The 72,089-nt window shown below is 37.8% G+C and overlaps 2 protein-coding genes and 2 pseudogenes across 2 annotated transcripts; 2 read left to right on the top strand and 2 right to left on the bottom strand.

Moving 5' to 3' along the window:
• Nucleotides 1-262: 262 nt before the first annotated feature.
• Nucleotides 263-5,163, top strand: LOC148079178 (O-acyltransferase like protein-like; annotated as a pseudogene).
• Nucleotides 5,164-6,913: 1,750 nt separating this feature from the next.
• LOC148079179 (O-acyltransferase like protein-like) lies at nucleotides 6,914-16,182 on the bottom strand (annotated as a pseudogene).
• An 8,190-nt stretch (nucleotides 16,183-24,372) lies between these two features.
• LOC148079180 (O-acyltransferase like protein-like) lies at nucleotides 24,373-33,590 on the bottom strand. The gene is made up of 15 exons (XM_087792268.1): nucleotides 33,464-33,590; nucleotides 29,777-29,910; nucleotides 29,542-29,620; nucleotides 27,184-27,319; nucleotides 26,922-27,106; nucleotides 26,625-26,831; nucleotides 26,457-26,553; nucleotides 26,071-26,172; nucleotides 25,849-26,011; nucleotides 25,694-25,773; nucleotides 25,503-25,613; nucleotides 25,260-25,383; nucleotides 24,976-25,162; nucleotides 24,544-24,686; nucleotides 24,373-24,480 (listed from the first exon to the last, which is right to left on the bottom strand). The coding sequence occupies exons 1-15, from the start codon at nucleotides 33,588-33,590 to the stop codon at nucleotides 24,373-24,375; spliced, it is 1,983 nt and encodes a 660-aa protein (XP_087648394.1).
• A 14,126-nt stretch (nucleotides 33,591-47,716) lies between these two features.
• On the top strand, nucleotides 47,717-57,978 carry LOC148079181 (O-acyltransferase like protein-like). Its single transcript, XM_087792417.1, has 15 exons — nucleotides 47,717-47,843; nucleotides 48,717-48,850; nucleotides 49,448-49,530; nucleotides 49,613-49,744; nucleotides 50,455-50,648; nucleotides 54,363-54,563; nucleotides 54,635-54,716; nucleotides 54,797-54,898; nucleotides 54,972-55,134; nucleotides 55,255-55,334; nucleotides 55,528-55,611; nucleotides 55,723-55,846; nucleotides 55,926-56,112; nucleotides 57,305-57,447; nucleotides 57,527-57,978. Exons 1-15 carry the CDS (start codon nucleotides 47,717-47,719, stop codon nucleotides 57,623-57,625), a joined length of 1,935 nt encoding a protein of 644 aa, XP_087648543.1. The 3' UTR covers nucleotides 57,626-57,978.
• Nucleotides 57,979-72,089: the final 14,111 nt, after the last annotated feature.

Genomic DNA, 72,089 nt, shown 5'->3' on the forward strand with positions numbered 1-72,089 from the left:
CCTCTCTGACCCACGATGCAAAACATGAAAACTTAACAGACATTAAACACTTAAAACAGTTAAAGACTTAAACAGACATTCAAGAAAATAAAAACCAACAAAATGAAATAAATAATCAACAAACTCTTGGCAGCCGTGGCATCCGCAAAACACATACTGACTAAAAACATACATGGTTTATAAATAAAATAAGTGAAAGTAACTTTTGCATCTTCTTGTGTAAAAATGTGACCTCTTTACAGTGTATGATTCATATGGAAAGATGGGAAGCAACGTAAAAGGAGGCAACATCAACCAACCTGGCTTGATGTCGGAATGTCGCTCTGCCCACGCTACTTCTTTCTCTGGACAATACTGCAAAGTATTTCTGAAACAGGTAATTATACAAAACAGAAGATAAAACAAGGCTGTCAAAATCTATATGTAACAGAACACAAGTGCGAGTAAGAGTCAAAACAGGTAAATAGTACAATTTAATATTACAAAGTTCAAACACAAACAAGAGTCCAAATCTTAAAACATAATTACCAGAGTCCAAAACCAAATTGTCTACCAATAAAGGGAATAAAAAGAAGAAGGAAAAACCAGGAAAGGGGTTCTGAACACTAAACAGAAAAGTCAAAAACCGTCCCAAAAAACAACTTAAATACTCAGGCAAGATGCGAAGTCCAATATCCAAAATCCAAATACAAGGGTACAAAGTGAAGCCCCAGGGAGAGGAGAAAAGAGGATTCGGGTGAAATATCTTTAACTTTCAAAATAAACAAAATAACACACATCATACTGTGGTTCCAAATTAAATCAAGGAGTAGAATCTGCTTCAACCATTTTGAATTAAACATGATTTGTCAAAGTCATTTAAAACCTTGTGCTTTAATTATTTTCCCTCTGTGTGGTGTTTTTTTTTTCTTCTAATAATGTGTGTTTTAATTATTATCATTTGGGGATTTTCTAAAATAAATTTTCACCACAGGGAGAGTTCCTGTTTTTTGTGGGGATTTGTGTTCCTGACTCATGCAAAGACACAGAGGTAAACACGCTGGTGATTGAAGGTAAGTTAACAATGTATTATGCAGTTGACAAACATGTTGTCAATAATCAAATAAGTTTTTTATTCCCTTTTTTGATTTCAAGGGAGGCTCAAGTTTGGAGAGGTATCCCTTATTCCTCTTTTACCATTAATTCTAGTTAACAATTCTACAAAGGATGTAGTGAAGACAAGTTGTTTGTCGTCTGTTATTGATCCAGATGCTTCCGGAATAACTTGTCTGTGAGTAAACAAACACCATACACAAATGGCCCCAAAAAAAAGAAATTATGTTTGTGAAATAATTCTCGTATTATTAATATTTTTTAAATATATATTTATTGTCATTTTCTCATATTAAAGAATACAAAACAAAAACACATTTATTAGACACTAAACTAAAAAACAGGCATACGTCCACTCACTCACACCTGCACGGTATATGTACATAAAAATTCATGTTCACAAAAAAAAAAAGTCCTATTCAAAAACAGAAAAGTATAATACAACAAAATTTGCGAGGTTGTTATACATTTTCTATTCGTGCATTCCTTTCTTCTTATGTTCATATATGGTTTCCAGAGATTTTGGAATTCCTTTCTCTTTCCTTTGGATATATATGTTAGTCTCTCCAGACCAATACCTTTCAGCAGTTCTGTTTTACACAAATGTCTCGTATTATTATATTAATCTTATATTCATTGTAATTCACAAACCTTCGTGACCTTCACCAACGAGGTGACTTTCGTCTTTCAGCCTGTCTGTCCCCATATAAAACAGACTTTCACAAAGAAGGTTCCTTCAAAAATAATGAAACTTCACTTATTGCATCAGCTTAATTTACCTGTCCATCAGTTAGTTTGAGTGCCTGTCTGTCTTGTCTTCCCCCTGACTAGTTAAATCTTGATCATTACCAGTTAAATGATTCATTTATATTTTCTCTCACAGGGTCCTTTGTTGTGTTTGGGTTGCCCTTCCTCTCGTTGCAACACTGATTACTGCTGTGCTGAAGGAACATATGAAAAGAAAACTGTCAGCAGAGGTACCTTCCTTCTTGGATCAAGAGCAAATTCATGGAGATTTAGACATGAATGATTCCTCAAATTCTGAAAAGATCCTTGGCAGTTTGCAAGAAGACAGTAAGTTGAATCTGGGTTTGAGTGTACGCCTGATATTTTCTTGTTCATTCAACTGCAGATTATTATGTTCTTTTTTGTCTTGTTAGTCACTTTTAGTTAGTTTACTTCTGTTACAGCATGTGCCTTGATAGTGAAATGATGCTTGGCATTCACATCAACGCCTGTCTTTGAAACAAATGCCAAAAGTGGGAAGTGGCATCTGGTGGTAAAGCAGTCTGAACTTTTTTTTTCTTATGTGGCCTCCAATTTTTAGTGAATCTTGTGTTTTAGCTGATTTTCATAGTAAAGTTTGTGTGACTTCTTTCCTTATTGTTCCAAAATGTTTTTTTTTCTTTATTTCATCCATAGATGTCCAAAGGTCTCTGAATTTTACATTTAAAATAATTGCACATGTTTTACAGACCACAAGCAAAAGCAGCAGAGCTTTGCACGACATTGTTTGCAGCAGTTTCTTCAGGCCTTCTCTCTACAGACAACAACTAAGGGAATCTTCAGCTCCCCCGTCAAGAATAACTACACATCATTGAACGGCATCCGAGCACTTAGTATGTTATTGATCATCTATGGACATAATCGGACCAACATACCCATTGACTTAATTGGTATGACTACAATCTCATAAATAATGAAAGTAATTGGAATTACATTTAAGTAAATTAAGATGTTTTAACCACAGATAACAGCAAGGCATTTCTTGCATTTATGAATATAACCCTGGGTGAGTTTACCTTGGCTGTGGACACTTTTTTGCTTTTGGGGTGAGGCACCATCTAACTATATGAATATATTTGTTTGAAAAAGCTGAGTGTCATTATAACATGGTTTTTTTTATTTCAGGGGTTTGTTAAGTGCCAGAAGTCTCCTGAGCTCAATCGAGAGAAACGATGACACCATGAGTGTAGGTCTTGTGGCAGATTACTTCTTCAAGAGGATCAGAAGGTTAGATTTAAAGATTAGGAACAAAAACTAAACATATAAATTAATGGTGAAGTGATGTGAAAGGTCTTTACTTACTTCTACTTTAATGTCTTTACAGGATACAGCCCCTCCATATGTTTGTTATTTTACTGCATGTTGGCGTCTTTTCTGTCTTCAATGAGGGACCTTATGGCCTGATATTGCGTGAAATTAACTTGAAATGTGATTCATGGTGGACAAACCTGTTGATGATTAACAATCTATTCCGACACCGTTTACCTGTAAGTCAGTTTATCAAAACCCATCCACCAATGATTTTTTATGACATCTTTTTACTTTGGTATCATTCTAAAGTGTATGTTCACCTTTGTCACCGCTTCTCCTTCCAAGTGTCTTCCTTGGACATGGTACATCTCCCTTGACATGCAATGCTTTGCCACAACCCCTCTACTGATCCTTGCCTACAGAAAGTATGTTTGTTTGTTTCTTTATATATATATATATTTTACTCAACAGTCTTTTATAATTATATTTTTCCCTGATAATGTCATTTTCTTTGTCAGGAAAAAAGTTGTGTTTTATTTTTTCTGTGTTGCCCTGCTGATGATGGGGATTGTGACTGGTACTGTAACGACTGTGGTTTATAAACAGTGAGTCTTTCATATTATGTTTTTCAATATCACATAACATAAAATCACATGTAATAGATGTACACATTTATGTGATTACAGTTCAAAGGAGGATTTTGCTGGATTGTACTATATCAAACCTTATTCCAGATATGGGCCATTTTTAATTGGAATCATGTTTGGAATGTACCTGAAAATAAGAAAGGAAAAGCTTTTAAATAAAAAGGTAAGCGATTGGAGATGTTCTTCTTGTGTAACCCAATCTTAATCTCTGTAAATTATTTTTTTTCTTACTGTAGTGGCAGGTGGCCCTTGGATGAATATGCTCGTTGTCAGTGCTGGTGTTGATGGGCGGACTGCACTCTATCTTCACACATGTCCCAGAGCATCCACCAGTAATCTATGACATTTTCATTGGTGTACATAGAACATTCTGGGCGATGGCTGTCACCTGGGTCATATTAGCCTGTGAGGAAGGCTGTGGAGGTATATAAAAGGGAGTTTGGCTGGAACCTGCCTTGCTTACTACTGTCAACTAGAGTCTTCAGTCAAAATCATTTTGGTTTCAATAAGGACAGATAATTTATAATTCATCAGGACCTACTGAGACCTAAAGAGTAGGACAGTGTTTCATGAAGCTTCATTAGCCGGACATTGCACACAGTCCCATGACCTAATATGTCTGAACACAGCATACATTCAACTGAGTGATCACACCAGATTTAAATCAATGTTAGTGAACTGTTGCATATCATTTATCTTCAATTCAGTAAACTCGAAGTTGTATCAACAAACCAGAGCGTGATTACAGCTGGCTGGAGGAGTGAAGCCATTATTACACTATAATGGACTCCGATCTCGTAACCTCTCATTCGCCGAAATTTCAAAGCGACTTTATAAAGTAATAAGTTGAAAACATGGTCTTGATGAGGGACTTACTGCATCTTGGGGAGAACGATTGCAACAATTGAAACATGATTCAGGAGAGTTAGGTTTTGACATTAGTTGCGCCTTAACAATGAGGCTTTGATAAAGAGAAATTGTCAAATGCAACCTTTATTTTGAAGTTAATTTGATTGTTGTTGAGTATAAATGTGTAAGTAATACTTTATTGTGTTTCTAAGTTTAATCAGGAGCTTCCTTTCACTGAAGTTCTGGGTACCCATTTCAAACCTGTGCTATGCCTGCTACCTTATTCATCCCTTCATCATGATAATATTTTTTTTTCTACAAGAAACTCCAATCCACTATTTAGAATTCAATGTTGTACGTACTTTTTTTTAGAAAGCATAACAAATGAAAATGTGTATTAACAATAGTGTTTTCTGTCCTCCTCTAGATGTATTTGTACTTTGGTCACGTCGTGCTCTCCGTTGTCCTGGCCTATGTTTTGACTGTGCTGGTGGAGAAACCTTTTGTTCTTCTCAAGTGGAGAAAAGCAGTTGATTAAAACTCCCTCTACTATGGTCACCCTAAAAAGTCTCTCCATGATTTCAATTGGTAGAGAACGCGGCCGCCCACAAGACCCAAGAACCCATCCAATCACCCCCATCCTCCACTGGCTCTCCATCAAACAATGAATAAACTAAAACCTTCTCCTGTATTATATTTGTGAGATAAAGGTAATTTACAAATAGTCATCATGTGATGGTGTATTAATATAAGTGTATTTTAAGGACCGCGATCACAAAAGGAAAACCAGCATTTGTTGCGCTTTCATTGGAACTTGCAGCTTCACTTTGTTGGAACTGACGTGATGTTTCTGTGACTCTCGTAGAGAAGAACCTGAAGCGATCAAACGCGCATTATTTTGTTCGATATATTATTTAAAAAAAACAAGCTTATAATTCTATATCATTTTTTCTGAATTATAAAATCGTAAAATGACTATCGCATATTTTGCTCTTTTTATTCTCGATTCATATGAACTTTGATGTGCGTTCATTGGATGAGGCAGGAGCTCTGATTGGCTGCTGCACATGTTAATCAAATTGTCAACCAATCGGCGCAATAACCATTTGATTGACATGCACAGCAGCCAATCTGAGCTCTCTTTACTATTTTCTTTCTATCATATTTTATTAAATCACGCGATCTACTCGCAACAGCGTCACGATCGACCGCTATCGACGTATTGCCCACCCCTGCTTTAGACGTACTGTCATACCATCATTAGCAACGGGAGAAAATATGATGTTCATGATTTGCAGTAGAAGCGGCAAAAGTCTCCAATGTGCATTTCCTTCTTGTACAACATCTCCAAATATCAAAGGCACATTCGGGATCAAGCAAAATGTTTAAATGGCATTGAGACCAATTTCATTTCCAGTCTGCTCCGAGTTAACTCTGGTTGGTCGATTTCTTCTCTTAACAAAGCCATCATTATATGAATATATCCTTTTACAAATATCTGTCTTGGATATGCTTTTGTTGTCTGATTGGTAACCAAAAAGCAACTTAAGCTCTAACTGCCCAACTCCTTCCAATATGTCATGCATAATGTCTACAGCATAGTTATCAGAAACATCAAAGTACTGTGAATCATTGAGTAAACATGTTTGCTTCAATCCGAATGTTGAGGGCAGTGTAGGATCTGCTTTCAAGTCATTGCAATGCTGACCATGCAGTACTTTATTGCAGAGTGTTATTCTTGGATCATCATCACTGAAAATTGTCTGTGAGGTTTGTTTGTCTACCAGAAAAAAGCGGCAAAACTATTTTGAATTGAATGATTCTACATACCCAAGTAGCGAGTGCAATCCCAAATTGTCTCCAGTCACCTGTGCTATTGTTCCATAAACTGCTTCATCAGAGTAAGGAACTTCAACTCCCATAAACTCAAGTACTAGTAGTCATATCTTGTACAAGGGGTTCTAAGATGGCATTAAATCCATACTTCTTTATGTCCTCTGTATGAAAAAGAGCCAAAAGATTACTATTCATAAGTGCTGAGTTTATCTTTGGAGACAGATTTTGTAAAATAAAGTATATACTTCCAATCTTATGGATACCATGTCTATATCCAAGTGGATTTGCCACTTCAAAGTCATCATAGAATATGGCATCTCCTCCTGGTCGTAGGAGATGCCACACGCATATTGTGTCTTGAAAAGTTCATCAAAGGCTAACAAGGAAGAGTTAGCCATGCAGGGATGGCATGGATCATGGTCATGCCAACTGCCAGGACCGTAGGGCTGCCTCTGCTGGGCTGGTCCAGAGTGCTCCTGAAGGCTGCGACCCGCCTGCAAGATATCAATCAAAAGTATAACTATGCTGGACAACATTTTTTTTATATAAGTCAGGCAGAAATCTGTTAGCACAGTTTGAGAATCACTTCACATCACCAGAAAAAAAAGAATGAATACATTTTTTAAACTAAGATGTAAATTAATTTATGTTAATTGCTATTTATATTATAAAAAGGTGTTTACATCTATTGCTATTCATAAAAGACAACAATTATGAAAATGTGTTTATACATATTGACAATGGATTAAGTAAACCCTCTTAAATATATTCTTAGTTCCAGATATTTGCTGACTGAAATTTACTTTATTCAGTATGTTGTCATGCTACCACATCTGGTGACTCTCGCTCCACTTAAGAACAATGTTAAAGAATTTATGTTGCTTTTATTATCACAATAAAAATGTAGTCATGCTTGCTGCGGATCACAAAGAGCTAGAAGGAGTGTGCCCTGTTAGAGTTTCGTTTCTCGAGAAATGACAGTTTGTGCATTAAGATACAGTGACCTCAACAAGATATGCAAGGTGGTCTGCCCGTGCAGGCTGTTATGCCACGCTCACTGACTCATACAGAAAACTGTTTTTTGCTGGCTGCGTCCAGCAACAAATGAACAAACTATTTGTATTCAAGTGTTTCATCCTTGGAGCTTTCGAATAAAAAGCCAACAAGGAGAGAGGAACATCAGTGGTTTGGGATGAGCCATGAGAAGCGCCCCCCACTCCTTGCTGTTGGTAAAATCTGGATTTTGACTCTGTTTGTTATTCTAACAATTGTCTCTTTACTCATTCCGATCGTCCGGGAGAAAATCTCTGACATAAACTTGGTCCTTCGAGGTGGATGTCAACGTTATCTTCTGGAGGGTGATCGGGAGAAACTGAAGACTGTTCACGGCGGGGACCAGCCAGGGTTCCGATAAATCCACTTTTCCCTGTGGCCAGTTTCTCTGGGCCATTCTCCAGGAGGACGCAAATGACATCCGGACCCAGGAGACAGAACAAGAGCGAACAGGTCAGACAGAAACTTTTTACTTCTAGTAAGTAATTACTGTTGAGTGGAAATTTTGTAACTTATAACTTCTTATTTCATAGGCAAACTAGACGTGCTTAATTTGTAAAAAAAAAAAAATTTAGGACGAAAATTAAAAGTAATTACTGTTCAGTGGAAATTCGAAACTTATAACTTCTTATTTCATAGGCAAACTAGACACGCTTAGTTTGTGAAAACTCTTTTTATGACGAAAACTAAAAAGTAATTCCTGTTTAGTGGAAATTCGAAACTTATACCTTCTTATTTTATAGGCAAACTAGACGTGCTTAGTTTGTAAAACAAATCTTTTTAGGACGAAAACCAAAAAGTTATTACTGTTCAGTGGAAATTTTAAACTTATAACTTCTTATTTCATAGGCAAACTAGACGTGCTTAGTTTGTAAAAAAAAAAAAAAAAATCTTTTCAGGAAGAAAACTCAAAAGTAATTACTATTAAGTTGAAATTTAAAACTTATAACTTCTTATTTCATAGGCAAACTAAAAAGTGCTTAGTCTGTACAAAATCTTTTTAGAACAAAAACTACAAAGTCATTACTGTTCAGTGGAAATTAGAAACTTACAACTTCTTATTTCATAGGCAAACTAGACGTGCATAGTTTGTGATTGAATGTATTGGAAATGCGTGCGAAATAATTGTTGTGAAATATTTGAGCTGTATTTAACATAGAGAATACGCTAAAATAAATCATCAAAACCTAAAACAGTTAAAAGAATTGAGATAATAAATAAAAACAATCAACAGAGAAAGGAGGAAACTCCAGTTAAACGGATGGGGCAAATGTACTGTCTCGTCTGCAGTTGATTCAGAACTCTGCAGCGAGAATTCTGACCTGCTCAAGTAGAAGAACTCACATTTCTCCGATCCTTAAAACTCTTCACTGGCTTCCAGTTTATTTCAGGATCAACTTTAAAATTCTGGTTCTTACTTTCAGAGCTATTCATGGTCAGGCTCCTCCTTACATCACTGATCTGATCCAGCCTTACACCCCAGCTCGGGCTCTGAGGTCTGTGGATCAGAATCTACTTATGGTTCCACGCACACGGCTCAGGACCAGAGGAGAGAAATCTTTTCAGGCTGTTGCTCCTAAGCTTTGGAACAATATTCCTCTCTCTTTGCGCTTGATGGAGTCTACTGACTCCTTTAAGAAACATCTTAAGACGTTTCTATTTGTTCAGGCTTTTCCTTGATTTTCTAGAACTCCTGTTGTGTTATCAGTTTTATCTTGACCTTTAAAGTATATACTTTATTGAATATTGTTTTGATTGTTTAAGCGCTTTGTGATCCTGGTCTAGAAAAGCGCTATACAAATAAGAATTACTTACTTACTTACTTACTTACTCACTCCCTCCCTCCCTCGCTCGCCCGCCTGCTCGCTCTCTCTCTCTCTCTCTCACTCTCTCTGTCACTGTGTCTCTCCCCTGCTCCCTCCCCAGGCGCCGCTGTAAACGGTCCGGGCCGGGGAGACGAGCGGTCCGGTAACAATACAAAAATGGTGCACTGGACCCCAGCGCTGATGCTCCGACAGAGAGTCGCTGGGCGAAACGGACGTGTAACACGATAGTCGTGATGTTCGCCCGTTCGGGGCTAATTGTGCTACCGTAACTGTAAACTCCACGGCGAGCGCCGTGTTGCTGTAGGGAGGAAAAGCGGAACGACACACATTGCAGAAATAAGAGTATTCTCCGTGCGTCGGCTAAATACAAATATATTCCACAACCCCAAACATGTCTTTTTCAAAGCCTGCAGTGAAGAGCAAGGTTAGTGATGAGCAAAGACGATTCCAGGAAAAGTGGGAGATGCAATATTTATTTTTTGAGCACGGGGGCACCCCGACGTGTCTTATTTGCACAGAGAAAGTTGCGGTGCACAAGGTATACAATTTGAAACTTGATTATACAACTAGACATGCTGAGGATTATGCAGAATACCAGGGATATGAGAGAGTGAACCGGGTTGCAAATTTTAAAACCAGTCTACTGAGGCAACAAGATTTCTTCAAGAAAGCATTTATTTATTTACTTAATTCTCATTTTGTTCATTTATATTTTGATTTTATTTTGTGTTGAAAATAAAAATAAAGACATTTAAAAAGATTGTTTTTAAGAAATATTTTCTTGCGGCCCAGCCTCACCCAGACTCTGCATCCAGTGGCCCCCAGGCAAATTGAGTTTGAGACCCCTGGTTTAAAGTCTTGTAGAACCTAAAGGAAAATAAGCAAATTCAGCTGTACTTGATGATGGTTGCAATGGAAGGAAGTAACCATTTTCATCTTTACAAAATAACATTCAACAATTTTACAATTCAGGTCACCTTACAATGCCTTTTGTGTCAATGTACCTTGGGACAACTGAAAGCACTGTGCTGCTGCATCACAAAAGATCATGGATCAACTTTTGTCTGTGTTTTAATGTTGCTCTCATTTTTATGAAGATCTGTTCTTTGTCTGTGCTGTGTTTTATTAGAGATATGGCCTAGCAGCATTGGCCTCTTTCCAGCTGTGGCTCTTCAGTTACTTCCCTCTCCAACTCTAGTCCACTGCTGTCTGAAGTTTGAGAGCTCCTTCTCCGAACTCCACCGCTACTGCCGCTGCTGAGTTGTCGCTGTGTGTTTTTAGCTTCCAGGCAATGTAGCCCTCGTTGCTATCTGCATCATAGAAATGCTCAAAAACAATGTTGAAAAATAAAATAAGAGACACCTAGTGCAAAGAACTGTACTTTATCAAGAGATTATATTCATAGGAAAATGCTTATTACGGTTATCAATTGCGCTTTTGCAATCTGAGCTTGATGGAGCCTCGGATGTAGGTAAGTAGGTAGAACTTTATTGATTGAAATTGTTCTTTTCCAATTAGCCACAGCAAATACAGCAATTTTTCATGAAAATAAATCAAAATATAATGAAATATAGACATGAATATTTAATTACTTACTAAGTTGATGCCTGAGAAGTGGATTGGAGTTTCCTGCAGGGATAGGTATATGAACACAATAATGGGATGTACAAGGTAACAGGCAAAGCTAAGGTTTGAAATAGGAACCCACAAGTTCAGTGACAGGAAGTTCATGATGTACCCTGGAAAAAAGACAGCATTTCAACACTAAATCTAGATCTTATAGCTATTTAATTTTTAAAGTCATTTGTTTCATATATATATATATATAGAGAGAGAGAGAGAGAGAAAGAGAGAGAGAGAGAGAGGGAGAGAGAGAGAGAGAAAAGAACCATGTTCTATACAAACTATTGTTAGATTAAAGAATCACAACAATTTGTGATTTGTTATTCAATAGGTTTGAGATAAATGAGAAGCACCTCCATAGCCTTCCTCACAGGCTAATATGATCCAGCTTACAGCAGTCACCCAGACCAGTCTGTGTAGTCCCTGGTAAATGGCATGGGGTGCTGATGGATGGTCTGGGGCATCTTCAAGAGCATAGTAAAATCCAATCACTAGAGCCATGGCCAGCAAGGAACACGTCCATCCAAGAGCAACTTGCCACTTTAAAAGGACAAAGAACGTAATTAATGTGTGATTTAAGGGTGAAATGTAACAAATGTATTCACAATGAAAAATAGGTTTTTCAATGATGCCCTACCTTTTTCTTCAAAAGTTCTTCCTTCCTCTCTTTCAGGTACATTCCAAACAAGAAACCAATTAAAAATGTTCCATATCTGGAGTAAGGTTTCGCATAGTATAGATTTGCGTAGTCTGGTGAAAGCCTGAATTAGAGAAGTCATCAGATCAAATCATACATGCTGTGCTAAAGTACGACTGGTCTAATTTGTAGTATTAGTTGCTGTACATTCAAAGATAGCCTAATAAAGAAAACTCATCTTACCAAGTTGCTGTCAAAGACACCGGTAGGTGCAGAAGTGCCGTTAATATGGAACTAGTCAAAATGGTCATCAGCAGCAGTGCTACGACTAAAGCCACAAAAATACCTTTGCTTCTGTAAAATACATTTTTAAAATTAGAGTTGAGAGGTTAAAATGTTTGATAAAAGGTAGAAAAAAAAAAAAAAGAATATTATTTTTAATTATTATTCATATATATATATATATAAGAAGTAAACACAAGAATCAGAAGAGGGGTTGTGGCGAAGCACTGCATGTCAAGAGAGAGGTATCACGTCCAAGGAAGACACTTTGTGGAGCAGATCAGTGATTAGATAAGTAGACAAATATAGCATCTTTAAATGGTTTGACTGGGTTCACTTACAGGTAAAGGCACTGTGAAGAGATTATTAATCAGCAGCAGGTTAGTCCACCAGTATTCCTCACAATTTATAAAATGTTCATTTAGCCACGAGTAAGGCCCCTTGTTGATCACAGATGTGACACTGACACCAAATAAAATCACATGTGGAGGGGTTGTATCCTGAAAAAAACATGTAAAATTGTGGCTGAAATGTCAAAGCAAGTAAAGACTTTCTGACTCAACTTTATAATCCTCTTGAAATAGTAATCTGCCTCAAGACCTACACTCATGGTGTCATCGTTCCTCTGGATTGAGTTCAGGAGAGTTTTGGCACTTAACATACCCCTGAAACACAATAATTTCAACATAGGAGATACATGAACAAACAAGATATTTTGAACTTCTCTGAATTCTCTCCTCCAAACCTCTGATTGTATCAGAGATAATTTAACATTTGGTGTAAAAATACAAAATCAATCTTGTGTTACTACATACAATTTACCAGATTATATTTTCGTCACAATGAAAACGTGGAGGCTATGTGTTTTATGTGTCAATGACAGGCATATAGTTGAGTGGTGACTCACCCAAATAGTAGGAAAATATCCACACTTAGAGTAATAGTCCCTGATAATTCAATGAATGTGTAAAAATGACCGCTAGCATGCTGAGTGCTCTGATGCCTGTCAATGAATTGTAGACCCCTTTCACCGAGGGAGGCCTGCTGAAGAGTACCTTGGTGGTTGTCTGTAGAGAGAAGGCCTTAAGAAACTGCTGCAAACAACGTCCTAAACAACTTTGCTTCGTCTTGATGTGATCTGCAAAGAAGCCAAACACACTAAATTAAAACATACATCTCAATAAGAACACTTTCATATAAATGTGAACGTTAGCTCTCGCCAAATTACCGCAATCTTGGAGACTATCTGCATTTTTTTCACAATTTGACAAATTGTTGTCTCCATTGGTTGGACTCATGATCACTGAGGTAGGTTCTACAGTTGGTGCATACTTTCTGCTCTCTTGGAAGTCTTTTACTGCAGTGGTCAGTGTAGCCGCAAGAGGGATTACTACTGTAATTAAGCAAAGGACCCTGTGGGAGAACATGAGTATAAGGCCATTACTGAAACAAGAAGTTTGAGGTGATATCAGATAAATGGCTTTACTTACAGACATGTGATTCCAGATGTCCCTGGATTTACTACTTTGGACAAACATTGCGTCCTCACCACACTCTGTTTGGAATCATTGACCAGAATTGATGGTAAAGTAGGAATAAGAGAGACCTCTCCAAATGTCATCATTCCTTCAAATGAAAAAATAGTGTGATCACCTTCATGTAAAATGCTCTTGTGTAACATGCACCTACTTGTAGTGATGTCGTAACACCTCACCCATTTCATCTCATATATAGGCAGGAGTTAGCAATGTTAGCAAAAGACTTTTCTCAACCCCGTCTACATCTTCCATCTATTCCCAGGTTGTTCCCAGACCAGCTGAGAGACATAATCTCTCCAGCATTTCCTGGGTATACCTTGGTCTCCTAACGTTGGGAAATTTCCTGAACACCTCACCAGGGAGACGTCCTAGAGTTATCCTAATCAGATGCTCAAACCACCTGAACTGACTCCCCACTTAGCAGAAGTGGTTCTACTCTGCACCTCTCCTGGATGACCTTGCTTCTCTAAAAGAGATCCCAGCCACCCTACACGGGCCCCTGTGATCTTGTTCTTTTGCTCAATACCCATGGTCCGTGACCATAAGTGAGGGTAGGGACGTAGATTGACCGGTATACAGAGACCTTTGCCTTTTGGCTTAGCTCTTTCTTTACCACCATGGATTGGTGTAGAATCCAAATAAGTGCAGATGATCTCACGGTCCGTTCTTCCCTTACTCATGTAAATACACCAGGGTACTTAAACTCATCCACTTGGGGATGCATCTCACCCCAACCCCAGAGAAGGCCAACAGGCCAATCGAGGTAGGGAATATAGTGCTTTCGGTCACAATGTCCACCACCTTACAGGAACATGGTTGAAGTTCAACCAGATGCGGAACATTGGGAGTGGAAAATATCTGTATTGGTGTCTGATTGTCTAGAAATCATGTAACTTCGGGAACCATAACCGAAACTTCGCCTACACGGAACTGCCCATTGTAAACGATCAATAAAATGTTCTGAGTCTGAAATATTGTTGATAATGCTTGGCCGTTGGTCAATAAAACAAATTATCCTGTGACTATCAAACTAATACAGTCGATCCTGTGGTCGTCACACATTACCCGGAACATGGTTGAAGTTCTTCCAGATGCAGAACATTGTAACACTCATTTTCACTGACTTTCAGTGTTATTTTTTGAGTAAACTTTAATGAAAAAAAAGTCTCAAAGCATAAGAGTTACCCACTAATGTAACTTCAGTGAAAACATGTAAGAATTTTTTTTTTAATTTATTTTTACGCAATTGACAGTCAGCTACTAGTGGGAGGTAAAGTTACTCCCTTGGCTGCTGTTTATGTTTGGTCGCAACCCTACTTCATCCAAGAGGTTCAAAGGTGACTCAACTGGACTGTGTAAAGTTTGTTTGGAAAGACCTTTCGCCTCTCTTTTTCGATTTCAACTAAGCTGGGGTTTAGGAGCCAGTATCTACCTAGAGGGGGGAGCAGAGAGCAACAGCGAGGGGTTTAGAACAGTGTATTTACTGAAACCCATTAGTTTAATGAGAGGGTTGTTGACCATCATTGTCTAGCAAAGTGTGACCATCACATGATACTCGTTGTTCCTTGGGAACTTTTCTAGGGAGAGAGCTAAGAACTGCATTGTAAGTAGCTGAAAGGTTATGCCTTAAGCCCAATCTATGTTGACGGAAGGGTTTTCTAGCCTAGTATAGATGGCTTCTTTCAATCTTCTCTGTCCAGCAGCTGTGCGTTGCTGTCATTAGGTGTCGTTTAGGTGCAGATGGACTTCAGAGTTGGCATTTTTTAATGGACTGCTTCGATCTTATGTGAGGTTAATTTTTATACCTGCGTATGTTGTTATCATGTCAGAAAAGGTGAATTCAATAAGATCTTACCCCCATGCACCATTTGATGCACCTCCTTCTCTTTGCAAGAGTCTGGAACACAAATCCCCACAAAATAGAAAACAGTTCCCTGCAAAAGAACAACTTTGATTAAAATGTCTTTTGTATGTATCAATACAAAATAAATGTATTTTAAAATATGAAATAATGTAGTCACTGTATTCTGAAACAAACTGATAAACAGCAACGGAAAACACAACAGCAATCAAGTTAATTGTACAATTACCTGGTTCAAAAAGACTTTGCAGAATTGTCCTGAGAAAGAAGTTGTTTGGACAGAGCGGCATTCCTGCATCATGCTCCCGATCTTGCCGTATGAATCATACACTAATTAAGAAGGAAAAGACTTTGTATAAAAATAGAATTAAAAAAACATTCGACAGGCCATGTTGGGCAACAGAAATTTCTTATCAGAAGGTTTTTAATTAGCTTGGAACATGGCAGAAGCTGAAGCTCACTCAATGTCAAACTATTAATATTATTTGAAGTACTTTATTCTCTGTTAGGAAAATATATATGTATGGACGTAAAAAGCACAGATTGATAAAGTTGTTTATCATGAGAAGTTTTAACTTTGAAATACCTTAAACAAACTTGTTGTGTTTGCATATGGAAACAGAGAACACTATTTGGTGAAACAAGCTATCTGACTTTTTATGGCAGCACGTTTGTTAAATAATGAGTAAAAATAATGACTAAAACACCTAACAATCATCTATACCTGTCGTAGTTCCATCTTTGTTTGAACATAAAATTACATTTGAAATATTCTTATTAAAACAAGCAACCTGTCAAATAGTTTCTGAGGACTTTTTGCAGTGAACTTACTGACAACACTGTATTCTTTTGGGTTTTCCTGGTTCAGTTCCCAGAGGAATGAGGTTGTGTCTCTCATGCATTTGTCAGAAATGTTATGCTCTTGGAAATCCTTCAGTGCAGAGCATAAAGTCACAAATGTGAGCAGCAGCAATGGACCAGTCACAGCCATCGTAAGAACTCTTTATAGAAGATATTTCAGTGTGAAGCTTTTTATATAACCACATGAAACCAAATTATTAATCCATTTTGTATCTCATCATGTTATTGATTTACACCAGTTAGCGTGAACTGTACCAGTAAAAGAACACTAGATCCTGAATACTCATCCATCCTAATCCATGAAAAAAGTCCTCTCACTGTCATGCTTCTTCACATTTATTAGGACCATATTTACCCTTTACTTATAACAATCATACCTGTTGTCTGTTTCTTACTATCAACTTAATACAGTATAACTAATAAGTATAATTTATTTATATTTTTGTATCCGTCAGCTCTGATTATAAATTACACTTCATGCCAGAAGAGAACAGTGAACAAGAAATATTCATTTCTCTCCACAAGATATTTCATTAAACACGTATAATAAATGGACAAACATAAACAACATTTTCCAAGAGTTCAATCCCAATAGCAATCAATTGAATCATTTATCAGTTCCTTGTTTTAGACTTTTTTTTTTTTATATATATTTTATTTATACAGTTTTTATAACAAAGTGCAAACGAGTACAAAAGAAAACCAGGTTATTAAAGCAAAGGAAACAAAGAAAATTAAAATAACAAGAAACAAGAATACACAGTACCGAATAAAGTAGACAAGAGTAGAAATATAAGAGAAAAATAAATAAATTAAAAAGAAAAAAGAAAATAAATAAAATAAAATAAATGTTTTAGACTTTTTAAATTGCCAATGTGTACATGTCAGAGACTTCTGTAAATTAACTTTATTTATTAATATATTGTAACTGAGTGTTTTGGAGTGTTTTTCAGAGTTATAGGTTTAAGTTTGGATATTACTGAAGCCCGTCAAGGCATCGCAAGTTTTGGTTCGTGAGGAAGAAGATGGACAAATGTGATGTGTGTTCATTGTTTTTTAGCGTTGGCTGTGGCCCATAGCAGCCTGTTCAGCATCATAAATAAAGTTGGTAAAGTTCTCACACACTGTCTCTCTCTTTGCAAACGCTACAATACATTGAATATTCTTTTTTTTATCCAACTAATGTTGCCACAAAAATAAGTCCATGGAGGAAAGTTCAAATATACTTTAATGATCAAGTCAAAAAACATAAAATCCAACTTAAACAAAAAATCATAAATTAAAGCTCTAAAATGTCAGGAACAGTCCACAGGCCAAGTAACATTAGCATCCAAGAAGTCACAGAATACAGGGGAGGAAGCCAACCTTGTCGGAGACACGATACTCTGGTGAGTTCTTCTGAGAAGAGATCCTCCTTTTCAAAGGAAAGAAGTTGGGACTAAATCATCCTTGTCTGCAGGGACCTGCCAGCGTCAACAGGAATCATAGAATAAGCATATAAAACCATGTGAAAAACATGACAAATTTGTTGATTTGAGTCTCTTTCAAATATATATTGGACCTCTATTGTATCATCAGTGTGTGTCTGTTTGTAGAGAATGATCATAAGCCCCACCCACTGAAAACACTTTGTTTTTCTGGAGATTAACTCTTGTTTACGACAACTACACCCACTCTGCTGTGATTAGTTAAGCAATGATTTTTGTTACTGCATGTCATCAATCCTGGAAGTCTCGCCCTTTAAAGTGTTTAACAATGAAATTAAATTAATTAAAAAATCAAACCGTTTTATTGACAATTTTCCCATTGTGCAAGAAAGCCATCCTCCCGAACTTAGACTTAGACATCCTTTATTCTCATTTTCGATATTCGAAGAACGAAATTTCGTTTGCATTACTGGCTAAGACAAGTTATAAAGTGCAAAGATTTAGAAATAAATACTGTCTACTGTGTCTACTAAAATAGGTGCAAGAAGCAGTTTTTAAATAAATAAGAAACCGTTTGTTGTAACAACAAATTTAAAACCTCACCATGAAAACCTTACTAAAGATAAGTTAAACACAATTTTAAACTATGGCTGGAATAAAACAACAATATACAATCAACGCAGCATTTGTTTTGGAAGTGAACTTCAACATAACATCTCATCTCACAACTCGAGTACAGACGCTTCTGAGCCCGCTTCCCCAGTGATGTGGTGTTTGCAGACCAGGTGAGGTCGTCCGAGATTTTCATCCCCAGGAACTTGGTGCTTCTGACCACCTCCACGGCTGTGTCGTCGATGAGAAGAGGGGCATGGCTAGGCTGGATCTTCCTGAAGTCAACAATGATTTCCTTTGTTTTGTCAACATTCAGGATCAGGCTGTTTTCCCTGCACCACTCCACCAGCTGCTTCACTTTCTCTCTGTATTCTTGGTCGTTATCATCCCTGATGAATGAGACCCACCACTGTTGTATCATCTGATATGGTTGGAATCATACCTGGCAACGCAATCAAAGGTCATTAAAGTGAATGGTAGGGGGCTCAGGACACAGCCTTGAGGGGAACAAGTGCTGAGGGTGATTGTGCTGATGGTTTGACTTCCGACATGCACCGTTTGTAGTCTGTGGGTTAGAAAGTCAAGCAGCCAATTACACAGGGAAGAGCCGAAGCCCGGAGGTTCCAGCTTACGTACCAGGCGTTGTGGGATGATAGTGTTATAAGCAAAACTAAATCAAGGAGCAACATCCTCACATGGGAGTTCTTCTTCTCCAGTTGTTCAAGGTTCAGTTGTAGAGCTTAGGAGATGGCATTCTCGGTGGACTGATTTCATCGGTAGGCAAACGGGAAAGGGTCAAACATGGAAAGGGTCTGGAGGTGATATGGTCTTTCACCAACCTCTCAAGCACTTCATCATGATGGGAGTCAATGCCAAAGGTTGACAGTCATTCAGTGATGTGATATGAGTTTTCTTTGGCACTGGGATGATGAAGACAGTCTTGAAGCAGGAATGCACTATGGCCTAGTTCAGCGAGGTGTTAAAAATATCCGTTAGTACACATTCCAGCTGATCTGCACATTGCCTGAGCACCAGCCTCAGGTATGTTATCCGGGCCTGTTGCCTTCCGAGAGTTGACTCTTCTCAGAGTCTTCCGCACGTCAGCTATGTTAAGACAGAGTGCCTTTTCTGCCTGATGGGGAACAGCTTTTGTCGTGTTATTTAATGCCTCAAACCACCCAAAGAAGTTATTTAATTTATTTAGGAAGTCCAGATCAACGTTACCCACCCAGAAGAGGGGGGTGTCTTGAAGTTGGTAATAACCCGTATTCCTCGCCACATGATTTTGGTGTCAATGGCTTCCTGGAACAAGCCCTGGATTTTTTTTGGCATTGAGCCCATTTTCCTAATATGATGGCACTATTTAGGTTGGCTTTTGATGTCCTCAGAGCGTCTTTATCCCCAGACTTGAAGGCAGAGTTCCGCGCTTTTAGTATTTTGCATACTTCCACAGTCATCCAGACTTTCTGATTTGCACGGATGATGATGCTTCTTATGTTGCTTATCAGAGCATTTGTGAACGTATGCTGACACAGATGTGGCGTACTCCTCAATGTTAATGGTATGTAAACACCGCAGAGATTATTGGGCATCTGACCCCGTCGGGCAGTCCTTTGTGGTCGGTGCCCCAAGTCTATGTGGTTTGTCTCCCCCAGTCTGGAGTCGGCGTCCTAATCAGTCCTAGTCGGACGACAAAGGAGGCGGATGCACACGTTAAGACTTTTCATCTCAGTCGGATTCAATGGTCAATCTGATTGGTCGAGTGCTAGGTTTACCAAGCTAATCAGTGCAGGACAATAAACTGGAAGTGACGATAGTTAACACTAGATAACCAGCAATGGATGAAACCACACTTGCATCGAAAACTACTATTGGCCGCATAATGTTCCAGTGGACTGAAACCGTTGAGGAGGAGCTGATCAATTTGATCGAGGAGAGGCCGCCGTTCTAAAACATGGTAGAGAAAAGCTACTGCAACCGAGTAGTGAAGGCGGACTGCTGGAGGCAGATTGGCGAAAGCTAAATATCCCAGGTAAGATTTTCCATTCTATCAAATTTGTGTGTACATAAAACCTGCGTAATGTATATGAAGAAGGATAGACGAAAATGTTTTTACGATCGTACACAAGTGACTCAAGCTCGTGCTAAATATGCCGTTTGTTATAATGTGGGTTGCTACGCTGTAAATTAATAGAAATATTTTGTGTAATATTTCAGATAAGAACGTTCTAAAAAAGAAGTGGGAGAACCTAAGCAGACAGTACACCCGCTATGTGAGGCAGTGCCCGTCCCGTAGTTCTGGAATAGAGGGGACACCGAGGTAGAAATGGATGTTGAGGAAGCTGCAATTCCTTGAGCCACATACTAAAGAAGCCACATACTAAAGAAAAGAAAAGCTGGTTCCCTTGGAGATCCCCTCTTGTGTTGCCGGATTCATAGAGAGGATGCAATAGGAGATGGAGGACAATATTGAATTTTCACCACATGCAGAATCCACAACAATTGAGCCAGCGATGGACTGTGCGTCCACTTCATCTGGAAGTTTTTTGCCTCCTGCCAAAAGAGCATGATGACAAGAAATGCAGTGGTGGAGAAAATCTGTGGACCTGATGGACAAAATTAACAAAATGTTGGACATGATAAACACGACGGAAGAGACTGAAAAACGGGAGATTTTTCAGTCCATCCAGTGGATTCAGAGAAAATATATCGAGGTGCCTGACCATCTGAGGCCTCGCTTAGAGAGGGCATTACATGCTGTACTGTATGACCTTGACAACCCTGAAAAATTATGTAAGTCGTTCAATAAAAGTTTTATTTTTTAAAAAGGAAGTGTCCCTTTTTATTTATTATACTTTCCTTAAACGAGCTAAAAAACAAGTTGTTTTGAGATGCCAACATCGAATAACAATAAAATAAATAATGAAAATATAAGTAATTGAAGAAAGATAAGAAATTAAGTATAAATTAAATAAATAAAATCCTCGGAGCAACAGGCTATAGAGGGTTCATGAATTATGTGCCAAGGTACATCACACCAGTATTATAATGTAAATGAAGCCGCTCAATGCATAGTACATTATCATAACATTGGAACACGTCTCTGCTCCATGAACTTATTTGTTTACCTTGATGTCTTGAATTGTTATCCTACTCACACGCGACCTCATGTGAGTCACCTTGCCCTAATCTACACATGGTAATCTGGTCCTCTTTTCAGATGCATCCAGAGTACATATCATAACATTGGAACACGTGTCATCACCTCCTGCTCCATGAACTTATTTGTTTACCTTGATGTCTTGAATTGTTTATATTGAATATATTGAATAAATTGAATTGTTTATTGGTACAGAAGGCCAATATTGCTGACAAGACTTTTAATTATCATTCTACAAAATCACAATTATTTCCCTATATCTTGATCCATTGAAAAGGCACTGTGCCAGACTCGGACATGTAGTAACCGCATCGCTCATCCCTGATCTTTTTGGCCCTTGTTGTTTCATTGTTTGCCCGTGGCAGGGAGGCTTGTTGTAAGGGAAGGTCTTGCCTCCATCTTCCTTCAACAATACCACTGTCTGGTCCTTCCTTGTCGACAATGCCTGCCCTGTAAACATCACTGCCTTCAGTCTGTAGAAAGTTATGCAGAGCACAACAAGCCAGGACAATCTTCTCCACTGTGGTAGTATTATGTTTGTTGTTCATGGTAAACAAAACATAAAAGCGGTTGGCCATGATTCCAAATGCATTTTCCACAACTCTCAGAGCGTTTGACAGCCTGTAGTTGAAGATGCACTGTTCTACATGAGACCGCGGTTTGCATACTGCTTTCACAGATACTCAATGGAAAGGCATCATCTGCCTCAATTCAGTATGGAGACATTCGGTCAGTTCCTGGGAGTGGTGCAGGGGCAGGAATGTTGGTGGTTCTGTTTAACAGGGTAGTCCGAGTGTGCATTCACGAAACACCCCAACATCAGAAATACGTCCATTACAACCAAGATCTACATACAGAATTTGTACGAGCTGTCAACCAGTGCCATCAACACAATGGAAAAGGTGTGTTTGTAATTGTAATACATTGAATGTTTATGTGTTTTCCACCCAGAGCACCCAGGCAATTTGGGAAGTTCCACTGAGCCTTGAAACCACTTAATACCTCACATTCACTGTGTCTGGGCACTGAAAAAAGGAAAAGTAAAGAAAGTGAAAACCTAATCTTTTCAGATTTCAGTATTATTTGACTGATCAATATTCATGGAGTTTGTAATTTATTTACAAATTGTATTTTCTATTTTTAAATCTCTGAACACCCCTGCCTTTTGAATGTATCTTTATATCTTATAGTAAAATATTTAAAACATCTACTTAAAGTGGGAGTTTGTGAGCATAGCGTAATCGAATCAGAATGTTCACTTTTTATAGCGTACACAAATTATTTCAATTACATTAATGAGAGAACTTCCTATTTATTTGAATATTTTTCTGACTAATGTTACAGATATAATTGTTTAGTACTCAACACGGTTTGCATGTAAACTTCAACACAAACCTCAAATCGTATTTTACAGCTTAATAACAATAACAATTTAAATCAGACATACCTTGAGTTATTTCTCATGTTGCACCTGGTAGATGGCCTCACAGGTTTCAGGGACAAGTTGACGAATTGTCGAGACACCCATTCGAGAGAGATATGAGGGTTAGATTAAAAATTATTATACACTATACGTATACGCCATACTTAAATGAATGCTAAAAAGATAATCAAAATATAAAGTATAATTTACTAGCTTCATCTAAGAGCTTAAACGTTTGAATACACATTCACAATCAACATTTCACTCAGACTGATTTACACTGTTTTCAAGGCAAGCTTGGAACAGACGTAGAGTCATGACAACGGGTATTTAAAGATGTTTGTCTGCCCTTTTCACATCTTGGGTCGTGGATCAAAAGAACGAAACAGGGACATACCCGTGAGGGGGGGACTAGGAGACAGGAACTCCCACCCAAGGACATTTGAATAATTAGAAAAGGAAACAAAGTAGGAAGAACTCTCCACAGGACATCATGACAAAGGGAGTTTGAAGGAACCAATAGAGCGATAGGGAGAGGACCTCTCGGCCCGGAAATTTGCCTTAAATATAGCGATATTTCTATCGTTCAGGACTGCTTTCCCGGAGCTATCGACCAGTAGAGCTGCCGGCAAAGAGCGTGTCCAATCGATCGTAAAATCTTTTATCTTTGTTTGTCTCGAATAACCGACCCGTTACACTCTGCATTGACCTTTTCTCTCCATAGAGCAAAGTATAAGACCCGGACGTGACGTCGTGTTGGAGCGACGGAAATATTTGAAATCAACTTGCTCGTTCATCTCCAGTTCCCGACACAAATTCAGAGAAGCCCCCTGAGCTTGCTACTGTGAGATCCAGGACTTCATCCAGGTAGTGAGATTTTTTTACAGTACACTTTTGTCCCCCATCTCGTTGCTTTGTTTCGAGGCATTTTTTTTGTGGGACGGGGGCAGCCTACGTCAGACCACACGGGACTGCCCGACGGCGTCAGACACCTGTCGATCCCAGTGGTGTACCCAGGCCTTTATACTTTATAAGTCTGTGTTTTGGGGCAGGAGCGGAGTGAAAGTATGATGTATTATATTCTATGTTAATCATTTTATCCTTTTTACAACTTTGTGTTTTTTTCCTTTGATCTATACTCTTTGCAATTATTTATCTCTTTGACCTTTCTTCTTTTTAATCGCACTTCTTGATCTTGCTTTTATTGAACTTCTGTACCTTTTATTGTCTGCTGTGAACTGGAAATCTAAGTTTGAGAAGTAGATTTTTTTATCCTACCAGGCCTGTAGAACTTTTTGTTAAGCCCCTCTGGCCACGGATGAAATTTTATTCGTTAAATTGAAGTTTTTTGAAGCAATTAAAAGCCATTTTTCTCATTTCATATAAAAAACAATGTGGTAAGGAAATAATCACAAAAAGTAGCATACATCTTTAAGCACAAATAGAAAAAGGTTTTATAGAGATGACAACCATTACATTCAGGATTGCACTTCTGCTGACAGAATTTCACCTTTAAAAATCGCAAAAGTACATGTACTATGAAATACGAAATATTCAACTCTGACTTGGAATGACGGTTAGTCCATTTACAAAAGCAGTGTTGAATCCTTATAGTCTTATTTTCTGCCCCAGAAGAGAGAAAGGTTTCTCCACTAGAACAAGTGCAGAATAACTCACGATGAAGCTGAGCAGTGTGTTCCCCATGAAAAGATACAACTGGAAAGGAGAAGAAATTGTAAAAAAAAATTGAAATATAGAAATTAATATTTAATTCCTTACAAAGTTTATGCCTGAGAAGTGGATTGGAGTTTCCTGCAGGGTTAGGTATATGACCACAATAATGGGATGTACAAGGTAACTGGCAAAGCTTAGGTTTGAAATAGGAACCCACAAGTTCAGTGACAGGAAGTCCATGATGTACCCTGGAAAAAAGACAGCATTTCAACGCTACATCTAGATCTAATAGCCATTTAATTTTTTTAAGTCATTTGTTTCATATATATATATATATACACAGTATATATATATATATATATATATATATATATATATATATATATATATATATATATATATATATATATATATATATATATACAGCGAGAGAGAGAGAGAGACAAAAGTACCATGTTCTATACAAACTATTCATAGCTTCAAACTTGTTATATTTGTGATTTGTTATTCAATAGGTTTGAGATAAATAAGAAGCACCTCCATAGCCTTCCTCACAGGCTAATATGATCCAGCTTACAGCAGTCACCCAGACCAGTCTGTGTAGTCCCTGGTAAATGGCATGGGGTGCTGATGGATGGTCTGGGGCATCTACAAGAGCATAGTAAAATCCAATCACTAGAGCCATGGCCAGCAAGGAACATGTCCATCCAAGAGCCACTTGCCACTTTACAAGGACAAAGAACATAATTAATGTGTGATTTAAGGGTGCAATGTAACAAATGTATTCACAATGAAAAATAGGTTTTTCAATGAAACCCTACCTTTTTCTTCAAAAGTTCTTCCTTCCTCTCTTTCAGGTACATTCCAAATAGGAAACCAATTAAAAATGTTCCATATCTGGAGTAAGGTTTCGTATAGTATAGATTTGCGTAGTCTGGTGAAAGCCTGAATTAGAGAAGTCATCAGATCAAATCATACATGCTGTGTTAAAGTACTACTGGTCTAATTTGTAGTATTAGTAGCTGTACATTCAAAGATAGCCTAAAGAAGTTAACTCCTCTTACCAAATTGCTGACATAAACACAGGTAGGTGAAGAAGTGCCGTTACTATGGAACTAGTCAAAATGGACATCAGCAGCAGTGCTACGACTAAAGCCGCAAAAATACCTTTGCTTCTGTAAAATACATTTTAAAAACATATATATATATTATACATATACATATATATATATATGTATAAAAGAAGTAAACATACTTTCTATAGGCAAGAATCAGAAGAGGGGTTGTGGCGAAGCACTGCATGTCAAGAGAGAGGTACCACGTCCAAGGAAGACACTTTGTGGAGCAGATCAGTGATTAGATAAGTAGACAAATATAGCATCTTTAAATGGTTTGACTGGGTTCACTTACAGGTAAAGGCACTGTTAAGAGATTATTAATCAGCAGCAGGTTAGTCCACCAGTATTCCTCACAACTTATAAAATATTCATTTAGCCACGAGTAAGGCCCCTTGTTGATCACAGATGTGACACTGACACCAAATAAAATCACAAACATGTGGAGGGGTTGTATCCTGAAAAACATTTAAAATTGGTTAAAGTGTCCAAGCAAGTAAAGACTTTCTGACTCAACCTTATAATCCTCTTGAAATAGTAATCTGCCACAAGACCTACACTCATGGTGTCATCGTTCCTCTGGATTGAGCTCAGGAGAGTTTTGGCACTTAACATACCCCTGAAACACAATAATTTTAACATAGGAGATACATCAACGAACAAAATATTTTGAACTTCTCTGATTTCTCTCCTCCAAACCTCTGATTGTATCAGAGATAAGTTAACATTTGGTGTAAAAAATCGAAAATCAATCTTATGTTACTACAAACAATTTACCAAATTGTATTTTCGTCACAAAGAAAACGTTTTAGTGTGTTATCTATCCAGCAAAAGACGACAATACACATGGAGGCTATCTGTTTAACGTGTCAAGGACAGGCATATAGTTGAATGGTGACTCACCCAAATAGTAGGAAAGTATCCACACTTAGATTAATAGTCCCTGTCACAAACACCAGTGGGTTCTCTTTCAGGCCAATAAACCACACATTTTCGTTGTCTGTGGTGGAAGAGATACTGTTCTCAAAATAGTGAACAACTTTGAAATAAGTATTGATCATGTTTTCATACCAAGAACATCGTTCAAAGGATAACTCAATGAATGTGTAAAAATGATCCCTATCATGCTGAGTGCTCTGATGCCTGTCAATGAATTGTAGACCCCTTTCACCGAGGGAGGCCTGCTGAAGATTCCCTTGGTGGTTGTCTGTAGAGAGAAGGCCTTAAGAAACTGCTGCAAACAACGTCTTAAACAACTTTGCTTTGTCTTGATGTGATCTGAAAAGAAGCCAAACATACTAAATTAAAACATACATCTCACAAATTACACTTTCATATAAATGTGAACGTTAGCTCTCTCCAACTTACCGCAATCTTGGAGACTATCAGCATTTTTTTCACAATTTGACAAATTGCTGTCTCCATTGGTTGAACTTGTGATCAGTGAGGTAGGTTCTACAGTTGGTTCAATCTTTCTGCTCTCTTGAAAGTCTTTTACTGCAGTGGTAAGTGTAGCAGCAAGAGGGATTACTACTATAATTAGGCAAAGGATCCTGTGGGAGAACATGAGTACAAGTCCACTACTGAAACAAGAACTCTTTGTTGATATGACAACAATGTCTGTACTTACAGACATGTGATTCCAGATGTCCCTGGATTTACTACTTTGGACAAACATTGCGTCCTCAACACACTCTGTGTAGAATCATTGACCAGAATTGATGGTAAAGTAGGAATAAGAGAGACCTCTCCAAACGTCATCACTCCTTCAAATGAAAAAATAGTGTGATCACCTTGATGCAAAATGCTCGTGTTACATGCACCTACTTGTAGTGATGTCGTAACATTTCACCCATTTCATCTCATATATAGGCAGGAGTTAGCAATCTTAGCAAAGGTCTTGCATTCATGTCTTTTAATGTTTTAATGCCCTTATTCATGTTCGGAGCAGCAGGGAGGCCTAGACTTTCCTCACCCCAATGTGTTCCCAGACCAGCTGAGAGACATAATCTCTCCAGCATTTCCTGGGTATACCTTGGTCTCCTAACGTTGGGACATTTCCTGAACACCTCACCAGGGAGATGTCCTAGAGTTATCCTAATCATATAATCAAGCCACCTTAAGTGACTACCCACTAAGCGGAAAAGCAGTGGTTTTACTCCGCATCTCTCCTGGATAACCTTGCTTCTGACCCTATCTCTAAAAGAGATCCCAGCCACCCTACGCAGGCCCCTGTGATCTTGTTTTTTGCTCAATACCCACGGTCCAGGACCATTAGTGAGGGTAGGGATGTAGATTGACCGGTATACAGAGACCTTTGCCTTTTTGCTTAGCTCTTTCTTTACCACCATGGATCGGTGTAGTATCCGAATAAGTGCGGAGAGGCCAACAGACAAATCAAGGTAGGGAAAATAGTGCTTTCGGTTAAAATGACCCCCACCATAACTGGAACATGGTTGAAGTTCTCCCAGATGCGGAACATTGGGAGTGGAAAAGATCTGTACTGGTGACGTAGATAGAGCTAATGTTCGATTGTCTAGAAATCAGGTAAATTTGGGAACCATAACCATAACTTCGCCTACCAGGAAATGCCCATTGTAAACGATCAATAAATTGTTCTGAGTCTCAAATATTGTTGATGATGCTAAGCCGTTGGTCAATAAAACAAATTATCCTGTGACTTTCAAACTAATACTGTCGATCCTGTGGTCGTTCTGTCTCTCTGGGCCCCTCCTTCCACAACAGTGTAACACTCATTTTCACTGATTTTCATTGTTATTTTTGAGTAGACTTTACTGTGTTAGATTTAAATTATTATATACGTATAAACATACTTCAATTAATGCTAAAAGATAATCAAAATATAAAGTATAAATTACTCGCTGGATCTAACAGCGGGAACGTTTGACTATACATTCACAATCAACATTCTATTCCAGACTGATTCACACTGTTTCGAGACAAGCTTGGATCAGAGTTACGACACCGAAAGTTTCAAAGATCTGTTTATCTGCGAATCACACCTTAAATTGTGTATCAAAGAACAAAGCAGGACACATCCGGGGAAGGGGGAGTGAAAGACGAAAGAGAAAGTGACCCCCGCCCGAAAACATTTGAATAATTTGATTACAGGAAAACAATTTATGATGTCTCTCAGCGGGGAATCGGTGACACAGGGAACTTGAAAGAAAATTTTGGACCGAAAAAGACGACCTCCCGGACGGGAAATTTCACTTAAATATAGCAAACTTTTTACACCTCGGGACCAGTCTGCCCGGGGCTATCGATCTGTAAAGTCGCCCCGCTAATGTAACTTCCGAGAAAACATGTAAGAATTTTTTTTTTGTTGACACAATTGACAGTCAGCAAAGGGAGGTAAAGTTACTGGTAAAGTCACTCCCTTGGCTGTTGTTTATGTTTGGTTGCAACCCTTCTTCATCCAAGAGGTTCAAAAGCCAGTCAACTGGACTGAATTTCTTTAGGAAGACGTTTTGCCTCTCACCACGAGATGCTTTTTCGATTTCAACTAACCTGGGGTTTAGGAGCCAGTATATATCCTGCCAAGAGAGAGGAGCAGAGAGCAACCGGGAGGGGTTTGGAACAATGCATGGACTGAAACCCATCGGGGTAGAAACCCATTAATGAAGTGAGAGGGTTGTTGACCGTCACTGTCCAGCAAAGTGTGACCATCACATGATACTTTTCTAGGGAGAGAGCTAAGAAATGCATCGTAAGTAGCTGAAAGGTTATGCCTTAAGTCCCAACCTCTATTGAGAGAAAGGTTTTCTAGCCTAGTATAGATGGCTTCTTTCACTCCTCTCTGGCCAGCAGCTGTATATTGCTGTCATCAAAAGCATGTCCTGTGTCCTTTAAGTGCAGATGGACTTCATACTTGGCATTTTTTAATGGACTGCTTCGATCTGATGTGAGTTCAATGTCTGCGTATGTTGTTATCATGTAAGAAAAGTTGAATTCAATAAGATCTTACCCCCATGCACCATTTGATGCACCTCCTTCTCTTTGCAAGAGTCTGGAACACAAATCCCCACAAAATAGAAAACAGTTCCCTGCAAAAGAACAACTTTGATTAAAATGTCTTTTGTATGTATCAATACAAAATAAATGTATTTTAAAATATGAAATAATGTTGTCACTGTATTCTGAAACAAACTGATAAACAGCAACGGAAAACCCAACAGGAATCAAGTTAATTGTACAATTACCTGGTTCAAAAACACTTTGCAGAATTGTCCTGAAAAAGAAGTTGTTTGGACAGAGCGGCATTCCTGCATCATGCCAGTTTGGTCCTCATTGCCGCCTAAGAAGTTGCTCCCGATCCTCCCGTATGAATCATACACTAATTAAGAAGAGAAACACTTTTGTATAAAAATAGAATAAAAAAAACATTCAACAGTCCATGTTGGGCAACAGACATTTCTTATAATTGTTACAGTATCAGAAAGGGGTTATGAAAGGTGTTAAATTAACTTGGAACATGGAGAAGCTGATAAAAAAAAGAGAGCAACTCTCTGCAACATCCCTGATGGCATATCAAAACAGAAAAGCCCTTGATGCACTCATGCTGGAGAAAGGTGATTTATGCTCTATGTTTGGAGACGTGTGTTGTACTTTCATACCCAACAACACAGCTCTAGATGGAAGGCTGACAAGGGCACTCAGAGGACTTAGAGCACTTGCAATAGAAGCAAAATCATATACGTATATGTGTAGGATGGCTAGGATCGGGACATGGATGAAGAGGACCGGCTAGACTACGAGGAGGAACAGTCAGACCGACTGGTGACAAAGGAGAACAGTAAGACCAACTGAAGATGATGATGATGGACTGAACTACTCAGGAACATGGTGAAAGAAAGATGAAGGTCACACCACACCTTGTGTCACACATTAAAAAATCATATTGCAGGCAGACTATTATAGTTTCGGTCATACATATAGCGTGTGCAGGTAAATTATGATGGTATGTTGTTGGGAAGATGATGAATATTTGATAAAAGGGACCACTATTATGTTTTTGTTTTGTTTTTGCATGGAAGTGACCTGCAATAACTGCTCAGAACTCCAGACCTGCTTGACATGAAACCTTTCTGGTTCCTGACAAATGATTTCAAATGTGAAGTAAGTGAGTAATATTTGTAACATAGTGAACACAAACTTGTAAACCTACAGCACATCCCATCATGGAAATAATCTAAAATGCAATTCTATGTTATTTTCTAGGTGAGATGGAGTGATGCATATCAGGTGCTGGACTAACCATCGGAGGTGGAAGGGGTCAACATGTCAAAAGCAGGTGAGATGGTTACATCATACACTCTTTGGTCATTAAAATAGTCATGTTTGGTAATAATGATCAATACATTTCTGTGGCAGGACGCACTGACATGCTGACGCTTATGGTCAAGGTTTTCTGGCTTCTGTTGTAGGAAACACTTGGTCGTGCCTGTCAAGGTGGAAGGTACCAACTGAAGAGTCTTTTTCAATAGATTTTACACTTCAGATGATCGGAATCATACGACTTCATTAATACAATATTTTCCAGGTTCTGTCGACTTTCAGACAAAGAGGATTCGACGTTGTTATGGCAGTAAGGAGACGGCAGGAAGTGAAAGATTCTTGACAAGGAGATGAACCACCTCTGGTCTCTGTCAAGTCGTTGTGATTCCCTGAAAGAGTTTTCTCTAATGGCAGCGTCACAGCAAGGTAAGAGTTTATTTAGCAAAATAGCACAGACTTTATTTTACTCATTCATAAACAATGTCAACATTATGGAGTTGAAACACCTACAAATATACAATATAGTCACTTTTACAGGACCTTTTAAGCATGTATTAATCCGCGAGAGCCTCTTGACTTCCGCGATGCGTGAACAATCAAAGCTTCAAAAAATTAAAATGAAGCATTTTTACCGATTTATATTCACTCTGTACCTCCTTAAAGTGGTTTGAGGTCGTTAAGCACAATCGGGTTAGAATCGCACTGTTGACATTAAACATTTCAAGTGCGCTTCATAGTTGTAGAATTACGGTAGCCAAAGGACAACAGCAACATAACAGCAACAACCGGAAGTGACGTCGTGTTGGAGCGACCGGAACGGACTCCCTATTTTGACCGTTTTAGGCTGTATGTCTTAATACATGCATATTTGACTATAAAATAACTTGACTTGACTTGACACTTTTGCCCTCTAATGCATTGTGTGGAGCAATGGTAATATTTAGCATATTGAAAGAGCACCCCTTTCTTATTTGCTTATTTATTTTTCATTATTTTGTGTTATTTTGTGAGTTTTGTTAATTTGTATCATTCATGTGTGCAGAACAATTGTATTTCTATTTTTTGACAGGGACAGTGAGTTAAACTTTAGCAGGCACTATGGGCAGCTTTAGGGTCTTTGTGGGTCCGTTCGGCTCATTCGAGTCATTCGATGAAGAGCGATCATGTGCGAAGCAGCCGAGTCAAGTGTCTCTGTGTTTCTGTCTACAGGTGGGTGAATGTACGAGAAAGTTAATAAGAGTGACGCGAATGGTAATAATATGTCAGTGATATGCAGAAAGTGTGATAGTTGTTCGTGTGTTAGACTGACAAGAGGCGTCTGAGTTTGTGCATTACCCGTGAGAAGTTATTGTATTTAAATTAGAATTATGTATTGTATGTGCGCATGTGTGAGAAAGTTGTGAATGGTTATGGTGAGGCTGAGAATGGAAGGTTTGATAATAAGTGTCAATTTAAATATTGGTCCGTTCGGCTCATTCGAGTCATTCGATGAAGAGCGATCATGTGCGAAGCAGCCGAGTCAAGTGTTTCTGTGTTTCTGTCTACAGAGAAATAAAATTATCGAAACCAATGCATGCCTGGAATCTAGTTTATGGTTCTAAGTGTGCAACAATTGTTTTTCGGTTGAGTTTATGGTCATTTTAGTTAATTTAAATATGTCATGTTGGAAGTGACGGCAAGATTGCACCAGAGATCTGCTGCTGCTTATTTTCACCAATCTGATCGTTCCTTACGCCATACAGTTATGAAGTTTTTTTTAAATCTTCAATTCAGAAACTGACATCTTGCCAACACTCAATTCTGCTTTTCCACAATTTTCAACAGCATGAACAGTTTCTAACTGACTAAACATTGTGGATTTGATTTGATTGACTGCTCTTCAATGGACAAATCATTTTAAATATAGTTTAATTACTTACTTAATTTAAAAAAAACATTTGATCAAGGGTCTTAAATTGTGATCAATATTTGAGTTAAATTGAAAAGAAAATAATCCCAAAAGGTTGGGATAGAATGACACGCCTGTGTTTAGACACCAATAACTGCATTAAACAAATGATTGAAAAGTAACTTCAATTATTATCAGTTCATGTTCATCAGAGAAAAACCTATCACACTTATTCATTTAGACGTGTCTCCACACCTGATCTCTTGTATCACATCCCTTCATAATATTTATAAACTCCTGCAATCTTTGACGCACATTAAAGAAAACATTGTTAGCAACAGATACGAGTGTGATTTTTATTTTCAAGTTTGTTAGCCTTCGTTAAGATGGTCAAATGTATTTCCGGGTGCGTAGGAATGAGGTGTAGAAGAGTGTTAAAGCGTAGGTTGGGATGGCATCGTTGATTTATAAGAAGATAGAAACATATGCTTCTTTGACAACATGATGTGAAATAAGAGAAGATCCGCTGCATGCATCAGAAAGACAATGTCTTGGTTCAGGACTCAGAAAATGGAGAAAAGTAAAGATAGGTAAATCTACTTTTTAACTGAAAGCTGATGTATGTATCTGACACGGCAATATTTTATAAGCAGCTAAAATAATTAAAAGGAGAAGTTTGTGCATTGTTTAGAGGCACCAATATATTCAAGAATGTAGTACTTACTAGTAACTGCAAATTCTTTTGGATTTTCTTGGTGGAGCTCCTGAAGGAAAACATCAGTGTCATTCCTGCATTTGGTGAGTGCAGAGCAGCCCCCGATCAGCAGCAGGAACAAAAAGCCCAAAACCATTTTAATGTCTCTCTGTGGAACCAATGCAGAGAATTTCCAAGTAATACCTGCTCAGCTCAAAAATAATTTAAATAAAGTCAATGTTTACATGAAGGCTGTCTCTTCAAAACCTAATTATCCAGTACAAAAATAATTTTCCCAATTATTCATTCCATTTAAATGACAAATTAAAAAACATGTTTCTATGGTTTTTTAAAAAGTAAATTCTGCCCTTTAAAGAAAATATAGACGTATATCCAGTGATGATCAAACTGTATTGATACTGTGCGGATACAGTCACTTAATATGTGCTGGATTGTGATTTTACATGCAATGAGGCTTAACACAAACGTAAATGTATAGTATATATTTTCCTCCAAGTGTATAAAAATGCACTGAGGATGCTGGAGTGCAAATACATGCCAAAATAAACTGACAAAACTGAACATTAATAACAAGTTCCTGGTCATTCAGGATTATGAGTCCAATACAAACAAATCTTTATAAATGGATTAGTCAAATATTTACGTTACATATGTCAAACAACATTAACTGAATCCACAAGCCTCCAGCCAACACAATTAGTTATTTAAATTAACCAATCATTCTCGTTTAGAACGATAAGAAAGGGGGCACAGAAGGTCCTCTGGTGAAATGAGCAAGAATGGCTGAGGGATGTTGGATGTTGCTGCGATTAACAGTGTGAGCTGTGCTGCACCTGAAAATCCCAAAATGAAAATATCTGACAAATGCATGAAAGATATAAATTCATTCCTGTCGTAACTAAACGAAGAAACACAAAATAACTTGCTGTTACCGGTAAATACGTATTTAAATCCTTGTTTCAAGATACATAGGACCCCAGTATCATATCTTCACCAAATCCTGACCACACTATATGGAAGTGGCTCAATAAACAAGACCCATCAGATCACACATAATTTTTAATTTTTTTTCCTTGCTTAAATTTGGGTTTTCAGATTTGCCTTTGTAGTAACAAATGCTTATTTAGTTACTGTTATTTTTTCTATTTACTTGCACGAGTCTGCCTAATCTACAGGTACATCTCCAAAAATTTGAATTTCATGAGAAAGTTCCATATTTTTTGTCTCTCATTTCAGAATGTGTGATTTTTTTATATAGATTCATTACACATAGACTGAAAAACTTCAAACATTTATTTCTTGACATTTTGATGATTGTGGCTTGTGCCAAGTCCTGCTGGAAAACACAAAAGAACATAGATTTTTCATTACCTCTGGTTTACATTTTGTAACTGATTTGTGTGATCCATGTTGTTGTCTCCAGTCGAGACTCAAAACAATTGACTCACTCAAACCTCTTCTTATTTGCTTAATCTGGCTAGTGTTCCGGCCAAGAACCCAGATCATTTTACACTTGTGATCTCATCATCATGTCATTTGTTTTAGACAGATATACGAGAGAGAAGAGTGAGGGAGGATACAGTTAGAGAAAAGAGGAGAGTATAGAAGAGTCCATGGAGGCCCTGGAGAGAACTCTTGAGTTCAGTACAATACAATATTTTTCATGTCAGTGTACCTCAATGTTTAAAATGAGGCTTCAAAGTTGAAGAGATCTACAAGACCTGTACTTACAGCATGTTTTAAGAGGTTGTGCAGTAACCAGGTGCCATTGGACTGGGTTAGCACAGGGAGGTCCAAACTATTTATTGCCATTTTTTGCTCCTCTGTTACTGTCTGACCTCCTTTAGATTGGGCAACTTCGTGAAGCCTCAATAGTTTAACAAAGAAAGTGAGATTCAATATAATTGAACATTACACTTTTTACCCTTTGAGGCCAAGACATCTTAGATTGATGGATTGAAATCCATTTTTTTTACATTTAATTACCGGTCTGATCAGCTCTCTGATGTCCAAGTCAGCAACATCTTCAAGCCCGATTGTGACAAGAAGTGGGTCATTGGCCAAGAGCGCATGAATAATTGCTGGACCCGCCAGACATGGACCGCATGAAGAAATGAGTGTCCTATAATTCTCCCAGCAACAACAAACAGCTCATTTTGAGCAAGGATTTTTGAGGTTGATGGGATCAAATGATCTGGTTGACCCTCGAACATTGCTCTTCCACTTTTAGTCCCTAAAAGTAGAAAAAAAGACTTGAGATTTTATATTTATACATACATTGTTGAGAGTGAACAATGTAGAATACAATGTTAATGTGGCATACTATGTTTAGTATAGTAGTAAACTCTTATTATTATTTTGAACAAACAAGAAAAAAATAGGTTGGAGACTACCAAAATCACTTTTCTAACCATGTGTTGAACATTATTTATTGCCATGCTGAAGAAGTGTATATTGACACTGTCTCCCCTGGCTCTGTCTCCAGAGAGAGATAAGAGTAATTTTAATGATATAAGATGTGATGTGTTTCTCCAGTAAACTCTGAATATCTTGTATTTTACTTAAACCTTAAGGCCTGGCCCCCCATCCTTGGCTCCAAAGACATAAAATTACATAAATTTACACAGAAACACTGTGACCTTACAAGAAGCATTATTCTGTGTCCCCATACCTTTTAAAATTGACTGGAAAGGTCTTGCCCAATCCACATTTGGGGTCTTGTAAAATGAGGATCGCAGCCTCTTGGTCCTCTATATGATTCTCAATGTCCAATTTAACTTTGCGATATGTGTCTGATTCTTTATGAAGCAGGAGCTGCTGTCGTTACAGATCCACTGCACATTCTGGCTCTGCAATAGTTCTCCACAGTTCTGTGGGCTCGGAATCTGATGCGCATGCCCCTCTGATGCCTCATACGGTAGTGGAGACATGTCTATTTTTTATATATGTATATTAAATTCTTGCCATTGTTGGAAGACGATTTAATAATGTTTGGCACAATAGCCCTGTTTCCCCTGAGGTAGAGGTGTTGTCTTTCGTTGCCACCCCCACTTAAGAGCATAAAAACATGTTCAAGTTTTTACCTTTCACACATCAAAACATGATAAAAATGCATATGTACAGAGGGAAAATATAATTATATCATTAAAAAATGTACAGTCATTTATATTTTATCTCACCTGCAGATTTACAAAGCAGCCATCCACCACGCAAGTTTCTCATTCGTGGAAATTCTTCTAACAGTATCCTTTCAATCTGTCAAATGAAAAAACGAATGTCAGTCAAATAAGATAATGGTTTACAGATATATAGGATTCATTTGATTTTTTTGATTTTTATTTTATTTTTAAATTTATTTTAATAAGAAGTTCCTGCTTACTTTTACATAGTAAGCAGCGTATTTCAAATCTTGAAGATTCAGTGTTTTCCACTTTTAGGAATGTTCCTCTTTTTCCAATACATAAATACATTTTCCAATACCTATTGACTGGTAGAACAGTACAGAAAAGATTTTGAGAAAATGCTCTCAACCAATAAAATACTGAGATTACATTGACACAATTCATAAATGGAATGTAAACCTTACCTCCCTGTGTTCTGCTTGATCATTCATCAGAACTGTTCGACGGCCTAGACCTGCTTGAAGAAGGATCATCTCATCCCGAGGAGTTTTGTCACTGTATTCTGTGTTCTTTATATGTTATATAATAAAATTATAATAAAATGAACCCTTGTGTTATCTCAGGGTTAAGGTGACCCGAAGGGTTAACATATTGTTTTTCCATTTAAATGACTTAACTTTATATATCATTTCTACGACACACAGTATGCAATTTCCTCAGAATATTTAAGTTTCAAAATAATTCAACCAAACCTCTGCATCTCCTGTGGTTCAGTAGCAACAAGTCCAGATGTGCCTTGACAAACAGAAGACGAGAGCTCATGTAGAGGTTCAGGTGTGGATGGGCGGGCATGCAGCTGCAGTACCCCGGAGGTGGATGGGTGGGCATGCAGTTTCGCTACCCCAGAAGTGTAGGGACTGACATTATAACTTCTTGCAGCATTGATGTAACTCATCAGCAGACGCACAGCTGACTTCAAGTCCTTAAATATGTAATTGAACAAAGAAAAAGATCTGTAAAATCAGCTTTCTTTCAAATGGTAAGATTTCTTACAGAGGTTTAAATATATATATATATATATATATATATATATATATATATATATATATATATATATATATATATATATATACACGAAGCGTACATGCATGCACAGCTGCATAAAAACCCACAAATTGTCCAGCTACTTTACCATCGGTGATATATGAAGGCTATTCATATTAGTAATTATAAACTAAACTGACCTGTTGTGTATTTCCTGTCTGGTCAGTCATTATTCATCATTGTAGGTGAAAAAATATTACGGGTTAAGTGGAGTTCAATAAAAATAAGCGTGTTTTCAAGAAGGCACTTACCTTTTTTTTTTTGTCATATAATGGATTAGTTATGGAGGTTTTGTTTAGATGGCTGTCAATGTCGGGATGAAGCGCTGCTGCAGCTGATTGGCCAAAAATTGTCATATGTTACGGCTTGACTTCAAGAAAGTTGCAAGTGGTGATCGAAGAATTTAATTGTTTGGTTAAAATGTGTGGCTCACCTGTACTACACACGCACACGTTATTGTTAAATTTATAGAATACAAGTGTTTCGTTTACAAATATCATATGATGGTGTATTTTTAACCGTGTTTTTTCAGTGCTTCAGTTTTAGTGATGGGATCGGTGGTTCTACTTCATATTGGTGCTCCGCCGTCTAACCACTTCGCTATTGGATTACCCCGAGGCACCGCCTTGTCTCTGAGAAAGCTTAATGAACTCGCCACCCAGCAGGGGGCAGTCCACTTCCTATAAAGGCGGAAAACACCCGCCGCACTTTCTCCTTTACAACTCAGAGAGAAAGCTGTCCAACGTCCTAGTGCTATCCGACAGCTCCACCGCCGTGGCGTACATAATCGCCAAGGTGGAGTCAGATCCCCAGCCCTTCTGAGTGTGGCAAAGAAGATTTGGCTGTGGGCAGAGCGTCACCTGCTTACTCTCAGAGCTCAGCATGTACCGGGCGAGCTGCACGCAGTAGCGGACAGACTGTCGAGGGGGGCCGTCCAGGACGAATGGGGTCTGTCCGAGGCAGTGGGATCTCCAGTTTGTACTGGACTCTCTCACAGGCCCGACCTTCGAGCCTCTTGACCAAGTCCCACTGGATATCTTGTCTTTCAAGGTATCGCTCCTTCTGGCACTAAAAACCACGAAGAGAGCAATTGAGCTTTGTGCTCTCTCCACTAGCCCTGAGTGTCTTTCCTTGGCGTCGAGGAGTCTTCGGTGTCATTGCGGCTGGTGGCTGTGTATAGGCGCTCTGATGCCCTATTCATCTGCCACGGTAGATGCCGACAGGGTGAGGCAATCTCCTTCCCAGAGGTTTTCTCATTGGGTGAGATCGGCCATTATCCGGGCCTACCAAGCAGCGGGTGGATCTGCTCCTAGCGGACTGAGGGCACATTCCACCCGTGGTGTGGCAGCCTCAGTGGCTCTTTTGCCGGGTGTGGCAGCAGAGGACATCTTCTCAGCTGCTTCCTGGGCGTCCACGTCAACCTTTGCTAAATTCTATCTCCTCTACGTGACTGCGGGATCAGTAGCTCATACAGTTTTGAGTGCTGCTGTGCCCCCCTCGAGGCCTAGGCTCCAGTAGACTTGGATCCTGGGCCGGCGGGGCCCTAGCGATGCCACTTCAGGAGCGGCGTCCAGCTGGGGGTACATTTATCCCGTCAGGCTTCGCCTTGGGTTTAAACCAATAGCGAAGCGGTCAGAGGGCGAAGCACCAATATGAAGTAGAAACCCTGAGTTATCTATCATAATCTCAGGCTCTACGAATTGATGCGAAGCCCTCTAACCTCGTCGCCCAGCGGCCGCCCTTCTCGCTGAGTTTTCAGTTAGAGGAAGTGCGGCGGGTGTTTCCCGCCTTTATAGGAAGTGGACTGCCCCCTACTGGGTGGCGAGTTCATTAAGCTTTCTCAGAGACGAGGCGGTGCCTCGTGGTAAACCAATAGCGAAGCGGTTAGAGGGCTTCGCACCAATTCGTAGAACCTGAGGATATGATAGATAACTCAGGGGTTCTTTTGACTTTGCTGAATCACTAGAATCACTTCATTAAAAGGATTCGTACTCGAACGTTCAAAACAGGAGTCCGTTCCGTTCGCTCCAACACGCCGTCACTTCCTGTTCCCGGGTCTTAATGCTTCGCTTTGTGGAGAAAGATGGTCAATTCAGAGTGTGTCACGGGTCATTTATTCGCCGCTTCAAGTCAAACAAAATACAAGCTTTACCATTGATCCGTAGCACTTTCTCCTGGCGATGGTACAGGTCAATAGCCCCAGGAGAAAAGGTCTCGAACTGTAGAAACATCCCTATATTTAAGGCAAATTTAGGGGGCCAGGAGGTCCTCCCCCTATCGCCAAATGGTTCCTTCAAGCTCCCAGTGCCACGATCCCCTGTGGAGAGTACTTCCTAATTTGTTTCCTAATCTAATCATTCAAATGTTCTTGGGTGGGGGTTTCCGTCTCCTAGTCCCCCCCCTCCCGGATGTATCCCGCTTCGTTCTTTGACCCACGACCCAAGGTGTGAAAAGCGCAGACAAACAGAAATTTTAAATAACAGGTGTCGTATCTCTAATTCTTTCTAAGTCTTGAAACAGTGAATCAGTCTGAGTGGAATGTTGATTGTGAATGTGTATTCATACGTTTAAGCGCTTAGATGAAGCGAGTAATTTATACTTTATATCTTGATTATTTTTTAGCGTTAATTTAAGTATGGCGTATACTTATAGTGTATAATAATTTTTAATCTAACTCCAATGTCACCAATATTTATTTTTTGTTGCTTAGACTTCTCTGTCAGAACCATGCCTTTTAAATGAGATTGTCAAGCATTGTACAGTAAGGATGCAAGAGTAACCATTTTCACTTTCAATGATAAATTCAACTTCTGTAATTAACAGATTCCTGATAAAAAAACATATATATCTCATGGTAATTTCTTGCGTTTGTGTTATTATTGCTACATTATCCATAAATTATTTTAAATTCATCATTTTTGTTTTGTCTATTTCATTACCATCTTTATCCATCATCAGCTGCCCTCCTGGATTTACATTTTGGTTTCCACCTTCTAGGTAAGGTGGTGGTTAATCTGTTTTTTCAGTTATATTATTTTCATCAACAACTTCCTTTTTAGCAGCTTTCACTGGTGCCATCACTTCAGTAATCAACTTTATCTTTACTTTTACCATTTCCATCATCACAGAAAATCTGTCTCTATCAGTTTTTGTTTTTTCTAACAAAGCCAGTCTGTATTTTTCACTAAACAACATGCTTGTTTTTCTCCACCTAATGAATTGAGTTCTAGATTAATGTTTTTCACAGTTTCACCAAGAATTTCTTCTTCAGGCATAGGCAAGCCCCAATCAGGCAGATTTCCAACCTTTCTCTGCTTTTTATCCCATTTATACCCGTTTTTTACAACATTTTTCCGATCCAATGGAGCAATTTTATCAATATATGAACTTACAGAGCGAAACAATACAACACCACATGATCCTATTCCATGAGACTGCCATTTTACTCGTAGTTCAGATAAATCCATTTCTTAATTTTTCTTTATTTTATTTTTTTCTTTATTTATTTTTCTTTAATTTATTTTTACACCAACTGTTCGTCTCCCTCTCTATAAGAGAACTGTCACGCTTGAATACCTATATTATAATCCCAAACTTTATTAAAAAACGTATGATATGAAAATCAAAAGCAAAAACGCCTCTTAACCCAATAGAAGTTTCAAAGATAATTGACCAGAAAACTACGTTAACCTATAGAAAGCTGTTTTTACCCTTTTAAAAAAAAATCATAGAACTTACAAGAAAAAAATCTTTTTTAAACGAATAGAAACTGAAGAATTTCTTTACACGAAACTTGAAAAACACGCATTAGCATTAACGTCGCATTAGTCAAGAAAGCCCGTTTTTTTATCACAATATAGGTACTCACTATGCAACCAATGTAAACATAAGAAACTACAAGAATATTTCAACTTGTTTTAATGAACTTGCGGCACCAATCCTCGCAAGAAATGCTTTTTTTTTTTCAAAAAAAAAATTATAACAAGCTTGAATACTTATATTATAATAATTAAATAAATATAAAATTCAAATCAAAAAACGCCTTTTTCAACCAACAGAAGTCTACGGTAGTTCACCGTAAAACTACTTTTTCATATATCTTGGTAAAGACCAAGTAAGCCGTTTTTACTCTTTTTTAAAATAAACTCGCAGCATAAAACTTACAAGAAAAAAACGATCTTTCATAGCCAATAGAAATTCAAGAAAGCTTATCTATACATTTCTTTATTAAAAACTTGAAAAACACACATTAGTGTTAACATTGCATTAATCAAGAAAGTTTAGTTTTTTTTATCATAATATAAGTACTCATAAGGCAGCGTAACCTATAAAAAACTTGATTATTTAACCAAGAAAAGCTTTTTTAAAGAAAACATTCCATTCGTACTCTCGGGGTTCAAGTGGTCTCTAAAGGGGTGATATAAATGCCTCTATAACATGCCAATGTAAGTAAGTAAGTAAGTAATATTTATTTATAATAATAATATACATTTTATTTGTATGGCGGCGCCTTTCAGGTCACCCAAGGTCACCTTACAAAACAGGAGTGACAGATCATAGCATCAATAAAAACAGAACAAACAAAGATCGAGATAAAAGTGCAGTGCAGAGTGTCTGGTTCATAGGGAATGTGCCAGTTTGAATGGTGGGTTTTAAGTCGAGATGTGAATGTTGTGATGGAGTCTGACTGTCTTATGTGTGGTGGGAGGGAGTTCCAGAGTTTTGGTGCCGAGCAGCTGAAGGCTCGGGCACCCATCGTGCTGAGGCGTGACGTGGGGGTGATTAACAGTCCAGCAGAGGAGGAACGGAGGGAACGGGAGGGAGTGTAGTCATGGAGAAGGTCGCGGAGGTAAGTGGGGGCTAGGTTGTGGAGAGCTTTGTAGGTGAGGAGAAGATTTTTGTAGTGGATGCGGTATTGAACCGGGAGCCAGTGGAGTTGGATGAGAACAGGGGTGATGTGGTCAGATGATTTGGTGCGGGTGATGATCCGGGCGGCTGAGTTCTGAATGATCTGCAGTCTGTTGATGAGTTTGGTGGGGAGTCCGGTGAGAAGGGCGTTGCAGTAGTCGATGCGTGATGTGACAAATGAGTGGACCAGGTCATATATATATTTATATAGCGCTTTTCGAGACCAGGGTCACAAAGCGCTTAAACAATCAAAACAATACTCAAAAAAGTACATACTTTAAAGATCAAGATAATACTGAGAACAACACAGGAGTTCCAGAAAATCAAGGAAAAGCCTTAACAAATAGAAACGTCTTAAGATGTTTCTTAAAGGAGTCAGTAGACTCCATCAAGCGCAAAGAGAGAGGAAGATCGTTCCAAAGCTTAGGAGCAACAGCCTGAAAAGATTTCTCTCCTCTGGTCCTGAGCCGTGTGCGTGGAACCATAAGTAGATTCTGATCCACAGACCTCAGAGCCCGAGCTGGGGTGTAAGGCTGGATCAGATCAGTGATGTAAGGAGGAGCCTGACCATGAATAGCTCTGAAAGTAAGAACCAGAATTTTAAAGTTGATCCTGAAAGAAACTGGAAGCCAGTGAAGAGGTTTAAAGGATCGGAGAAATGTGAGTTCTTCTACTTGAACGGGTCAGAATTCTCGCTGCAGAGTTCTGAATCAACTGCAGGCGAGACAGCTCCTTCTTGTTAAGACATGAAAACAAACTGTTACAATTGTCCAGACGAGAAGAAACAAACGCATGGATTACAAGCTCCAGATCATGTTCCGACAACATTTTCCTAAGTTTAGAAATTTTTCTCAGTTGAAGGAAACATTTTCTGACTCAACCCTGGAACCTTATCATCAGGAGCAATCACCAGTGTTTCAGTTTTGTCCACTTTTAGCTGCAAAGTGTTTTCACTCAGCCATTGTTTGATTTCTAGCAAACAATTGACTAAGCTGTTCAGCCTCTGGGGCTCAGTTGGATCAAAAGAGCAGTAGAGCTGGATGTCATCAGCAAAAATGTGATAAGAAACATCTGGAAATCTCTGAATAATTTTACCGAGGGGAATCAAGTACAGCAAAAACAATAAAGGACCCAGAACAGAACCTTGAGGGACTCCACACAACAGATCTGCCGATTCAGACCTCATTTGATTGGCAGATACACTAAAACTGCGCCCAGAAAGGTAAGATGAGAACCATTCTAACACAGACCCAGACAGTCCCACTTCATCCCTCAGTCTTCTCAGCAGGATCTGGTGATCAACTGTGTCAAAGGCTGAAGACAGATGCAAAAGAACCAGAACAGTGAATTTACCCGAGTCAGCCGACATCATGATGTCACTGGACACTTTCAATAAAGCTTATTTTGCCACTCGAAAGAATCCCAAGCCAATTTTATTCAATCTATGGTTACTATTTAGACCGAGAGTCGTAATGGAAAACCAAACCACAACAACAACAAGCTATCTTTTTCTTTTTGTTTGCCTTACAAGCGGAACCAATTCACAACCCATTCAACTTACAACTCAGACATTGATTAACTCAGCCAGATGAAACTAAATGCAGAAATTTATAAGAGGTTTTCTGCTTACCTTAGTTTGGGCCCGTTCGTTTGGCTGAGAAAACTTTAATCAGTCGCTGTTCCTTGCTCAAGACTCTCCACCACGAATCCGTCGTCAAGGCACCATTTAAAACGGTCAAAACAGGAGTCCGTTCTGGTCGCTCCAATGCGCCGTCATTTCCGGTTCTTATACTTTGTTTTGTGGAGAGAAATGGTCAATGCAGAGTGTCACAGGTCGTTTGTTCGCCGCTTCAAGTCAAACAAAATACAAGCTTTACGATCGATCGTCCGCAGTTACTTCCCGCAACTCTACAGTTCAATAGCCCCCCGAGAAACGGTCTCGAGCTGTAGAAACATCGCAATATTTAAGTCCAATTTCCCGCCCCGGGGGTTGTCTCTTTCGGGGCAAATGGTTCTTTCAAGTTGCATGTGTCTCGATCACCCACAAATCGAACTTCCTAACTTGCCCTCTTGCAATCTATCATTCAAATGTTCTCGGGTGGGGGCCTTCGTCTTCCAGCCCCACCCCCCTCTTCCTGGATGTGTCCCACTTTGTTCTTTGATCCACGACCCAAGGTGTGAATTATCTTTTAGCGTTAATTTAATTAACGACATAAAACGATAAAAACACGGAGACGCTTCCGTCGCTCCAACACAGCGTCACTTCTGTCCCGGGTCTTATACTTCGCGTCGTGGAGAAAGATGAACAAATCCAGAGTGTGTAGCGGGTCGTTTATTCGCCGCTCCAAGTAAACGAAATACAAGCTTTCAATTACGATTGACCGGACGCACTTTGTCCCCGCGACTGTACAGGTCACTAGCCCCAGGAGAAAAGGTCCCGAGCTGTAGAAACATCGCTATATTTAAGGCAAATTTCCCGTCTGGGAGGTCGTCTCTTTCCGGCTGACATTCTAATATGTTTTCTTGTAATCTAATCATTCAACTGTTCTCGAGCGGGGCTTATCTTCTCTTCCGTCTTTTAGCCCCCCTTTCCCGGGTGTGTCTTGCTTCGTTCTTTGATCTACAATTTTAGGTGTGATTTGCAAATAGGAGGATGTTTCAAATTACCGGTGCCGTATCTCTAATTCTGATCCAAGCTTGCCTAGAACCAGTGTGAATAAGTCTGAGTGGAATGTTGATTGTGAATGTTTAGTCAAACGTTCCCGCTCTTAGATCAAGCGAGTAATTTATACTTTATACATTTTGTTTATCTTTTAGCATTGATTTAAGTATGGCGTATATGTACATAATAATTTTAATCCAACAACTCCCCCTGTTGACGTAGCCTTATAAGTCACGTCAACTTGGATGCCTCCTTTTAAACATTGAGGTACACTGACATGAAAAACAACTGTATTGTATTGTACTGAACTCCAGAGTTCTCTCCAGCACCTCCATGGACTCTTCTATACTTTCCTCTTTTCTCTCACTGTATCCTCCCTCACTCTTCTCTCTGTATACCTTTCTACCACCCCCACCCCCCCATCCTTCCTCCCTAACCCGTCAACAATGAGTCTGGTTCTGCTCGAGGTTTCTGCCTTCTAAAAGAGGGTTTTCCTCGCCAAACTTTGTTTTACTCTTTGTTGAGTTCCCTGGATCTGTTTTTCCTTTCTCCACTTTAGTCTTACTTAAACTGTAAAGTGTCTTGAGATAACTTTGTTAAGACACTTACAAAAAAATGTAATTGAAATGAATTACTGTACTACTATATACTTATGTAAATATTTTTCCTAAAATAAATGACATGATGATGACATCAAATGTGTAAAATGATCTTCTTAATAAGGTTGTTGGCCAGAACACTGGCCAAATGAAGCAAATAAGAAGAGGTTTGAGGGAGTCAATGCTTTTGAGTCTCGACCGGAGACAGCAACATGGATCCTCGCCAATCAAGTATAAAATATACACCAGAGGTAATGAAAAATCCATATTCTTTGTGTTTTCCAGCAGGACTTGGACCCTGCCCACACTGCCAAAAGTACCAATAGCTGGTTCAATGATCATAGTATTACTGTGCTTGATTGGCCAGCAAACTCACCTGATCTGAACCACATAGAGAATATGTTGGGTATTGTCAAGAGGAAGATGAGACTCCAGACCCAACAATGCAGATGACCTGAAGGCTGCTATCAAAGCAACCTGGGCTTCCCTTACACCCGAGCAGTACCACACGCTGATCACTTCCATGCCACTCCGCATTAATGCAGTTATTCATACAAAAGGAGGACCAACAAAGTATTGAGTGCATGGAAATTAACATACTTCTCAGAAGCCTTTTCTAATTAAAATATATTTTTTTCATTGGTCTTATGAAGTATCCTCATTTTCTGAGGGACTGAATTTTGGTTTTTCATTATCTATAAAAGAATTTCAAGAAATAAATGTTTGAAATATTTCCGTCTATGTGTAATGAATATGTATTAAAAAAAAAAATGGGTTTCACATTCTGAAATGAGAGACAACATTTTTTTTAACTATCTCCTGATATTCAATTTTTTTTAGATGTACCTGTAGATTAGGCAGACTCGTGCAAGTAAATAGAAAAATTAATTGAATTGATATCTTTCATGCATTTGTCAGATATTTTCATTTTGGGATTTTCAGGTGCAGCACAGCTCATACTGTTAATCGCAGCAACATCCAACATCCCTCAGCCATTCTTGCTCATTTCACCAGAGGACCTTCTGTGCCCCCTTTCTTATCGTTCTAAACGAGAATGATTGGTTAATTTAAATAACTAATTGTGTTGGCTGGAGGCTTGTGGAATCAGTTAATGTTGTTTGACATATGAAACAAAAATATTTGACTAATCCATTTAAAAATATTTGTTTGCAATGTTCAGTTTTGTCAGTTTATTTTGGCATGTATTTGCTAACGCGGTTTTTCTTCTTTTAGAAACTCTATGGCAGCAGCTTTACTATGAACAAATGCAACTGCCGACTCCTTTATTGAAGTCAATAGCTTCATGTCGGAGAGAAACATTTCAAAGATCCTCTTTAACAGTATATTGGTGTTTGAATCAATCCACATATTGGAACCTCTATGCATGCTTGCAAATTCTGCATCCTCAGTGCCATGCAAGAGTTTTTTTTACAAGAGTTTGTCTAAAAAAATTAATTAATTTAAAAAACTCTGAAATAACTTAAATGATATCATTTTTATACACTTGGAGGAAAATATATACTATACATTTACGTTTGTGTTAAGCGTCATTGCATGTAAAATCCTTCACAATCCAGCACGTATTAAGTGACTGTATCCACACAGTATTAATACAGTTTGATCATCACTGGATATACGTCTATATATTCTTTTAAGGGCAGAATTTACTCTTTTTTTTAAAACATAGAAACATGTTTTTTATCTTGTCATTTAAATGGAATGAATAATTTGGAAAAATATTTTTGTACTGGATAATTAGGTTTTGAAGAGACAGCCTTCATGTAAACATTGACTTTATTGAAATATTTTGAGCTGACCGGGTATTACTTGGAAATTCTCAGCATTGGTTCCACAGAGAGACATTAAAATGGTTTTGGGCTTTTTGTTCCTGCTGCTGATCGTGGGCTGCTCTGCACTCACCAAATGCAGGAATGACACTGATGTTTTCCTTCAGGAGCTCCACCAAGAAAATCCAAAAGAATTTGCAGTTACTAGTAAGTACTACATTCTTGAATATATTGATGCCTCTAAACAATGCCCAAACTTCTCCTTTTAATTATTTTAGCTGCTTATAAAATATTGCCGGTCTCAGATACATACATCAGCTTTCAGTTAAAAAGTAGATTTACCTTTCTTTACTTTTCTCCATTTTCTGAGTCCTGAACCAAGACATTGTCTTTTTGATGCAATCAGCGTTTCTTCTCTTATTTCACATTGAGTCGTCAAAGAAGCATATGTTTCTATCTTCTTATAAATCAACGATGCCATCCCGACCCACGCTTTAACACTCTTCTACACCTGATTGCCACACAGGAGCAGTCAATCAAATCAAATCCACAAAGTATAGTCAGTTAGAAAATGTTCATGCTGTTGAAAATTGTGGAAAAGCAGAATTGAGTGTTGGCAAGATGTCAGTTTCTGAATTGAAGATTTAAAAAAAAAATTCATAACTGTATGCCGTCAGTAACGATCAGATTGGTCAAAAAAACCGTCAGTAGCGGATCTCTGGTGCAATCTCGCCGCCACTTCCAACGTGAAAGATTTATTGCCTAAAATTACCGTAAACTCAACCGAAAAACAATGCATTAGAGGGCAAAAGTGTCAAGTCAAGTCAAGTTCTTTTATTGTCAAATATGCATGTATTAAGACATACAGTATAAATTAAATTGTGACACTTAAAACAGTTAAAGACTTAAACAGACATTCAAGAAAATAAAAACCAACAAAATGAAATAAATAATCAACAAACTCTTGGCAGCCGTGGCATCCGCAAAACACATACTGACTAAAAACATACATGGTTTATAAATAAAATAAGTGAAAGTAACTTTTGCATCTTCTTGTGTAAAAATGTGACCTCTTTACAGTGTATGATTCATATGGAAAGATGGGAAGCAACGTAAAAGGAGGCAACATCAACCAACCTGGCTTGATGTCGGAATGTCGCTCTGCCCACGCGACTTCTTTCTCTGGACAATACTGCAAAGTATTTCTGAAACAGGTAATTATACAAAACAGAAGATAAAACAAGGCTGTCAAAATCTATATGTAACAGAACCCAAGTGCGAGTAAGAGTCAAAACAGGTAAATAGTACAATTTAATAATACAAAGTTCAAACACAAACAAGAGTCCAAATCTTAAAACATAAATACCAGAGTCCAAAACCAAATTGTCTACCAATAAAGGGAATAAAAAGAAGAAGGAAAAACCAGGAAAGGGGTTCTGAACACTAAACAGAAAAGTCAAAAACCGTCCCAAAAAACAACTTAAATACTTAGGCAAGATACGAAGTCCAATATCCAAAATCCAAATACAAGGGTACAAAGTGAAGCCCCAGGGAGAGGAGAAAAGAGGACTCAGGTGAAATATCTTTAACTTTCAAAATAAACAAAATAACACACATCATACTGTGGTTCCAAATTAAATCAAGGAGTAGAATCTGCTTCAACCATTTTGAATTAAACATGATTTGTCAAAGTCATTTAAAACCTTGTGCTTTAATTATTTTCCCTCTGTGTGGTGTTTTTTTTTTCTTCTAATAATGTGTGTTTTAATTATTATCATTTGGGGATTTTCTAAAATAAATTTTCACCACAGGGAGAGTTCCTGTTTTTTGTGGGGATTTGTGTTCCTGACTCATGCAAAGACACAGAGGTAAACACGCTGGTGATTGAAGGTAAGTTAACAATGTATTATGTAGTTGACAAACATGTTGTCAATAATCAAATAAGTTTTTTATTCCCTTTTTTGATTTCAAGGGAGGCTCAAGTTTGGAGAGGTATCCCTTATTCCTCTTTTACCATCAATTCTAGTTAACAATTCTACAAAGGATGTAGTGAAGACAAGTTGTTTGTCGTCTGTTATTGATCCAGATGCTTCCGGAATAACTTGTCTGTGAGTAAACAAACACCATACACAAATGGCCCCAAAAAAAAGAAATTATGTTTGTGAAATAATTCTCGTATTATTAATATTTTTTAAATATATATTTATTGTCATTTTCTCATATTAAAGAATACAAAACAAAAACACATTTATCAGACACTAAACAAAAAAACAGGCATACGTCCACTCACTCACACCTGCACGGTATATGTACATAAAAATTCATGTTCACAAAAAAAAAAAAGTCCTATTCAAAAACAGAAAAGTATAATACAACAAAATTTGCGAGGTTGTTATACATTTTCTATTCGTGCATTCCTTTCTTCTTATGTTCATATATGGTTTCCAGAGATTTTGGAATTCCTTTCTCTTTCCTTTGGATATATATGTTAGTCTCTCCAGACCAATACCTTTCAGCAGTTCTGTTTTACACAAATGTCTCGTATTATTATATTAATCTTATATTCATTGTAATTCACAAACCTTCGTGACCTTCACCAACGAGGTGACTTTCGTGTTTCAGCCTGTCTGTCCCCATATAAAACAGACTTTCACAAAGAAGGTTCCTTCAAAAATAATGACACTTCACTTATTGAATCAGCTTCATGTATCTGTCCATCAGTCAGTTTGACTGCCTGTCTGTCTTGTCCTCCCCCTGACTGGTTACATCATGATTGAACATAAGCAGTTAAATGATTAATTTATATTTTCTCTCCCAGGGTCCTTTGTTGTGTTTTGGTTGCCCTTCCTCTCGTTGCAACACTGATTACTGCTGTGCTGAAGGAACATATGAGAAGAAAACTTCTGTCAGCAGAGAAATCTTCCCCATTGGACAAAGAGCAAATTCATGGAGATTGCATTTTGAATGATTCCTCAAATTCTGAAATGATTCTTTGCAGTTTACATCAAGACAGTAAGTTGAATCTGCTCATTAACATTGATTTGTGTAATAAGTTTATCAATGCTATATTCCAGAAGGTTATTGATCTCACTCTTTAATACACAGACAACACATTTCTACCATCTCTTTCTGAATCTTTTTTTTTTTTCCGTTTTTTATCCTATATTGTTTCAAATCTTAGTCAATTCTATTATTCCAAAGTGAGTTTTGTCGAGTTTTGAATGTTGTTTTTCGATGTGATAAAGTTTATCTATAACCTAAGAGCTTCAAAAATTTATAGTCAGCTTCTTCTGTCGTTTGGTAAAATTGATTCTTAGGCCCAATCCCATTTACCACCCCCTTAACACCTAAATCTCAAACCCTCAAGCCATTTGCCCTCAAAACTGCGTGTCGACGGTTATTTGGAAACTTGGAAATGGAACACATAGGTATACGTTATCGGCGGTATTCCAAATCCATCAATGTGAAATGATGTTATGTTTGGCAACAAAAAAACAACATTGTTTGAGATTCAGGCATATTTTAAAGGTTGTCAGCTGCAGATGCTAAACTGTTCACTAGAGAAAAGTTCTTCAAGATGGGGCCATACATCTGAATTAAAACGCAGGTATGTAGAATATACCTCAAATGCATATTGTTGTAGGTTTCTTTGCCTAGCCAAAGCAAGTTCACATTGGTAATGTTAAAACTGTAATATTGTCGTAATCCATTAGTGATGATGTATTTAAGAGAATGTTGATTATTAATGTATGCCATGTAATCATGGCACACATACACAGTATCAAACGTTAGCGTCTTTAGTAGATTTGTAATGAAAATGTAGATGAAGTAGTGGTTTACGTTATACATGATCTTACTAGATTGGTCATCGTAGATCTTACTGCAAGTTCCGATGTTCAGAATGTGGTTCAATGTGGAGACGGAGCAGAGTAGGACGTACCAACAGTAACAACTCAATCCCAAAAAATAAAGAGGTCTGCCGAGACTGACCTCTTGCACGCCAACTAATTGGCTCAATAACCATTTGATCGACATGCATGGCAGCCAATCTGAGCTCTGCCTGATGTGGTTATTTCCTTGTTTTAACTGAAATTGAGTTCAGTTTTAATGGGCAAAGAATTCTGGAATACCACTTACTAACCAAGGGAGGTCCCTAAGAAGCTTACTACAGCCATTACTCTCAAACCTCAAATTTTTGAGAATTGGGACACTAGAACTTAGCAGGAGCGCTGATTTTGATCTTAAGGGTTGAGATTGAGGGTTCAGGTAGTAAATGAGATTGGGAAAAAACTCATGGAAAAGGACTATAAATTACAGAGCCACCCCAACACTCAGAGAAGTGAGTAGTATGCATATGGTCGTAAAAACTTGTAAACTGTGGCTGTCTGTCCTGCTTCACACTACATACTTTTCAGTATGAGTCCACCATTTTGACATGTTTTATCCGTTCTACCCTTAATTACACATACACATACCAAAAACAAACAAATGCAGCACCTTGGAATCACAATGAAGCCGACCACAATACATCTTCTTTCACCCCATTTGTTTTGTTGTTCGTATTTATTTTTTATTATTTATTATTTATTATTATTATTATTTTATTTCTTCTTTAGTTTATTTTAAATCTAGTTTAGTTTAGTTTTAGTTTTAATCTAAATGAGTTAATTCTTATTGTTAGTGTAGTTTAAGTTTTAGGTTCATTCTTCAGTTTTTGTTTGCTTTTCTTTTCATTTTTCTTTTTTTTTTCGTTTTCATTTACCCGGGGCGTCCCCCATTAGGACATAAAACCCGGAATCCCCAAACTAGGAACATCAGTAGCACCAATACTGTCTGTGTATTAAAGATATCTACATTTTTTATTTTAAGAGATTTGTAATATGCTTTGATCTGCTGGTAAAAAGGACATTCATTACTCCAGTGACCTGGTTGACTGTTCGTCTCCCTCTCTATAAGAGACCTGTCACGCTTCAATACCTATATTTTAATCACAAAATGTATTTAAAAAAAAAAAGCTCAAAAGCAAAAACGCCTTTTTAACCCAATAGAAGTTTCTAAGATAATTGACCAGAAAACTACTTTTACCTATAACTTGATTAAAAATAATTAACCAAGAAAGCTCTTTTTTACCCTTTGAAAAAACCTCTTTTTTAACCCAATAGAAACTTAAGAATTTCTTCACACGAAAATTGAAAAACACACATTAGCGTTAAAGTTGCATTAATCAAGAAATTTTGTTTTTCTTTTTTATCATAATATAAGTACTCACTAGGCAGCGTAACCATAACAAAAAACTTGATTATTCAATCTAGAAAAGCTTTTTTAAAGAAAACATTCCATCCGTACTCTCGGGGTTCAAGCGATCTCTAAAGGGGTGAAATAGATGCCTCTATGACGTGCCAAAAGAGCGCATTTTGCTACTCGAAACAATTCCCAAGCCAATTTTATTAAATCTATGGTTACTATATAGACCGTGAGTTGTAATGGAAAACCACACCACAAAACAACAACAACAACAAGCTATCTTTTTCTTTGCCTTAGAAGCGGAACCATTTACAACTCATTCCACTCACACAGCACCAGACATCGATTTACTCAGCCAGACGAAACTAAATGCAGAAATTTATTTACAATTGAGGGTGTGATTGGCAGATACACAGATGTTTTAAATAACCGGTGTCGTGTCTCTAATTCTGTTTCAAGCTTTTCTTACAACGTTTAAGCTCTTAGATCAAGCAAGTAGTTTATACTTTATATTTTGATTATATTTTAGCATTAATTTAAGTATGGCGTATAGTATAGTGTATAATAATTTTAATCTAACATTTCTAAGTGTACGAGTGTCGAGCTCCTTATGACTTTAATTTAAAAGCCTTCGATGTGACAGAGGTTTTGTTCTGAAGCTGTTTTTATAGCGATGAAGTCAAAGGAAGGAAGGAGTGCTGCAGCAGTTTATGACGGCACTTGACTGGTGGGAGTTTACACCTCACTTCAGGAAAGTTACAAGTGGTGAAAAAAGAAGTAGGAGTGGCGATCGAAGTGGTGCAAAAGTGTGCACGCGCACGTTTCGTCTTTTTTTCTCGATGTGATTGAGAACAGCAGATTCAATCATAAGTAAACTTGAAAAAGTCTTCAATTACGCATGCGTACCTTCTGGATTACGAGTATGAATATGTAGTTATGTCAATGCAACTTAATTGTACAAGTAAACATCTCATGTTACGGGTATGTGGGACTTGTGCATCCGTTCTGGACTTCATAGGAAACCATTATTATTACAAACTACTGTCACATGCACATAAACTGAGACAATAAAACCACTGTGATTAAGTACGACTGACTTTCGTCAACTAAATATTTTCGCCAAACTTTATATTTCAGATGTTGCGGTTTGCTGTCTTTGAAATGTGTGTCCTTTATACTATACCTTTGAGTTTGTTTCACACCACACCACTAGCCAATGTTAATCTTTTACAATCCATTTATCACAGCTTATCCAGGTAGTTTTCTTTTTTGTCTCGTTATACAAAACTTTTCAAGTTTCTTTGTTGCAGCCTCTGTCCTGATAGCATATAGTCACTTCAACTCCTATCTTTCAAACGGATGCAGAAAGTGGGTATATGCCGTAAAGCATTTAAGCTTTTTGTTTAAGCGGATTCCCTCTATTCAATTTAGTGTTTACAGGTCTCTGTATTTGACATTTAAAATAATTGGATTTCATTTCAGACCACAAGCAAAAGAAGAAGGGCTTTGTACGTCATTGTTTGCAGCGGTTTCTTCAGGCCTTCTCACTACAGACGACATCTAAGGGAATCTTCAGCACCCCTGTCAAGAATAACTACACATCCTTGAACGGCATCCGAGCACTTAGTACATTATGGGTCATCTATGGACATACTCTGGAATACCTACCCTTTTACTATATTGGTATGACTGCAATCTCAGAAAGTATAAAGGTTTTGGGGATTTTATTTAAGTCAAAAATGTTTCAACCACAGATAACAGCACAAGATATTTTGCATCTTTGAAGACTAACCCCCCTCTGTATACCTTGGCTGTGGACAGTTTTTTGCTTTTGGGGTGAGGCACTATCTAACTATAACTAACTGACTATAGTTTGTAAGAAAAAGCATTGTTATAATGTTGTCTTTTTGTTTCAGGGGTTTGTTAAGTGCCAGAAGTCTTCTGAGCTCAATCCAGAGGAACGATGACACCATGAGTGTAGGTCTTGTGGCAGATTACTTCTTCAAGAGGATCAGAAGGTTAGACTTAAAAGGAACAAGAATTACTTGAATAAATTAATAGTGAAGTCATGCTATATTAATGTCATTGCAGGATCCAGCCCCTCCATATGTTTCTCATTTTACTTCATGTTGGCGTTTTTTCTGTCTTCAATGAGGGACCTTATGGCCTGGAATTGCGTCAAAACGAAATACAATGTGACACATGGTGGACAAACCTGTTGATGATTAACAATCTATTCCCAACCATTTTAACTGTAAGTCAGTCAAACAAAACTCATTTGCCAATGATTTCTTATCCGACTACTTTCGTATCATTTCATTTTTACTCATCATTAACTAGCACATTTTCACCCTTGTCACCAAATCACCAAAAGTGTCTTCCTTGGACATGGTACATCCCGCTTGACATGCAATGCTACGCCACAACCCCTCTACTGATCCTTGCCTACAGAAAGTATGTTTGTTTATTTATATATATATTTTTTAAATACTTTTACTTTGTTTTTGTTTCTATGTACGTTTGGCTAATCAAAGATTTGAATTAAAAATAAGAATAATCTTAAAAATATCTATATAAATGTATTTGACTTCATGATATTTACCATAATTAAATTTTTCTATCTTAATAATTTTGTTTTCTTTGTCAGGAAAAAAGTTGTGTTTTATTTTTTGTGTGTCGGCCTGCTGATGATGGTGATTGTCACAGGTACTGTTGTGATTTCAGTTTGTCGGTGAGTGTTACAGACCCGTTTGTAATATGTAATCAAAACAAAATTGTTTTCTTTCAATATCACGTACCATAAAACAACATCTTATAGATATACACCTGTATGTTATTACAGTTCAATGGAGGATTATGTTGGACTGTACTATGTCAAACCTTATTCGAGATATGGACCATTTTTAATTGGAATCATGTTTGGAATGTACCTGAAAATAAGAAAGGAAATGCTTTTAAAGAAACAGGTAGGCGATTGGAGATGTGCTATTTTGTAACCCATTGTTTGTCTCTGAATCTCATTTTATTTTTTCTGTCTTGCTGTAGTGGCAGGTGGCCCTTGCATGGATATGCTCTTTGTCAGTCCTGGCTTTGGTGTTGGGACTGTGCTTTGTGTTCATACATGTCCCACAGCATCCACCAGTAGCCCAGTACATTTACCAGGGTTTACAAAGACCTGTCTGGGCGATGGCTCTTTCCTTGGTCATATTAGCCTGTGAAGAAGGCTGTGGAGGTACCTAAACCTGCTTTTCTCGTTTACTGTTTAACTACAGATCCTTTTGGTTTAAATAAGGAAGGATATTTTTTTTCTGTCAGGCAATTAAATGTAACTTTATTTAAAGTTCAATAATTATCTCAAGAAACTTTACATTTTAAGTAAGACTATATTGAAAGAACTAACTGATTCCACAAATAAACAATAAGTTAATCACACCGTGGCAGCAGTGAGGAAAAACCTTTTAGAAGGAAGAAACCTAGAGCAGAACCAGACTCAATAGGACGGCCTCCTGCTGTGACTGGCTGAAGGGGTGGATAGCTATACAGGTGGATGAATAAAAGAGTGAGGGACGATACAATACAGTTGGAGAAAAGAGAGTATAGCGTAGAACAGCAATTCAGGGAGGGTCATGGAGAAAAATCTTGGTCCACTGACATTATTGTGGAGGAGATACTCGATGCAGCAGCAGCTCGACAAGTGGAGGTGGAGCTTTGTGAGTGAAGAAGAAGAAATGTGTGGGTTTAAATTGCACAGGTGATGAACATTATGCAGGGAAGAAGGTCGCAGAGAGGAAGAGCTTGGTGTCTAAAAACTCCAACAATTTAAGCCCTTAGCAGCATAAGAAAAGGGGCTGGTTTAGGCAGAGCCTGAGTCAGGATGCCAACTCTAACCAGAGTGGTCTCTGTGCTCTGGTGTTCCTTAAAACAAAACAAACATTTCAAATTGATTTTCATCATGGAGAAAAAAGAAAAGGATATTCTGGATCATAGCTGTTTGTTTTAGCCATGAGCAATCTAGGCTTTTGATGTCATAGAGGATAATGTTACTGAATGAACTTGAAAATGACGAGGGCTCTGTTAAAACGAGAGAAGATGTTTTAATTGGCAGAAACCTGAATAAAGGATTCATTATTTCACTTTCTTAAAAGTTGTTTTCTCCCGGATATTTCTTTAAATCTTGTTCACTGCTACCGTAATGTTCTGTCGTTACGGGCACTCCAAATTTAGCGTCTGATGGCTTGACTGTGATAGTGGACGCTCAGATAGTTTACTCCAGAACATACCATCAAACATAATCTGTCAAAATTCACGTTAATTGTGATTTGCATATTAAACAAACAGGTGGAGTAAATTTAATCCAATACTCAAAATTGAATTATTGTCGAGTGAAGAAATCTGTATATAATAATATTTTATTGTGTTTCTAGGTTTAATCATGAGATTCCTTTCACTGAAGTTCTGGGTACCCATTTCGAACCTGAGCTACGCCTGCTACCTTGTTAATCCCTTCGTCATGTTAATATATTATTTTCTACAAGAAACTCCAATCCACTTTTTAGAATTCAACTTTGTAAGTAATTTTTTTTTCAAGAATGCTTAACAAACAGACATGTATTTCTCATTGTATTTTTTTTTCTGTCTACCTCTAGATGTATTTGTACTTTGGTCACGTCGTGCTCTCCATTGTCCTGGCCTATGTTTTGACTGTGCTGGTGGAGAAACCGTTTGCTCTTCTCAAGTGGAAGTGAAAAAAGGTGTGGATTAAAACTCCCTTTCCTTTGGCCACCCTCAGAAGGCCCTCCATAATAATATAGGTGCAGAACTCGGCCGCCCACACCCAAGGCCTATCACATCACCCCCATCCTCCAGCACCTCCACTGGCTTCCCATCAAACAATGAATAAACTAAAATCTGCTCCTTTTCACATTCATGGTCATTTAAAGCCTCACTCTCCCCTTCCTGTCTGACGTCCTGGACATGGCTCTTCCGTTCTTCCTCTTCAATCCACCTCTGTACCCTCTGCCAGCCTCGACACGATGGGTAGCAGGGCCTTAAGTCGCTCTGCTCCAAAAGTCTTGAAAACTCTTCGTCCTGCCTTCCATAAATTATAGCAACTTTGTCTTCCTCTTACAATATAAACTAAAAACTAAACTGTTCCATCCTGAATTTCTTCCTTAAGCTCTGTAACTCTCTATTCCTGTTTCAGCTTTTAACTATTTGTTTTGGATAATTTGGAATCATTCTAATTATAATATTTGTAATAAATATATGAAATCTAATTATTCTGAGTCAGTACTTGGGTGACTTGGGCAAGTGTGTCAAATCAAGCTTAAGAAACCTTGTTGTTGTATTTGACAAAGACATGTCTCTATTGCAACACTGCAAAAAAGCTGACCAGTTTGTTACTGAGTAAAATCTCTAAACTAAAGGAAAATGTGTTTGCGTCTTCTCGTTTAGACTATTGTAACAGTTTATTTTGGTGTGTAATCAAGAAGGTGCTGTCTCGCCTGCAGTTAATACAACACTCTGCAGAGAGAATTCTGAGCCGCTCTAGTAGAAGAACTCACATTTCCCCAAAACTCTTCACTGGCTGCCAGTTTCTTTCAGGATCAGTTTTAAAATGTAACTCGAGAATGTTCCAACATGTCTCAACTTTGGGGTGAAAGAGGTCCCGGATGTTACATACATGAGGACCATAAAAGGGAGATACTTTACTATATTTGGTAGAACCTTTTTTCACAGAATCTGGGGATTTTGTGTTCCGGTGAACCGACCCCTCCCAGCCTCGTACGTGGTGGTGTAAAATGAAGGACAGACACATGGATGAGTTTAAGAAAAATGCTCGTTTAGTGAATTATGCAAAAGTCAGAGACAAACTTACGTGAACACAGGCGCTAGCAAGCAGAGAGATCTATCGCAGACGTCTTCGAATGCCAGAACGCAAAGATCTCACAAAATGGTGGATCTTTATAGTAGAATATTCAGGTTAACGCCTCTACTCAATTGTACGTGTAGGATTGGTCAGTAATTGTAAACACTTGATTATAAGATGGCCGGTCGCACGTGGTCGTCGTGGAAATTTACCAAAGGTTGTTGTCTTATTGAGAGAGTCTGTTCCCAGCGACTTGCTGGCCTGTTGTGTCTTTCAGTGTGAGTTCTCAAACAGGTGTCCACAGACTTGCTGGGAATCTGGGATTGTTTAATCTTTCTGTGTGTGTGACCTGACCTGTGTGAACCTGAGTAGTTTGAGTTTAGTTTAAGTGAATGCAATGCAGGAAAATGATCATTTAATATGAATTAAATATGAAAGATTATCAGTTAATCAAGTGACTATTTGAAATGTGTGTTAAATCTAGATGATTGATTACAGTAAAGTTGTCATTTCCTTACACTTACAATGCCTTTTGTGTCAATGTACCTTGGAAAAACTGAAAGCACTGTGCTGCATCACAAATGATCAACTTTTGTCTGTGTTTTAATGTTGCTCTCATTTTTATGAAGATCTGTTCTTTGTCTGTGCTGTGTTTTATTAGAGATATGGCCTAGCAGCATTGGCCTCTTTCCAGCTGTTGCTCTTCAGTTACTTCTCTCTCCAACTCTAGTCCACTGGTGTCTGAAGTTTGAGAGCTCCTTCTCCGAACTCCACCGCTACTGCCGCCGCTGAGAGTTTCCAGGCAATGTAGCCCTCGTTGCTATCTGCATCATAGAAATGCTCAAAAACAATGTTGAAAAATAAAATAATAGACACCTAGTGCAAAGAACTATACTTTATCAAGAGATTATATTCATAGGAAAATGCTTATTGCGGTTATCAATTGCGCTTTTGCAATCTGAGCTTGATGGAGGCGCGGATGTAGGTAGGTAGGTAGAACTTTATTGATTGAAATTGTTCTTTTCCAATAAGCCACAGCAAATACAGCAATTTTTCATGAAAATAAATCAAAATAAAATAAGAAGAAGAACAAAGAGAAAGAACAAGATGATACTATCTAAGTCTAAAGAATCCCTAATTAATTAACTTAATCACTAATGTTAGATTTGTTCGGGGTTTTTGTGTTTCCATGAACCGACCCCTCCCCAGCCTCGTACATGGTGATGGAATGAAGGACAGACACATTGATGAGTTTAAGAAAAATGCTCGTTTAGTGGATTATGCAAAAGTCAGAGACAAACTTACGTGAACACGGGCGCTAGCAAGCAGAGAGATCTATCGCAGACGTCCTCGAATGCCAGAACGCAAAGATCAGACAAAATGGTGGATCTTTATAGTAGAATATTCAGGTTAACGCCTCTAGTCAAATGTGAATGTAGGATTGGTCAGTAAGTGTAAACATTTGATTCTAAGATGGCCGGTTGCACGTGATCGTAGTGGAAATTTACCAAAAGTTGTTGTTTTCAAGAATCTGTTCCCAGCGACTTGTGTCCTTCAGAGTGAATTCTCAGACAGGTGTCCAGACGTCCTGGAATCTGGGATTGTTTAATCTTTCTGTGTGTGTGAGGCTTTGTGACCTCGGCCTTTGGGTTGTGAACCTGAGTTTAGTTTAAGTGAATGCAATGCAAGAATAGGATTATTTAATATGAATTAAATATGTAAGATTATCAGTTAATCAAGTGACTATTTGAAATGTGTGTTAAATCTAGGTGATTGATTACAGTAAAGTTGTCATTTCCTTACACTCCCCCTGATTGCATCATGAACTAATGATGCAATAAAACAAAGACAAGTCTGATTTCAAAATAATGATCGCGAATCTGATTATAAACTAAACATGCCAAACTATCATCCGTATAGTGCCACACAAAGATTACATATGGTGAGAAAGCAACAGAGGAAACACAGATTCATTGAATGGAAACAATTATACATTATGAGCATTTCTCTCAAATCACAAAAAAAAAGAAAAAATCCAAAAAAAATAATTAATAATAATAATAATTCCAAATTATGCTATGAATTAAAACTGAAGTAATAGAATGCCAAATCATAAAAAAAAACATATTCACAATAACTAACTCAAATCTAATAAGTCTATTTTGAAGTAGAGATTTTGATAAAATATATATTGATATGGAGCCAGTATCCACTGCTTTGAAAAACCTCTTTAACGAGGTAAAAAGAAAGCAGCAGCCCCGTTTTCGGCGACTTGGATGTGGGCTCTTCGTGTGAGGTGTTGTTGACGTACTCCCCCGTCAACAGTGCATCATTGAGCTCGTCCTGCAACATAGGAAAGACATGAACAGCATCGCATTCTTTGGACAAATGAGAAACAATACATCTTTAAATCATGCTTTTTATTTAGAATTGACTCATACTACTTCATGCAGACAAAATTAACCCCTTCCTATTTACTACCCAAGTCAGAGAGATAGTAAAACACAGTCGTACCTTATTCTCGAGCTGTTTTCTACACCAAAAATTTAAACTAATTGAATGCAATCTGGACAGAGCTCCCTTCAGCAGTGTTGATCGACAGAACCGTGCAACAAGAATCACCATCACGTAACAAACCTATTATCCAGCTAAGTATCTATCTAAGTCCTCCCCCTGAGGGACAAATAAACAACCTTATTTATTTGTATTTAAAAAATGTTTTCTTGAACAACTTTATATCCAAATCTATTGTCAAATCATTTAATAAATCATAATACTCTTTGTATTAACTCTCTTAAATTAGATTAATTAATTATTAATTAAATTAAATTAAAATATATGACATTATTAGCTAAAAAAATATATTCTAAGCTTTGTTTAATCTTTATTATTCCTCTTAGATTTGGTTTGAAAGTCTATTGCTAAAGTAAATGGATAATATCAAAATAAAAAAGTGACCATTTCTGCATCCGTTTATTTATTCAATTTTGTTTTTTCTATATTAGCATTTCTATTGTTGGATTTCCGGACCTAAGTTTAACCAATTAATAAAAGACTAACCAAGACTTAATTTATGAATAATTAAAAAATTAAAAATTAAAAATTAAAAATTAAAAAATAAAAATCTACTCTATAAAATGATTCATTCTTTTTTCTTTTCTTCTCCTTTGTAAGATATAGAACTCCACTAAAATTTGTAACCTTATTTTCCATTATTAACCAATTCAATTTAATTTAATTTTAAGTGTCTTATCGTTACAACCAATTTATTATCTTTATTTTAAAGTTCCCCAAATAACTGTTAAACTCTAGTATTTCAAATTGGTATTTATTTTAGGTTTATTCAGGTTCATTTTGTCATGTAGATGAAGACTAGTAATTTTCAATGCTTATGTAATTCAATTCCTTCAATAAATTACACTTGCTAGTCCATATTTTAATTTAGAACTCAACTTGTTTATTTTCCATCAATCTCTTGCTCTAGTTCTTATTTTTTGATCAACTTAGATTTAAGGTATATTTACCCTTAAAAAAGTTAATTTAAAGATTGATATGATTCTGTAGTTTCTAAATAGATTATTTACTATTTTCTTTCCTGAAGGCATCATTTATTAATTTATTCTTACATTTTCCAGAGTCAATTTCTTTTCCCTGCTTTATATTTTTTGTTAATGTTTATAGTTGTCTTAGAATGTTAGAAGCAGCTTTAGAAACATATTTCCATTTCTTATTGAACTTTTTCAATAAATCAATTTCAGTTTTTAATTCCAAGTTTCACTTTTCATATTTTCTATTGTATAATTGGCTGCTATTGATGTAGATAAAAGTATTCTACTAATTTATTTTAAAAAAATGCATATTCTTAAAATGATTAATTCGAAAATATGTTTAATCATGACAATATGTTTTCTGTTCTTTGAAACTTCTCCAATGTTTGGACATTTTCCAGCCCAATTGATTGTCCTTTTAAATATATAACACCAATATGTACCTTCTTTTAGCTTTAAGTAAAGTCTTATTAGTTTGTGGGAAGTTGTATTTTTCGCAAATCATGATTTCTTGTGTTTGGTAATTTAAACATCTTAACTATTTCACCACATGTCCAAAGAGTAGTTTCCTAAAACTACATTTGTTCATATATATATTTAAAAGTATGCTAGTCAAGTTTTTAGCTTTACTCATGCTGGCTCATGTTTCTTGTTCACCTTCTAACAAGGAGATCTTTTGATATATTTAAAAGTCTGCAGTGGACAGTGGCTTCTTATTTCTCCCTCACTGGAGGGCTTCTCAACACCACCTCTAACAGGATAAGAATGATCAGAAGTTATGTATCTATTCAGGTGATGATGAGGATATTGTGTGTGTGTCATGAGTTGTGTATTCATAACTTTGATCTGTGGATGTCTGTTAAAGATTGTCATGTGTTTTATTTGAATAAACCTTGAAGTTAGCAGAAATGATCAGTATGTTTTGACTTCATGGTGAAGAGGGAAACAGAGGCGGGTGTTCGAGAGAATTCTTTCACTCTCTCACACACACAGGGAGCAGGTTGTAGCAGAGACACTTTTTTATCTTATTCAATTTAAAATGTAAGTCATGTGTTTGTTTGTTTGTCTCTGAGATCAGTGTGTTATTTGTAATATCTATGTGAATGTCTGAGATTGTTGTGTGAGTTCAAATCTGTTTATGAATGTTATAGTTAATTAGATCAGGTGTGAGTCAGACCTCTTTGATTATTTACCCACAACAGAAATACAGTATCTATTCTAGATTACTATTTTGCTTATCTTAACTAGTTTCTTTAATTAATATTCACTTCAATGAGATTTCCTCTTGGTCTATAGGTGTTTGGTTTATGCAACTAGAGAGAAGAATGCCATATTTATTTTTCTCAGTGTTTCTTTTAATGTATCTCTTAATCTATTATTTTTTCTTTGACCTTTCCTCCTACAGTATTTAGTCTCTATTTTTACCATTTTCGTCTAATTCCAAAAGAACAATATCATACATTTCACTCACATCAAGATGGAGTGGTTTAGTATACTATAGTCTAGTCTCTATAGTATATTCTTTATTGTCTAGTCTCTATAGTCTAGTTTCTGGAGGTGACAAGTCAGCAGCTCTAGACAGAGTCACTTTTAATTAGTTTAAATAAAATTCTGCATCAGTCGACCTCACACGTTTTTTTTATTTATTTTTTATTGCCTTATGGCTGCTTTCATCGTAGCTCTGAGTGGAGCAATCAGAGTATGTTATTCTGGGATTAACTGTTTACTGTTACAATTTAAGATATCATGTCTCTAACAGTTTAGCTTTGTCTAATTTTTTCGTCAAATCGCAAACAACTTTGCATTTCTTATTCATGTGTCCCAGGGCCATAGCTTCTCCACCAGCAACCACAGCAGGAGCAACACGAGAGACAGAAGTGTCAGAGAGAGCATAGAGAACACCTTGTTCGTTTGTTAGTTCAGCAGCCACACCATCAGGACCCACAAAAATGTCACCGCAGACAAGAGTCAAGTTCATGTTTGTGACCAGATCGTGCCATTTGTCTTCATAATCACGTTCATCATCATCCCAGACATAGTTCTTAGTGCTGTGTGGGGGGTCCAAAGGTGGATCATAGGAATGAAGTCTCAAAAGTCTTTTCAAGATCAGGGAAATCAGATGTTCAATCATGTTGAACCAGTACAGCTCCTCCCTCTCTGGAGCAGAAGTTCATTCTTGGTGGAGAGTTGTTGAGGTTGAGTTCTTGTTTGTTCAGCTCAGGAAAACTGCTTCAATTGTAGGTGTCACCAATAGGGAACTGGACCAAAGTTCCTGGAGTAAAAGCCAAAGATGCGCCATTGTTGACCAACATTCTTTGTTTGTTTCCATCCCCTCGTCCTCTTCTCCTGCCACACCCATGCACTCCAGCCAGTGGCCAATAGGGAGCTATGATAGGACCCTAGAACTATCATCATCTATCATCTTCTCTATTTTTTAGAGAAGCTCTTTCAAGTCTTTAATTTGAATCTTAATTAGCTGTATCAAGCTAGCTCAAGAGCTCAATAATTAAAAAACAGAGTTTAAAGTTTCTTATTTTCTTCCCTGTCAGGAGCTTTAACTTGTCACCTGTAGTAAAAGTTACTTTTGTCTTAAAAAAGAGGAGGTCAATAAATGAATAGAACAAATTAATAATTATATTAATAATATTAATAATAATGCTAGAAATAATAATAAGTAAAGAAGCGATTAACAAAAAAAAAATTAAATGAAAATATAAAAGATGAAGAATTTAAAAATCTAAATTAAGAACCAAAACTTCAATTAACTAATTAAAATCCATTATAAAATCCGAGATAATAATAAAAATAAAACAAATAGTAAACTAAGATATTAATAATAATAAAAAATAAAAATAAAAATAAAATGGAATAATTTATGACTAATTGTTAAAATAATAAAATGTATTTAAAGTAATAATTGAAAAACTAAGAAAACAGAATAAACTGCAATTGATTCAATTAATCAATAATTAAATAATTACACCAATTGAGTCAGAACAAAAGTCAATTAGGAAGTAAACAAAGAGCAAACCAGCAGGGGGCAGCATAGCAAATACAACACCAAAGATCCGAAATTGAGAGTAGAAGAAGAGAAAACAGGAACTAGATATCAACAAACGTACACACGTGCAAGCAGTCAGTCACACACTTGTTTTAGATAAGCAGTATTAGCAACACAAAACAACCAAGTTACACTCAATGTGACCAATTGTGAGTTGATCAATTGACAATGTGAAATATGAAGAGAGGATGATCAAGATCATTAATACATACAACAGTGTGCCAACAATCAATGTCAATTGTGTTATTGTTATTGAACACTGCAGAAGAAGGAGAAAATTGAAATGTGAGTTGGTTTGTTTTTCTTCTTAAACCAATTATACCAGTAATTAACTGTATATATTCATATATACCTCAATTAAGTAATCAAACCCAATAGTGAATAGAATTCAAGATGACGTAAGAATGTGTGTTTAAAGAAGACATGAATACAACGGGAGGGTCGGTGAGGAAAAGAAGGAAGTCTTAAAAGTTCAACCTCCAAGCGAAACCACTCCCACCAACAAGGAAAAACTCTTTCGGAGCTCATTCGTACTTGCAGCAGACAAGTCTGCCAAGCAGCAGTTCTTATCAGCAAGAGATAGTGTCCAAAGACACACGAACCTGGACTCTCAGCTGAGTCACAGAAAGTCAGAGATCTCACACAAATGAATGATAATTTTTACAAGTACTGCAGCGAGAAAAAAATTATTCAAAAGATACAAACATACAGACACAGACAATTTTAACAGAACAATATGTCATGACAATACGACGACAACAGTATTTTACCAAAACAGGCCAGAGAGACACACTATGCTACGTGGAACGAGACTCTTGACCAGCCTGTCGTGTCTAAAGTGTCGAAATCAGATTGGAGAGCCTCTCGATCCGTAATCAGTTTCAAAACACCCTGGATAGGAGACCGCTCAACTCATCCATTCTATTTCAACCCCCGTCGAACTAACTCTAAACTAATCATCAATGAGACTTTATCCATCACCGTGATTGTTCGGAAAAATTAACTAGCCCTAACTATACTGCCAAATACCTGTGGAGCCCCTCGACACAGAAACACAATGAGATCTAACTGGCCTACACACCGGCTGGCAGAGTCTTCAGACCAGGATATTGGGAGAGACCCGCTCAAATCCCACACATCCCCAAATTAATGATAGCTACTTGGCTTACTGAAAAAGTACGTCTACTATAATCACCCATTGGCCAAGCATCCTAACTAGTTTAGGAATCTGGAAAAACGTCAGATGCCCTGTAGAGGGAGCCAGCTACACTCCACCCCTACTCAGAATTCTCAAGGGTTACCAGGTCGTGTAACCGTCTCCTCTGCCTATCAATTCAACTTAAATTCTAATCAACGTTTTTTTCCTTTTTTCAACGATGCTTCTTCTTCCCGGGACACGATAATGTCGTCTACACTTAATACAACAACAAACAGCAACAGACAATGCAATACCTCAAAAACGAGCATCAGCTTTAAGAAAGCACTATTAAAAAATATAATCTAAATTTGTGACAGAACCAGAGACTTACGTTTATTCGTCCAGGCAACCAAAACTAAAAAATATCTAATCTTTCCTAACTTACAATATAAAAAAATAAATAAAATAAAATAAAATAAAATCTATGTAAAAAATAAGATGAAATCTTTCTCACCTGATTCTTGAAGTAAGGTATAGTTGCCGGCCTGGTTGCCTGGAGAACAATCAGCTCAGAGTTCGTCTCGGAATTGAAAAGGCCTTCAAACCATCAGTCCACGCCAAGGGTCACGTGCACCAAGTTGTTCGGGGTTTTTGTGTTTCCATGAACCGACCCCTCCCCAGCCTCGTACATGGTGATGGAATGAAGGACAGACACATTGATGAGTTTAAGAAAAATGCTCGTTTAGTGGATTATGCAAAAGTCAGAGACAAACTTACGTGAACACGGGCGCTAGCAAGCAGAGAGATCTATCGAATTCTCAGACAGGTGTCCAGACGTCCTGGAATCTGGGATTGTTTAATCTTTCTGTGTGTGTGAGGCTTTGTGACCTCGGCCTTTGGGTTGTGAACCTGAGTTTAGTTTAAGTGAATGCAATGCAAGAATAGGATTATTTAATATGAATTAAATATGTAAGATGATCAGTTAATCAAGTGACTATTTGAAATGTGTGTTAAATCTAGGTGATTGATTACAGTAAAGTTGTCATTTCCTTACAGATTGGAAATTATTATACACTATACGTATATGCCATAGTTAAATTAATGCTAAAAAGATAATCAAAATATAAAGTATAAATTACTAGCTTCATCTAAGAGCTTAAACGTTTGAATACACATTCACAACCAACATTTCACTTCAGACTGATTACACTGTTTCAAGAAAAGCTTGGAGCAGACTTAGAGCCAAACAGCGATTAGTTGAACATCTGTCTGTCTCCCCGGCTCACACCTGTGGGCGTGAAACAAAAGAGCAAAATGGAACACACCAAAAAAAAGGGGGGCTGGAAGACAAAGGAACTTGCCCACACAACAGGGAAGCAAAGAAGTTACTTACCAGGTGACCCGAGACATGAAGAAACTTGAAAGAACCACTGCCCCGGAAGAGACGACCCCCTGGACAGGAAACTTTCCCTTAAATATAGCGAAGCTCCATAACACGGGACCGTCTTTCCCGGCGCTATTGACCTGTAGAGCTGCCGGCAAAGAGCGAGTCCTTTCGATCGTAAAAGTTTATATCTTTGTTTGACTTGAAGCGGCGAATAAACGACCCGTACACTCTGCATTTTGACCTATTCTCTCCATAAAGCAAAGTATTAAGACCCGGACGTGACGTCGTGTTGGAGCGACAGAAACGGACCAAGTTTTAATTGTTTTAAAAGGGAGTTTGGCTGTAACCTCCCTTGCTTACTACTGTCAACTAGAGTCTACAGTCAAGATCATTTTGGTTTCAATAAGGACAGATACTTTATAATTTTCTGTCAGTAACTTATGCATAAACTGAGATCAGGACCTACTGAGACCTAAAGAGTAGGACAGTGTTTCATGAAGCTTCATTAGCTCATCATTGCACACAGTCCCATGACCTAATATGTCTGAACACAGCATACATTCAACTGAGTGATCACACCAGATTTAAATCAGTGTTAGCGAACTGTTGCATATCATCTAAGAGCTTAAACGTTTGAATACACATTCACAACCAACATTTCACTTCAGACTGATTACACTGTTTCAAGAAAAGCTTGGAGCAGACTTAGAGCCAAACAGCGATTAGTTGAACATCTGTTTGTCTCCCCGGCTCACACCTGTGGGCGTGAAACAAAAGAGCAAAATGGAACACACCAAAAAAAGGGGGGCTGGAAGACAAAGGAACTTGCCCACACAACAGGGAAGCAAGGAAGTTACTTACCAGGTGACCCGAGACATGAAGAAACTTGAAAGAACCACTGCCCCGGAAAAGACGACCCCCTGGACAGGAAACTTTCCCTTAAATATAGCGAAGCTCCATAACACGGGACCGTCTTTCCCGGCGCTATTGACCTGTAGAGCTGCCGGCAAAGAGCGAGTCCTTTCGATCGTAAAAGTTTATATCTTTGTTTGACTTGAAGCGGCGAATAAACGACCCGTACACTCTGCATTTTGACCTATTCTCTCCATAAAGCAAAGTATTAAGACCCGGACGTGACGTCGTGTTGGAGCGACAGAAACGGACCAAGTTTTAATTGTTTTAAAAGGGAGTTTGGCTGTAACCTCCCTTGCTTACTACTGTCAACTAGAGTCTACAGTCAAGATCATTTTGGTTTCAATAAGGACAGATACTTTATAATTTTCTGTCAGTAACTTATGCATAAACTGAGATCAGGACCTACTGAGACCTAAAGAGTAGGACAGTGTTTCATGAAGCTTCATTAGCTCATCATTGCACACAGTCCCATGACCTAATATGTCTGAACACAGCATACATTCAACTGAGTGATCACACCAGATTTAAATCAGTGTTAGCGAACTGTTGCATATCATCTAAGAGCTTAAACGTTTGAATACACATTCACAACCAACATTTCACTTCAGACTGATTACACTGTTTCAAGAAAAGCTTGGAGCAGACTTAGAGCCAAACAGCGATTAGTTGAACATCTGTCTGTCTCCCCGGCTCACACCTGTGGGCGTGAAACAAAAGAGCAAAATAGAACACACCAAAACAAGGGGGGCTGGAAGACAAAGGAACTTGCCCACACAACAGGGAAGCAAGGAAGTTACTTACCAGGTGACCCGAGACATGAAGAAACTTGAAAGAACCACTGCCCCGGAAGAGACGACCCCCTGGACAGGAAACTTTCCCTTAAATATAGCGAAGCTCCATAACACGGGACCGTCTTTCCCGGCGCTATTGACCTGTAGAGCTGCCGGCAAAGAGCGAGTCCTTTCGATCGTAAAAGTTTATATCTTTGTTTGACTTGAAGAGGCGAATAAACGACCCGTACACTCTGCATTTTGACCTATTCTCTCCATAAAGCAAAGTATTAAGACCCGGACGTGACGTTGTGTTGGAACGACAGAAACGGACCAAGTTTTAATTGTTTAAAAAGGGAGTTTGGCTGTAACCTCCCTTGCTTACTACTGTCAACTAGAGTCTACAGTCAAGATCATTTTGGTTTCAGTAAGGACAGATACTTTATAATTTTCTGTCAGTAACTTATGCATAAACTGAGATCAGGACCTACTGAGACCTAAAGAGTAGGACAGTGTTTCATGAAGCTTCATTAGCTCATCATTGCACACAGTCCCATGACCTAATATGTCTGAACACAGCATACATTCAACTGAGTGATCACACCAGATTTAAATCAGTGTTAGCGAACTGTTGCATATCATTTATCTTCAATTTAGTAAACTCCATGTAACCTGGGTGCATTCCTCTTCCGCATGTTGACATCGCGTTGCTAAGGCAACCGCGGCGTCGCTGCTGACGCGGTGAGTTACACCCCGTTAAAATGCATATTAGATCCCTGTCGCTTCCGGGGTTAGTGGCATGCATGTTCGTCCTTGCAGCAGGTAAGAATGAATTGGGTTGAAATCTTCGCCCCAGTAACTAACTTTAATCAATAGTAGATCCAACTTCTGCCGGTCCCGCTGCAAGTTATTCAAAGAATTTTGATCGCGCCGCGCGCACTGAACTGGTGAGTGTTTGATCATTTGCAGCATGATAAGCATGTTCAATGAAACATTTACTTATCCCGCAATTTATATTGATGTGTACACATGACATTTATTGTTGCTCTGGCCCTGTTATAGGCCAGGTGCCAACGATGATGATGATGATGATGATGATGATTATGATGATTATGATGATTATGCAAACGCTGAGAAATATGATGGCGAGCTAACAAGTGACCAGAGCAAAATCTTCACCCCTGCACCTGCCGGTTTGGACAGGAGCTCCTGCGATCCAGTCAGAACACTGAAGCACACGCACACCACACGGTTCCCCCCCTTCCCCCTCCTATGGTCCCTCACACACGTGCACCTCTGACCAAGGATTGAATGGACTCTTGGGACCCTGGGCTCATTGATAATGATTCTGATTTTCTTTTTTTATCTTTCTGTATTTCAAACCTGAGCGGTTGAATTATTTATTTTTGATACAATTGTATATTACCCTTTAACTTTGGTTAGAGGAAGTTTTGTTCACATTTCTCTGTCTAAATATATAGTACTATTGAAACTGAAATATTTTATGTGTCTTCCATTCCTGCATCTCCTCCATGAGCTGAGCTAAGACTTCTGATCCATCTAGCCTTTTATAACCAAAAACTAGTGTAAGCGTATATTCTAAACATGCTACATCCAGGTTGTATAAACAAACAGAGCGTGATTACAGCTGGCTGGAGGAGCTGGAGAAGCCATTATTACACCATAATGGACTCCGCTCTCGTAACCTCTCGTTCGCCAAGATTTCAAAGCACCTTTATAAAGTAATAATTTGAAAACATGGTCTTGATGAGGAACTTACTGCAACAATTCAAACATGTGAATCAAGAGAGTTAGGTTTTGGTATTAGTTGTGCCTTAACAATGAGGATTTGATAAAGAGACATTGTCAAACGCAAACTTTATTTTCAAGTCAGTCAATTTGATTGTCGTTAATTATAAATAATAATACTTTATTGTGTTTCTAGGTTTAATCATGAGCTTCCTTTCACTGAAGTTCTGGGTACCCATTTCAAACCTGTGCTATGCCTACTACCTTATTCATCCCTTCATCATGATAATATTTTTTTTCTACAAGAAACTCCAATCCACTATTTAGAATTCAATGTTATATGTACTTTTTTAGAAAGCATAACAAATGAACATGTGTATTAACAAAAGTGTTTTCTGTCCTCCTTTAGATGTATTTGTACTTTGGTCACATCATGCTAATGCAAATTGTCTGAGATGCTGTGGACCAACTAGCAGAACCTCAGTTTTGAGTCTAATAAAAGTAACTTTTGGGTCATTCAGATCTTGATATAAGTAATACAGGGTTGTAGTTGTGTTAGCTGATTCCTTTCATCTGACTTCATTCAATTTTTTTCACCAATAATTTTAAGCTTTGTTGTTGTTGTACATTCGATATTGGATCCGATAGAACCAAAGCATCAGCACTTCTATAGTCTGGGGTATGTTGAGAGACATATTGGAGGTATCGTAGTTAAAGGCTTTACAGAATGGAAGGGTCATAATTTAGGAGTGAAAAGGTTGAGAGTTTATTT

The sequence above is a fragment of the Callionymus lyra genome, chromosome 5 (genome assembly GCF_982586985.1).
Source record: "Callionymus lyra chromosome 5, fCalLyr1.hap1.1, whole genome shotgun sequence".
NCBI classification, from domain to species: domain Eukaryota; kingdom Metazoa; phylum Chordata; class Actinopteri; order Syngnathiformes; family Callionymidae; genus Callionymus; species Callionymus lyra.

Coding starts and splice junctions, on each gene's coding strand:
- LOC148079180 (XM_087792268.1), bottom strand. CDS start 33,590: ATGGTTTTGGGCTTTTTGTTCCTGCTGCTGATCGGGGGCTGCTCTGCA. Junction 26,012..26,070: donor TATTTCAAGAGGATTATAAG/GTTGAGTCAGAA, acceptor AATGTTTTTCAG/GATACAACCCCTCCACATGT. Junction 24,481..24,543: donor ACTTCTCAGGCATAAACTTT/GTAAGGAATTAA, acceptor TCTCCTTTCCAG/TTGTATCTTTTCATGGGGAA.
- LOC148079181 (XM_087792417.1), top strand. CDS start 47,717: ATGGTTTTGGGCTTTTTGTTCCTGCTGCTGATCGTGGGCTGCTCTGCA. Junction 47,844..48,716: donor AAAAGAATTTGCAGTTACTA/GTAAGTACTACA, acceptor ACCTCTTTACAG/TGTATGATTCATATGGAAAG. Junction 55,612..55,722: donor GTTGTGATTTCAGTTTGTCG/GTGAGTGTTACA, acceptor ATGTTATTACAG/TTCAATGGAGGATTATGTTG.